The 69,408-nt window shown below is 54.3% G+C and overlaps 1 protein-coding gene and 3 long non-coding RNA genes across 8 annotated transcripts in view; 2 read left to right on the top strand and 2 right to left on the bottom strand.

Moving 5' to 3' along the window:
- Window positions 1-27,483: 27,483 nt before the first annotated feature.
- LOC139079447 (uncharacterized) lies at window positions 27,484-31,079 on the bottom strand. Its single transcript, XR_011533148.1, has 3 exons — window positions 30,967-31,079; window positions 30,171-30,322; window positions 27,484-29,728 (listed from the first exon to the last, which is right to left on the bottom strand). It is a non-coding gene; the product is annotated as an uncharacterized lncRNA (long non-coding RNA).
- Window positions 31,080-31,174: 95 nt separating this feature from the next.
- LOC103543367 (uncharacterized) lies at window positions 31,175-43,937 on the top strand. 3 transcript variants are annotated; one of them, XR_011532587.1, is made up of 7 exons: window positions 31,175-31,605; window positions 31,746-31,831; window positions 32,298-32,451; window positions 33,099-33,185; window positions 39,490-39,604; window positions 39,850-39,904; window positions 41,099-43,937. It is a non-coding gene; the product is annotated as an uncharacterized lncRNA (long non-coding RNA). The 3 variants fall into 3 exon arrangements; XR_542874.2 differs by lacking the exons at window positions 39,850-39,904; window positions 41,099-43,937 and having other exon boundaries at window positions 39,490-39,721; XR_011532588.1 differs by lacking the exons at window positions 33,099-33,185; window positions 39,850-39,904; window positions 41,099-43,937 and having other exon boundaries at window positions 39,490-39,821.
- Window positions 43,938-58,806: 14,869 nt separating this feature from the next.
- DIO3 (iodothyronine deiodinase 3) lies at window positions 58,807-60,876 on the bottom strand. The gene has a single exon (XM_070592900.1). The coding sequence runs from the start codon at window positions 60,758-60,760 to the stop codon at window positions 59,852-59,854; it is 909 nt and encodes a 302-aa protein (XP_070449001.1). The 5' UTR covers window positions 60,761-60,876; the 3' UTR covers window positions 58,807-59,851.
- A 980-nt stretch (window positions 60,877-61,856) lies between these two features.
- LOC139079226 (uncharacterized) overlaps window positions 61,857-69,408 on the top strand; it is a 12,288-nt gene continuing 4,736 nt past the window's right edge. Inside the window, exons 1-4 of one of the 3 annotated variants that reach the window (XR_011532636.1) lie at window positions 61,869-62,007; window positions 63,459-63,568; window positions 64,269-64,365; window positions 64,554-64,793. This is a non-coding gene — a long non-coding RNA (uncharacterized lncRNA). Of the gene's footprint in view, window positions 62,008-62,727; window positions 62,887-63,404; window positions 63,569-64,268; window positions 64,366-64,553; window positions 64,794-69,408 lie in introns of those variants that run through there. The other 2 variants (XR_011532635.1, XR_011532637.1) reach the window with 2 other exon arrangements.

The following is a 69,408-nucleotide window of genomic DNA, read 5'->3' as shown; positions in this document are numbered from 1 at the left end:
GAGGCCTGAGAGGAGTCTGGGGACCTGGGCTCTGGGGGGGAGTGGAACACAAGGCGACATGGGAAGAAGCTGGGATGGACCCCAGGGCCTGGGCACAGCCAGTCCCGGCTTCTCCACGCTCCTGCACCATGTTTGCACAGACGGCTGGGACATCTTGCCACATCCTTCATCTCTCAGGTGGGGCATCTGATTCCAGAGAGGAGCCGTGACTTCCTCTGGGTACGCAGCAGCTCCTGGTCCCAGCCCCAACTCTCTGTAGGAGTGACATGGGTCCAACAGAGGACCCAATCCCAAATGCTCTCAAGGGCTCCTAGCTTGGTGGGGGAGAAAGGAGATAAGTTACAATGCAGCCTTCATGAGTTTGTTCATTTATCCATCCAAAAATACTTTCTGAGCATGTCTGTGGGGCTGTGCCCCGGCCTGGGCGGACAGCAGAGACAAAGTGGACGGAACATGGGCTCTGGGGCCAGACCATGGATCGGCCACTTGGCAGGCTCCACATCTGTTACATATGATAGTGACGTAAAGCCTTAGATCTGGGCATGGGGAATAGTGACTGCTCAGTGGCCATCACTATGACAATGATCTGAAGGAGAGGCAGAGCCTGATGGGGGTGAGCTGAGTACCCACTGAGATGTTACTGAGTCCTGAAGGGTGACCCAGGGAGGTCAACATGCAGAGCAAGGCTGTGTTCAAGGACCAGAGGGTGGTGATGGGCTGGATTACTCAGGGAGCAAGGACAGGAGCTAAGCGAAGGGTCTGGGACCACCCAGGGCCGTGCCTGTCCACCTCTGACCCTGGAGGGTGTGGGGGTGGGTGGGGCTGGGTCAAGGGGCAGTGCCCATCCTGAAAGACCCGGGACCAACAGCTGAGAAGTGGGATCCCAGGCAAGCTGGGGTTCTCCAGCACACCAGCCTGGGCGCAGGAGTGGGGCTTCAGCCCCATCACAGGTTGTCTCTTGGGGGCTGCCCAGCACGGTCTGGGGCCGGACGCCCTCCACAAATAAGTGTAAGCTGGGACACACTTACTAGAAGGCAATTTAGCAACATGCATCCCAAACCTAAAACTGCCCCCACCTTTGGTTGCAGCAGTTTGACTTCTGGGAATCTTTCCTAGGGAAATAACCCTAACCCAAGGAGGTCCACTGCGGCATTATTCACAGCCGGAGCTGGAAGCGACCTAGAGGCCCCAAATCGTGCATTGGTTAAGTAAATAATGATTCATTTTCTTGCTTTCACTCAGGTGTCTGCCAAAGACGCAGCCGCTAACCCCGTGCCCTGTGTTTTGGGCATGGATGGGGCATTCCCTCCTCCTTCTGGGAACCGGAAGCATCCGGGCTGGCCTGGGAGCCATCAAGGGCTCAGACTCCGCATTTGGCAAGACCTGTTTCTAACTGCTACCCCCACCTCCTGGCCGTTGAGCTGGCAAGTCACTGAAGCCCGTGCCCCTCAGTCTTCTCATCTGTATGATGAAAGAACCATGCGCAGCGTCTGGCTTGGCGCCTGCAACAGAGTCAGCCCTCAGGATGTAGTAACCTCGCCCTATTTATACCATGTTCGTGTGCCTGGAACAGGCTCCGGGGGCGCCTCGGACCCCAACTGCCACGGCAGCCACACAGCAGGACGAGGAGAGAACAGCCCGTGGGGCCGGATGCGGCGGGGCTGGGACGCCAGGCAGACGAGATGCCGGCTGTGCAACCTCCCTGGTCCCTTCACATCTCTGAGGTGCACTTGGCTCGCGGGTCAAGTGGGGATACAGCGCCTTTCTCCGGGGGCGCTGAGCGCGGCGATGAGCGTGGGTAACACAGCCAGGAGTGCTTCTCCCCCGGGGGAACAGGATTTTCCGGGGTCCGGACACTCACGCCCCCCGGATCGGCGCCCCGGAGCGCAGGCGCGCGGCGGGGGGCTGCCCCCCAGGCGAAGGGCCGGCTCCCGGCATCTGGAAAGACCCGCGGGTCGCGCGGCCCCGGAGCGGCCGGCAGGGGGCAGGCTGTCCCCGCGAGCCGGCCGTGTCCTCGCGTCACCCCGCCGCCTCCAGCCCCCGCGCCTCCTGAAGGGGCCACGCGGCCGCCTCTGTGCGGAGGGCGAGCGGCCCTTCCCCGGGGAGCCCTCTCCATCAGCGCGGGCCCAATAATTTACGTTTAATTTGGGAGCGGTTTAATGTTTAATTTTAAAAACTGAATGATTCATTACCATATTAATAAATAATAACATTTATTATTCTCCTAATGAGTGTCCAAAATACAAAGGCAATTACATGTCTTATATCTTTTCTCATAAATTGAGACAGCAGAGCGTTAATTACAGAGACTCATGCGCCGACCATGTTCTGATCGGGGTCCTGATCCTGCCTTTGTCTCTTGTCTCTGAACCAGCTGCTCCCCCCGCTTCTACAGCCCCCCGCTTTTAGGGGAGGGGGGGGTCCCGTGACTCAGCTCCAGTTTCCACAGGACCCCCGCCCCAGACCCAAGAGGTGTTGCTGTTCAGCTACCTGGAATCCCACAGACTTAGAGACATTTTCCCCATCCACCCTCCTCCCCCTCTTCCCCGTCCTCCTCTTCTCTCCCCTCCTCTTTCCCCCTCCACCCTCCTCTCTCTCCTCTCCCTCCTCCCCTTCCTGCTCTTTTCCCCATCCATCATCCCCCCTCTCTCTCCTCCCTCCTCCCCCTCTCTCCCCTCCTCTTTCCCCATCCACCGTCCTCCTCTCTCCCTTCCCTCCTTCTCTCCCCTGTGCATACTGTGTTTCCTCAGCTGGGTGGCTGGGAAATGGGCTTCTGCCCCTCAGAGCTGGGAGAGTCAGGAAGGAGGTGCGCCCTGAGTTCCTCCTCTCACCCCTGCTCATTCCTTCCTTCCACACATATCCACGGGGCAGTGCAGGTGTGGGATCCTCAGGGCACCCATGGGGAAACTGAGTCTTGGCAGAGGAGCTCGGTGGCCCTCCTCGGGTGCGGGACAGGCTCAAGTGACTCCACACTGTCTGCTGGCCCCGTGCTGGTTCTTGCTCCCGCCCAGTGCAGGCTGCGGCAGGCCCCGGGCCGGCAGGTGGAGGGCGCAGGGTCTGGACAAATCCAGAGCCGGTCAGTGTCCCGGGCCGGCTGCGGTATGGCTTTGTTTCCTCCCCCATCAGCAAGTTGTTCTTGCTGGTTGTAGAAAATGTGGAAGGTTAAAAAAAAAAAAAAAAAAAAAAAAAGAGAAAGACAGCAAAGCAGTCGAGTGAGCAAGACTCCTAATCCGGTCCTTGGAGGCCCCACAGGGCTGGAGGTTTAGCACCCCGAAGTTTGAAAGGGCAAGGCCTCTGTTTAAAGGGCCCTTCTCCCCTGAACTTAGACACCCCCCTTCCAGGAGAGCAGGAGGGAGATTCCCTGCTTGGTCCCTAAGAAAAGACGGTCAGAGATCAAGGTCCACCCAGGGCCACCCCTATGGTCTGCACCCCATGTGGATCATATGGAAAACTACCAGGAAGTTCACCCACCTAGAGAGAACCAGGCATTTGGGTACATATCCATCTAGGACTGTTTCCATGCAAATGCTCAAAAAGAAAGTTTTTCCCCCAATAGGCATGAGATCTTACTCCACATGCAGTTTCCCGTCGATTTTTTTCACTAATGTTTTATTTCAAGCATTTCCTCACATCATTGAGTCATTCTTCAAACACCTGAGTTTGCACAGCTGCATAATATTCCACCACAGTTACTGAGGCTGACTTCCATTATTGCTTGCACCTTTCTCCTTTGCTGACGGCACCACAATGGTCGTCGTGGGGGTAAGTCTCCGTGGGAATCCTTGATTACCTCCATCCATTCCTAGAAGTGGAACTACTGGGTCAGGGAGCAGGAGTGCCTGGAAAGCGGCTGGCGCCGTCTGCCAGCGTGCCTGCCAGCAGGACACACCCAGGCCCAGGCACACTCTCGGGCATGCCTGGCAGGGCCTGTTGCACCGCTGTGCCTGCCAAAGCTGGTATTATCTTCTGACAAGCTCTTTGCAGCACTTAACCATTTTCAAGGTGCTGCTGTACTTGTCCTTTCATCCCCAGTCCTCGTGGGAATCTGGAAATACATGCAGGCTGGTTGTGTTCTCCTGTTTTATACAGGGAGAGACTGAAAGTCAAGAGCATTTGGCTCAAATGATTTTAAAGTCTCTTTCTGACCTCAGGGGCCTCTAAAGCCCCTGTGTTTCAGATTATGGGGGAAGACTCAGTGAGATGTCACTGTCTCTGGAATCCATCTCTCTACCTACCCACCCACCCATCCACCCACCCATCCACCCATCCACTCATCCATCCATCTACCCATCCACTCATCCATCCATCCATCCATTCATCCATCCATCCACTCATCCATCCATCCATCCATCCATCCATCCACTCATCCATCCATCCATCCATCCATCCATCCATCCACTTGTCTATCCATCCATCCATCCATCCATCCATCCATCCATCCATCCACTTGTCTATCCATCCATCCATCCACCCATCCATCCATCTACCCATCCATTCATCTGCTCATCCATTCAATAAGCATTTACTGAGGACCAGCTCTGACTCAGGCCCAAGTGCAGGGAGTTTTGCACAAACAGCTCTGGCTCTTGCAGGGAAGGCTGACGAGAAAGAAGGGACCGCAGGTGTGATGACTCATCTGCAAAGTGAGGGTTAGGCTGTCACAGGAGTGTGTGACAGAAGCCAGAGCTAGCTGGGGCAGATGTCAGGGGACCCTTCCTGAGGTGGGTGAATCCTGGCCCCCACTGGCACTCTGTGTGACTTTGGGCGAGTCCCCGCGACTCCCACCCTGCTTCCTGCTCTGCAGCATGGAGGAGACAAGCCCTAGTTCACCCGTGGGCTGGGAGGCTGGGTTGGTCAGGACATTGAGGATGAAGGGGCAGGTCAAGGAATGAACGGGAGGTACAGCCCCGTGCTGACATCTGTGTGGCGGTTGTTCTCAGGAGTCTCGCAGGGTTAGTGAGAACTAACAAGGGCTCAGTGCCAGGCACCATCTTGCTCAGTCCACACAGAGCCGTGAGCTCTTCATTATTATTATTACTAACCCCTTCTGAGTTTTCACTATGGGCCAGGCATTATACTAAGCACTTCCTGTATCAATTCATTTACTCTTCTACCAGCCTTGTCAGGTGGGTAGAAACTACCATGCCTACTTTAGAGATGAGAACACTGAGGCACAGAGCAGTTATGTAACTTGCCCAAGGTCACACAGCCAGTGGGTGGGGATCTAGAATTTGAACTGGGCAGCCTCACACCAGAAGCCATGCTCCTGACCCCACAGTGCTGTGTGCCCTTCTGATCCTTGTTCTTATTGCAGGAACCCACATTTTACAGATGAGAAAACTCCAGGAACCTGACTTGCCAGGGACCCTGTGAGCAATAAGGCCTGTGGGACCCCCCCCCCCCCCACCAGCCTGGCTCTTTTCAGCCCTACCTGCCCGACGTCCCTGGAATACCACCTGTGAGAGTCCCCTCCCCCTCCAGCATGAGGTGATGTTTCCCCTTACTCACGGCCCTGGGAGCTGCCAGACACACCTGAACCCCATAAGGGGAGGAGGGGAAGCCCAGACATGGGCAGAGTTTGAGCTGTGTGGCTGCACAATCTTTCACCCTCTCTGAGCCTCCCATGCTTGATCCAAGGAAACCATGGATGTGCAGGAATGCTGTGAACGGGAAAGCACCAGGAACATTGACTGCAACTGTCATTCATTCATTCATTCAGTGAATATATATTCTGTCCTACTGTGTGCCAGGTCCCTGCTGGGCACTGGGGTTCCAGCAGTGAATAAGAAGGCAGGACCCTGTCCTCAGGGCACTGACAATCTAGAGAGGGAGGCAACAGGGAACAAAGAAGCAAGTAATTACCTACTACAGTGTGAAGACTAGGAGGCGTGAAGAAAATCCGAATGGGAGGACTGAGAATAATGGGAAGGGAGATCCCAGGGGAGCCAAAGAGGTCACATTTAAACAGAACGAATAGGGGACAAGTCACATGACTATCTCAGGAGAGAACATTCCAGGTAAGGAACAGCAAGTGCAAAGGCCCTGAGGTGGGCTTTGCTCAGTAAGTTCAAGGAACACCCAAGAAGCCGTGGAAGAGAAAGAAAGTGAGAGATGAGGTCGGGAAGACGGGGTGGTGTTAGAGGCTGGATCTGGTGTGGCCCTGCGAGGAGGACTGTGGAGTGAGCTGGGACGTCCTGGGCAGGTTCTGAGCAGAGCAGTGACGTGAGGTGACAGGACTTCAGGATGCTGCTGGGTGCCCGAGGAGCAGGCTGTGGGCACGAGGGCAGAAGCGGAGAGGCACTGCCATGATCCAGGTGAGAGGCAGAGATGGCTCAGGCCAGGCTGGTGGCTGCAGAGGTGGGGACTGGCTGGATTTGGGGTAAACTCTGGACGTGGAGGAGACAACAGAATGACAAGGTGGGTGGGACATTGGGATGGAAGACAGAAGTCGAAGGTGATTCCCAAGTTTGGGTCTGAGCCACGGAAGGAAGGTGGTGGCATCTGCTGAGTGGGAGGGCGGGATGGAGATGCTGGGAGGGGACCAGAAGCAGGGTGATTCTGGGTGAGGATGGAGCGGCTCACTCCCTGTCCCACCGGCAGGCCGGCAGGCAGGTGGCCACCTGAGTCTGGAGCTGGGGGTGGTGCCACCCTAGGGATGGAAAACGGAAGCTTTTTCCGGAGCCAGGAACAGACGCTCCTCACTCCACGTCCTTGCTCTGAGAGCCAGGAGTGACCCCTGGCCTCCAGACCACCAACCCTCAGGCCTGTACTGTCCCCTACCTTGTCCTCACATCCACTGCTTCCCCTCATCTGAGCTATTACCCTCTTGCCCCAGAACCATCTTTGTAAACCACCCACCTGATCAGATGCCTCTCTTTCTAGCACCATCTGTGGCTCCTTGCTGCCCCTCAGACCAGACTGTCCCGCAAGACCCCTGCCCCTTCTCCAGCCCTGCTCTCACCACTCCTGGCCCCCACCCATGTTCCAGCCCCGCCAAACTGCCTGGAGTCCCCCAGAACACTGACCGCTTCCTGCTCCCAACACTGCTGTTCCTTCCGTCCCCTCCACCTGGAACTTCCCCGGCCTTCTTCTACCTGACTCTGAGCTACCATCTCCTCCCTAAACCTCCGCTTCCCCATCTCAGGGTGGGGGTGACAATCATGGGCCCTGCCTCGCCATGCCGGGAGGTGTCAATGAGACAACACACCTGGAGTGGGAGCGCACTGCCTGATAAACACTGACTTCAAGAAAGCAGAGCTCAGGGGCACTTCTTCCTGGAAGCCCTCTCTGGCTGCCTCCCACCCTCATCAGAGCGCCCCCACCCCCCTGTTCTTCACACTTCATGCTCTTGGCTGATTTCCCCCCAGAAGCACCCTGAGGGCTGAGCTCCTTCTGGTCCCCAGGCCCACCCTGGGCCAGGTGCACAGCAGGGGTGAGGGAAAGAATGGAACAAAGGGCTGAGTGCCCTGACTGCAGACATGGACAGGCTGTCGTGTCCGTCCCCCCCAAATCCTCTCAGAGCCCGGGGAAGGGATCTTGTCCTTCTGTGCCCATGAGGATGCTGAGGTCCAGGGCGGGTAGGGAATGGGCCCAACGTGCCCAGCCCAGGGGCTCTGACTCCAGGTCTGGCCTCAGGTGACCTCGGGAGGGGGCAGCTGGGTTGGGGCCTTGGGAGCACAAGACGGCCAGCGCTCTTCCTTCCTGCCTGGAGTGACACAGGGCTTCCCGGAGGAGGGCATGGCTGAGCCGGGCCTTGAGGGAGCCACAGAATTTGGCCGAGCAGTGGAGGGGGAGGGCCTCCCAGGAAGGGGAAACTGCAGGAGCAAAGATGCGGACATGGGAAGTGGGGCAGTCTTCTGATTGGCTGGAGGGAGCTCGAGCGTCTTCTGATTGGCTGGAGGACAGCGCGCGTCTGACCCCAGCACTGCCCGCTTAATGCTGACGGTGTCCTGAGCGATGCTGCATCCTCCATCGACCTCTGTGACCCCGTGAGGATGGCTTGCCACACTCTCCCGAAGGTGGCTGCTGCTCTTTGCTGATGGACCACAAATGCAGGTTGTGCCCAGACAGTGCAGGAAAATGCGAGCTGGGTTGTGTTCTGGTCGTGTTAAAGTTGCTGTTGGGGACTTCACAGCGGGGACGCAGTGTAAACACCTCCTCTAAGCGTGTCCTTGCTTGAGCTCTTTAGGTCACAGCTTCCAAGGTTCTAAAAGGTGTCCTCTGTCTGTGCTGGACGCGCCCTGCCTTCCCCACATCACGGGGTGGGCGAGGGTCGTGGGTCAGCAAGAAGAGCCATTCATTCATGCGAGGAACATTGGACCCAGAGCATGACATCCCCACTCTGACCGACTGGGGCAGGAGAAGATGAGTAGGAAGGGCCCGTGGCATTGCGGGCAGTGGTCTCTGAGGTCCTTGGAGGGGCTGCCCCTGGAGGATGGTGATGTTGGAGCCTGGGGACAGGGTGGCTGCCAGCAGGTCACTCATGTTAGACAGTTGCTGTCACCACCGTCTGGGGTGCCGTAGACCAGGAGGAGCACCGTGGCCAGAACAGAGAGGGAGGACCGACCCCTGGGCGCCCCTGCAACTCGTGCCTGAGGGTTAGTGGTTCACCTAGGGCCTTGGACTTGCCTTGTATTGGCCACGAATGAGTGTCACCCCAAATGAGAACGTTTACACCATTCTGGCAGCCTAGTTTCTTGGGATCCCATGAAAGAAAGGGAGCGCCGGGTGGTGGGAGCGATCCATTTGCCAGGCCTCCCTGCAATGCAGAGTGTGACTCATTCTGGCGCAGATCATTCCAGGAATGTGCAGGTCCAAGCAGCTGAAGCCTCTGGAGGAGACATGCTGTGGCCAGAGGGACTGGAGAAGGCACCTGCGGGGAGGGTCCCCGGGCCCCATGGCCCCACCCTGCCCACCCCTAGGCCAGTGGCCCCCGTGCCGACCGTGCAGCCTGTTCTGGGTATTGGGAACAAGCCCAGACCCCTCTGTGGGGATGCTGTGTCTCCTGCAAGCCCCCAGTGGGCCTCGGGCAGTGCTTTCTCCCAGCCTGCTGCCCATCTGGCTTCTCCACCCACCCCGCAAGTCTGACGCCCTTGGGTCCCTGAGTGTCTGGTCCCCATCGCTGCCGTGCACAGGACTCTGAAGCAGAGGTGGCACTCTTCTCTCTGAGGTGCTGGCTGTCCTTTTTTCCCCATAACTCCCCTGATCTATTCCCCTGAGCAAGGGACGGAGGGGCCCAGGACTCCCTCCTCCCTGTTGTGGTCAAGGGGTCTGACTTCCTGGACCTGTTTGTTTATTTTGCCCTGAAGTTTCCCTCCTGAACCAAGCTCCAGGCTGCTGGACTCTCCGGTCTCAGTCTTGCAGACTCTCCTGCTTGAGTCGTCCGGGGAGGTCACATTACATAAACAAACGTGACCTCTGCTAATAGACGATTTTACTTCTTCCTCTCCAATCTTTATGCCTTTTATTTCATTATTCTTTCCTAATTACAATGCCAGGACCTCCAGGATAATGTTGCACAGAAGTGGTGACGTGGACATCCTTGCCTTGTTCCCAGTCTTAGGAGGAAAGTGTCAATATTTTAGCATTAAATAGGATGGTTGTGTACGTTTTTCTTTAGATCACATGCAGGAAGATTTCCTTTATTCTTAGTTTTCTGAGAGTGTTATCAGGTACGGGAGTTGAATTGATCATGTGTTTATTTTCTCCTTTCTTCTTTTAATATGGTAAATTATATTGGTTTTTAAGGGTTAAAGTAAACTTATACTCCTGGGATAAATCCCCATGCCTTTTTATATATCATTGGATTTTATTTGCTGATATTTTGTTAAGAATGCTTGTGTCTATATTTTCATGAGAGATGTTGATCTGAAATTTTCTTTTGTTTGCAATGTCTTTATCAGAGTTTGGTGTTATGTGTGCTAGCCCCCTGAAATAAGAAGTATTCCCTTTATCCTCTATTTTCTGAAAGAGTTTGTGTAAACTTGGTGTTATTTTTCCCTTCAATGTTTGATATAATTCTCCAATGAAAACATCTGGTCTTGGAGTTTCATTTATGAGAACATTTTTGATAAAAAAATTCAATTTCTTTTGTAAATATAGGACTATTTAGATTTTCTATTTCATCTTGTGTTAGTTTTGGAAAGTTGTGTTTTTCAAGGAATTTTCCCATTTCATCTAAGTTGTTGAATTTGTTGGCATAAAGTTGTCTGCAGGATCTGTGGTGAGAATCTCTTTTCAATTTCTGGTATTGGTAATTTGCATTCTCTCCTTGTTTAGTGATCAGTCTTTCTACAGGTTTATCAATTTTGTTCATCTTTTCAAAGAACCAACTTCTGACTTTGCTGGTTTTCTCTTTTTCCTACTTTGTTGATTTATGCTCCTTATTATTGCTTTCTTTCTCTTTACTTGAGTTGACTTTGCTCTTCTTTAGCTTCTTGGAGTGTAAGCTTAGGTCATTGATTTTATACCTTTCTTCTTTTCTTTATAAGCATTTAAAGCTATAAATTTGCCTCTAAGCACTGTTTTAGCTGCATCCCATAGATTTTGACGTGTTGTATTTTCATCATTATTCAGTTCTTGTGATTTCTTTGACCCATTGATTATTTAGAAGTGTGTTGTTTAATTTCAAAATATTTGGGGGTTTCCTAGATTTTGTATTATTATTGCATCATTTAATTGCACTGTTGCTAGGTATACTCTATCTGATTTCAGTCTTTTTAAATTTATTGAACCTTGTTTTGTAGCTCAGCATATGGTCTATCTTGGTGAATGCCCTTGAAAAGAATGTGGACTCTGTAGTTGTCAGATGTAGTGTTCCATAAACATCAGTTAGGTGAAAGTTGTTGATAGTGTTGTTGAGATTATCTCTGTCATTTATGTCTGAACTAAATTTTTAATCTTTTGTTTTATCAGTTACTGAACGAGTGGAGTTAAAATCTCTGATGATGATTAAAGAGTTGTCTATTTCTCTATTTAATTCTGTCAACTCATGCTTCATATATTTCAAAGTTTTCTTATTATATGAATACACATTTATGTTTGCTGTGTCTTTCTGATGAACTGATCGTTTATCTTTATGAACTGATCTTAATTATCTCTAGGAAAATCCTTCATCTTGAAATCTCTTTTATCTGATTCCAGCCTTCTTATAGTTACTGGGTCCCCCCCCCCCCCCCATTCACATCCACTTATTTCAACACTCTGTGTATTTATATTTAAAGAATATCACTTGTAGAAGCCTGTGGCTGGTTCTTGCTTTTGTATCCATTCTGACAGTCTCTGCCTTTTAATTATAGTGTTTTGCCCATTGATCTCTCATTTTATTATTTGTTGTATGATTATCCCTTTTGTTTTTGGATCCTCTGCTTCTGTATTTCATCTTCTTTTGGATAATTTGAATATCTTTTAGAGTTTTATTTTAATTTATTGCCATTTTTAGTTATACTTTCTCATATTTTTATAAATTTTTGGTAGTTGTTTTAGGGATTAAAATATGCATTCTTAACTTTTGACAGTCTACTTAGAATGAATATTTTACCACTTCATGTAAAATGTAGAAATCTTGCAACCATATTGTGTTGGGGGCCCTGTAGTTGGTGTATTAAAATAAGAATATGCAGATAACGAGCTGCTGAATGAGGCACAAGCCACCCACCAGGGTCACAGGTGCTCTGTCAGCATCTGAGCTCCCACTTTGGGTAGGTGAAAAGCCCTGGGGTCATTTTGACTGAAGGCACACTTTCAGTATACACACACAAAGGAATTGAAGTCACAAGATTTATTGCTTACAGATCCCAGAAATGGGGTAGGGGGAGTTGCAGTGAGCTAAGCAAAGAGCAGTCCTCTGTCCTAGTTGATGAGTGAGCAGGAGGTAGAGAGCAGGGTAGCGAGCGCCTATAGGAGGAGGTTGGGGCAGAGGTCGCTACCTTTTCATGGGCTCAACTCTAAGGGGTTTGTTGAAAAAGTGCCCCAGGAAAACAAAAGCAGGAACTTGTGGCAGGAATCCTAAGCTGGGGTCCTCATCTCAATGTCCAGACTGTGGGTGTGAGCAGCATTGTCGTCTGTGAAATGCAGAAGCAGCAACTCAGAATGGCTGTTCTCTCATCACACATGCCTCCATTTGGCCCTCCCCTCATCCTTTATGTTATAGTTATTAAATGTAATATATCAACACATTATAATTACCACAGGAAAATGGGATTTGCTCTTAAAAGTCTTATCCACTTTTAAGAAATAAGAGGAAATTAAAAGAAAGTTTACCAGATATGTAAATGTTTCTCATTGTTGAGGCTCTTTATTCCTTCCTGAAGATCTGAGTTTCCTTCTGTATCACTGCCCGTCAGCCTGAAGAACTTCCTTTGGGATTTCTGGCAGGGTGAGTGTGCTGGGTAGGAATTCTCCTGCTTTTCTGTGATCTGAAAATGTTCTTGCTTCACCATCATTCTAGAAGGACATTTTCTTTGGATATAGAGTTCTGAGTTGGGAGTTTTTTCTCTCCACATTTTGAAGATGTTACTCTACTGTATTCTCTTCTCCTTAGTTTCTGATGAGAAATCAGAAATCAGAAATCAGTGAAATTGGAAGTGCTGTTCTCCTGCATAGAACTGTAGCTTCCTCTGGCTGCTTTTATGACTTTCCTCTTTATTTGTGATTTTCAGCAATTCAACTCTTGTGTGCTTAGGCACTTTTTTTTTCCATTCTGCTTGGGGTCTGCTGAGCTTCCTGAATCCTTAAATTTTTGCCTTTCACCACATTTGGAAAATCTTGAGCATTATTTCCTTAAATGTTTATTCTTCTCCTTTTTCTCCTTCTTCTCTTTTTGTGCCTCCAATTACATTTGTGATTGGCCTTTTGATAATTGCCCCACAGGTCCTGGAAGCTCTGTTTGTTTCTTTTCAATTCTGTTTTTCTCTGTCCTTCAGACTGGATAATTTCTATTGATCTATTTCGAGGTTACTGACTCTTTCCTCTTTCATTCTCTTACGATTAATGAATCAATATTGGTACATTGTTATTCACTAATGACTGTGGTTCGTTCACAGTCATTAGTTTTTACCCAATGTCTTTTTCTGTTCCAAGATCCTATCCCACTTACATTTCATGTCTCCTTAGGGTCCCCTTGGCAGTGAGGGTTTCTCCGTCTTTCTTTGTTTTGATGACCTTGCTCCTTCTGAGGAGCACTGGGCAGGTATTTTGTAGAATGTTCCTCAGTCGGGATTTGTTTGATGTTTTTCTGATCATTATACGGTAGTTATGGGTTTTGGGAGGAAGACCACAGAAGTAAAGTGCCATTCTCATCACATCATATCGAGGGTACATGGTATCAACATGACTTATCGCTGCTGATGTTGACCTTGATCACCTGGCTGAGGTAGTTTTGTCGAGTTTCTCTGTAATGTTACCCTCCCCCATTTCCAAACTGTCGTCTTCAGAAGGAGCTCACTGTGCAGAGTCCACACTGAAGGAGAGGGGCGTCATGCTCCCCTCCTCGAGGGCGGACTGTCTACATAAGTTATTTGGAATTCTTCTGCAAGGGAGATTTGTCTCTTTTCCCATATTTATTTGTTTATGCAGTCATTTATTTAAATCAGTACGGACTCATGGATATTTATTTTTTACCTTGGATTATAATCCAATAGTTTATTTTCTTGCTCAAATTGTTTCAGCTTTGGGCATCGGGAACTCTTTCAGTTGGTTCCTGTGTTCTTTTGACATATCCTCCTGAATGGATCTAGGGGGTTTTTTTTAAAGCACTTCCTTACTTACTGACATTATGAAATGCTCCAGGCTCATTTTGTGTATTTCCTGCTCCAGCCCCAGTATCAGTCATTTCTCTAAGGAGCCCTGGTTCCTTTTACTGGAAAATGGTATTAGAGACCAAGCTCTGCATATGGGATGTGCTCATTCCTGCTGAGTGTTGTTGCTTCTAGGCCCTCTCAACTGCCAGAACAAGGGGATATGCATGTTTATAGGAACCTGTGTATATAGACGGATCTATCAATATTTTTGTATCTAACCATCTGTATCTACACTAAGCTAAATGTGAGTTCATACTGATCTCTCCAACTCTAATGCATCATCACACGGATCATTCTAGGCCTCTCCCCTCGCTCATCTGTAAATTCCCACTCCAACAGTGAGAAACCTGGATTCTGCCCCACCAACATCCATTTACTTAATTGTTCAATCCTAGTGTTTGTGCGTAGCAGTATCAGAATTATTCACCTGTCCCACTGTGGGAAACAACTATCAACCAGAGCACAGTGCTTGTGTGTCACTCCTTTTGTCTTTAGTCTTACAGACCCTGCTCATTTCCAGAATTACTTGGGTCAGCATCTTTTCCCCCAACCCCTCTGCCGAGGTTGTTTCATATGTTTGTAACATAGTTAGAGTCTCTCATTACAGTCTGCCTGCCTCCCTGGGCTCCCCTGAACTCCTAAATGAGTTTTTAAATTTGCTTATACTGGGGTTCCTTTTTTGTGAGGTATGGTTCTATGGATTTTGACAAATGCATCATGTTGTGTGTCTGCCATCACAGTGTCATATAGAGCAGTCTCACTCCTCTTGGATTTTGTCTCGTCAATCTTTCCCTCCCCTACCTCTCTGGTAACCACTGAGCTTTTTATTGTCTCTATAGCTTTGCCTTTTCCAGAATGATACAGAATTGGAATCATAGACTATGTAGCTTTTTCAGACTGGCTTTTTTCACTTAGTTAGGTGCATTTATGGTTTCTCCACATCTTCACGGTTTGATATCTATTTATTTTTATTGCTGAATAATACTCCATTATATCAATGTCCTGCAATTTATTTATCCATTCACCTTTGAAGGACGTCTTGGTTGCTTCCAGCTTTTAAGGATTGTAAATAAAGCTGCTGTAAACATTTGTATGCAGGTTTTTGTGTGGACATAATTTTTCAAATAAGTTGGGTAAATCTCAATGAGTGTGATTGCTACATCATGTGGTGGGACCATGTTTAGATTTGTAAGAAACTTCCACACCGTCTTCCAAAGTGGCTACACCATTCTGCACTCCTGCAAGCGATGCACAAGAGTTCCTTTTCTCTGTATCCTCAGCAGCATTTGGTGTTGGCAGTTTTCTGGATTTTAACTATCTAGTAGGTGTGTAGTAGTATCTCATTGTTCTAATTTGTAATTCCCTAATGACAGAGGATTTTGAGCATCTTTTCATGTGCTTATTTTATGTCTTCTTTGGTGAGATGTCTATTCAGATTTTTTTCCCATTTTTAAATGGGTTGTTTTGTTTTCATTGGATTTTAGGAGTTCTTTTTTATATTTTGGATGCCAGTCCTTTATCAGATATGTATTTTGTGAATATTTTCTCCAAGTCTGTGTTCTGTGTTTTCATTCTCTTTGCAGTGTCATTTGCAGAGAAGAAGTTTTAAATTCTAATAAAGTCCAACTTATTATTATTATTATTTGCTGAGGAAGATTCACCCCGAGCTAACATCTGTTGCCAATCTTCCTCTTTTTGTATGTGAGCCACCACCACAGCATGGCCACTGACAGAAGAGTGGTGTAGGTCTGTGCCCAGGAACTGAACCTGGGCTGCTGAAATGGAGCATGGCAAACTAAACCACTAGGCCACTAGGGTTGGCCCTTATTAATTTTTTCTTTCATAGATTATGCTTTTGATGTTGTATCTAAAAGCATGTCAAACTCAAGGTCACCTGGATTTTCTGCTATGGTTTCTTCAGAAGTTTTACAATTTTGCATTTTATGTTTAGATTTATGATCCATTTTGAGTTAATGTTTGTGAAAGGTGTAAAGTCTGTTTCTAGATTCCTTTTTTTGTGTGTGTCTGAATGTCCAGTTATTCCAGCAGCATTTGATGAAAAAGTATACCTCCTCCACTGAATTCTGTTTGCTCCTCTCTCGATCAGTTGACTATAGTGTGGGTCTATTTCTGGGCTCTCTATTTTGTTCTATTGATCTGTTTGTCTATTTTTTCACAGTACCAGGCTGTCTTGATCACTGTAGCTTTACAGCAAGTTTTGATGTCAGCAGAGTCAGTCCTCCAACTTCGTTCTTCTTCTTCAGTGTAGCTTTGGCTGTTCTGGGTCTTTTGTCTTTTTTGAATCATTTTGTCAATATCTACAAAATAGCTTGCTGGGATTTTGATTTGGATGGTGTTGAATCTATAGATAAAGTTGGGAAGAACTAACATCTCAAAATATTGAGCCTTCCAGTCCATCAACACAAAATATCTCTCTGTTTATTTAGATATTCTTTGATTTCTTTCACTAGAGTTTTTGTAGTTTTTTGTGTATAGCTCCTGAACATATTTTGTTAGATTTATACCTAAGTATTTCATTTTTGGTTCTATTATAAATGATACTGTGTTATTGATTTCGAATTCCAATTGTTCATTGCTGGCTAGGAAAGCAACTGACTTTTGTATATTAAAGGTGTGTTCTGTGACCTTGCTATAATTGCTTATAGTTCCAGGAGATTATGTGTGTGTGTGTGTGTGTGTGTGTGTGAATTCTTTGGGGTTTTCTTTATAGATAATCATGTCAATTGTAAACAAAGACAATTTTATTTTTTTTCCTTTACAATCTGTACATTTTAAAATTTCCTTTTCTTAGAGCAATAGCTGGAACTGCCAGTGTGATGTCGAACAGAAGTGTTGAGAGGGGGCATCCTTGCCTTGTTCCCAGTCATAGAGAGAAAGCGTCCAGTTTCTCACTATTGAGTATGATGTTAACTGCAAGAGTAATTTTTAATTTTTTTGGTAGATTTTCTTTATCAAGTTGAGGAAGTTCTCCTCTATTCCTAGTTTGCTGAGAATTTTTTTTTTTTTTTATCATGAATGAGGATTGGATTTTGTCAAGTGCTTTTTCCATGTTAATTAATATGGTCATATGATTTTTCTGCTTTAGCCTGTCGATGTGATGGATTACATTAATTGATTTCCAAATGTTGAACCAGTCTTGCATACCTGGAACAAATACCACTTGATCGTGGGATATAATTATTTTATGTATTACTGGGCTCAATTTGATAGTTTATTGAAGATTTTTACCTTGATGTTCACAAGAGATACTGGTCTGTAGTTTTCCTTTCTTATAAGATATTTACTTGGTTTTGGTATTGGGTTAATGCTGACCTCATAGCATGAATCAGGGATTCCCTCCACTTCTATTTTCTAGAAGAGATTGCAGAGAATTGGTATCATTTCTTCCTTACATGTTTGATAGAATTCATCAGTGGAACCACCTGGGCCTCGTGCTTTCTTTTTTGGAAGGTCGTTAATTATTGATTCAATTTCTTTAATAGACAGACCTATAGAATAAGCCTATTTAATTTTTTTCAGCTTATTGAGATATAATTGACAAATCAGAATAGGCCAATTAGATGATCTTATCTTCTTATGTGCATATTGGTAGATGTGTCTTTTAGGAAGTGGTCCATTTCATCTGAGCCATCACATTTATGGGCATAGAGTTGTTGATAATATTTCTTTATTATCCTTATCCTTTTAATGTCTGTGGGATCAATCATGATTAACTCTTCTTAATTTGTGATATTAGTAATTTGTCTCTTCTCTGGTGTTTTTCTTGGTTAGCTTTGCTAGAGGTTTATCATTTTTATTGAGCTTTTTAAAGAGCCAGCTTTTGGTTTCACCAGTTTTCTCTTCTGTTTTCCTATTTTTGATTCTATTGATTTCTGCTCTAATTTCTATTATTTATTTTCTTGTGCTTGTTTTAGGCTTAAATTGCTCTTTTTCTCAAGTTCCTACAGTGGAGGCCTAGGTTATTGATTTTAGATTTTTTCTTTTCTAATACATGCATTTAATTTTATAACTCTTCCTCTAAGCGCTCCTCTCATTGCACCTCACAAAGTTTGAAAATTGTATTTTCATTTAGTTAAAAATATTGTAAAATTTCTCTTGAGACTTCTCACTTGACCCATGTGTTATTTAAGTGTGTGTTGTTTAATCTCCAAATATTTCTGGATTTTCCGGCTATCTTTCTGTTATCGTTTTCTTGTTTAATTCCATTGTGGCCTGAGATGACAGTTTGTATAAACGATTCTATTCTTTGAAACTTGTTAAGGTGTGTTTTATGGTCCAGAATGTGGTCTGTCTTGGTGAACGTTTCATCTGAGCTTGAGAAAAGTGTGTATTCTGCTGTTGGATGAAACGTTCTAGAAGTGTCAATTAGATCACGTTGATTGATGGTGCTGTTCAGGTCAACTATATTAAGGCTGATTTTCTGCACGCGTCTTCTATCAATTATTGAAAGAGAGGCGTGGAAGTCTCCAACTCTAATAGTGGATTTGTCTGTTTCTCCCTGAGTTCTGTCAGTTTCTGCTTCATGTATTTTGATGTTCGGTCATTAGGTGCATACGCATTAAGGATTATTATGTCATCTTGAAGAACTGGCCCCTTTATCGTTACGTAATGTCCCTCTTTATCCATGATAATTTTCCTGGCTCTGAAGTCTGCTTGGTCTGAAATTAATAAAGGTGCTTCAGGCTTCTTTTGATCTGTGTTAGCATTGTAGATCCTTCTTTCCTTTCCTTTAAATCGATAGGAGTTGTTATATTTAAAGTGGGTGTCTTGTTGACGCCATGTAGTTGGGTCTTGTTTCCTTAATCTTCCCTGACGATCTCTGTTTCTTAATTGGTGTACTTATAGCATTCACTGTGCTCTAAATTATAAATTTAAAGTGAATTATTGATGTTGATAAGTGATCATTGATAGAGTTGGATTAAACATCTACCATGTTTGTAGCTGTTTTCTATTCATTGCATTTGTTCTTTGTTTCTTTTTTCTTCCCCTCTTTTTCTGCTTTCTCTGGTTTTATCTGAGCATTTTTTATGATTCCATTTGCTCTCCTCTTAGACATATCAGTTATACTTAAAAATATTTTTAGTGGTTGCCGTAGAGTTTGCAATATACATTTATAACTAACTTAAGTCCACCCTCAAATAACCTTATAACTGAGTATTCTCAGTCTCTCCTTCCAAAGTCTTTTAAAATTTCTTTCATTAATTTCACTTATCCATATGCTATAAGCACAAAATACATTACTACTAACATTATTTGAAGCAGACATTTATCTATTAGGTTAAGAATAAGAAAAATAAAGGATTTTATTTTGCTTTTTTAAAAGTCCTTCTCTGATACTTTTCCTTTTTTTTTTTTTTAAAATGTAGGTTCAAGTTTCTGACCTATATATTTTTTTCACCTCCCTGAAGAACTTTTAACATTTCTTGCAAGGCAAGTCTAGTGGTGATTAATTCCTTCAATTTTTATTTGCCTGAGAAAGTTTTAATTTCTCTTTCACTTTTGAAGGACATTTTTTCTGGATATAGAATTATAGGTTGGCAGGTTTTTCCCTTAAACACTTTAAATATCTCCCTCCACTCTTTTCTTTCTTTCTTTCTTTTTTTTTTTTGAAGATTTTATTTTTTCCTTTTTCTCCCCAAAGCCCCCCGGTACATAGTTGTATATTCTTCGTTGTGGGTCCTTCTAGTTGTGGCATGTGGGACCCTGCCTCGGCGTGGTTTGATGAGCAGGGCCATGTCCGCACCCAGGATTCGAACCAATGAAACACTGGGCTGCCTGCAGCGGAGTGCGTGAACTTAACCACTCGGCCATGGGGCTGGCCCCTTTTCTTGCTTGCTTTCTGAAGAGAATTCTGATGTAATTCTAATCTTTTTTCCGCTGTAGGTAAGATGTCCTTTTCCTCTTGCTTCCTTCAAAATGTTCTCTTTTTCTCCAGCTTGATTATGATATGTCTAGGTGTCGAATTTTTGTTGTTTTCTGAGCTTCCCAGATCTGTGGTTTGCTGTCTGTCACTAATTTTGGAAAGTTCTCAGCCATTGTTACTTCAAGTATTTCTTCTGTTCCATTCTCTCTTCTCCTTGTGGCATTGCAGTTATATGTGTGTTACTCCTTTAAAACTGTTCCACCGTTCTTGGATGCTCTCTTCTCTTTTTTTCAGTCTTTTTCCTCTTGGCATTTCAATTTGGGAAGTTTCTGTTGACACGTTTTCAAGCTCACTAATTCTTTCCGTCGCTGTGTCCAGTTTACTGATGAGCCCATCCAACCTGGTCTTCATTTCTGTTGGTTACACTGTTACAGTTGCACTCTGTCAGTTACATTCTTCATTTGTTACAGTGACACTGTGTTACAATTATGTTCTTCATTTCTGTTACAGTTGCACTCTGTCACAGTTACATTCTCCATTCCTGTTACAGTGTTTTTCTAGCATCTCCTTGTGATTCTTAGACTTGCCATGTCTCTGCTTACATTGCTGACCTATTATTGCATGTTGTCCACTTTTTCCATTAGAGCTTTTAGTATGTCAATCATAGTTATTTTAAATTCCTGATCTGATAATTCCAAAATCTGTGTCATAGGCAAATTTAACAAGTAGGTGACAGATGAGGAGAGTATATGTGCAACATTTAAAACTGACCAGGGGTTAACGTCTAGAATATACAAAGAGCCATAAGAAAAACCCTGAAAACTCACTGGAAAAATTAGCAGTCAATAATAGCTACCATTTGTATAGTGATCACTATGTTCTAAGGACTTACACAAATGTCAGAACAGGATGCCTTGAGACTTCTGGGGCTCTGGAGGAGGGAGGTACCATGTCCAGCTTTGGGTGGGTGGTGGTGGGGATTGAGAAATGCTGTCTGGAGGTGATGGATTCTGAAGAATAAATAGGAGTTTGCTAGGGAAGGAGGTGTGGTGCAGGCATTCTAGGCTGTGGGAACAGCCTGAGCAAATGTGTGGACATGTGTGAGTTAAGTTTCCCAGATACATGTGAGCGACAGCAGCAAGACATACAGCCAGAAGGGCAGGCTGAGGAACTAGGATATGACCCTGTAGGCAACAGGGAGCCATGGATGGTTTTTGAGCAGCTTCCCAGAGAAATGAAAGTGCTCGTTATGAATGTGAGTTGGACAGTGTGGGGGACGGACTGAGGGGAAGGTGTGGGAGACACGGTCAGATGGAGGCTGCCTTCAGGCTGGAGTGAGGGTTGTGGTGACATGGAAGGAGGTAGAACAAGCAGGACTTTGAGACTTGGGCTGAGGGCTGAGGGAGAAGTCAGGGGCTGTCTCCCAGGGACTCTGCCTCAGAGTTTGGGGCAGATGGAGCTGCTAGTCGACATGAGGGTGGAAAGCAGGAGGGGGAGATGAAGAGAACAAGGCTGGATAGGTCTGAGGTGCCACAGATGGCCAGGGCTCAGGAGAGAAGTGGGGCTGCTGTCCCCGAGGCGGGCACTGGAGAGTGGGAGGGAGGCCTCTGGGGGCTGGTCTGGGGTCGCCTGCGCTTAGTGTGTGATTGGGTCCTGGAGAGGCGGGACGCAGAGGGGAAGGCGTGGCTGCAGGTGTAAGGCCGTGTGTCCCCAGGCACCTTGGCCACCTCAGCACCATGAAGTGGGGCTTGGGCTCTCTGTGGTGACCAGAACTGAGGTCAGTATAGCTGTCCCCCACTTCCCGGGCCTGGGAGGTCCAGCCGGAGCAGTGAGGTCCTGCCTGGGCCGGAGATCTGGGACGCTAGGCAGCAGCAAGTTTTGGGAGGAGGAGCCTGGGGTTGGGGGTGCCCAAGACTGAGAGCAGGGGGAGCACAGGCCCACCGCGGGGCCTTCTCCACCACCCTCGTTCTCATGCTGACAGAAGGGGTCTGGGCTCAGCGCCAGGTGCCCTCTGGGTCCCCTGCACCCCCCAGGGTAGTGGCTGGGGGTGCCATCCAAGCCTGTCCATGTGAGCCGGGGGAGTGTGTGGGCCTTGACGTATGCCTCCGTCTCTGTGCTCCCCACGTGGGCCCATCCCTTCCCACCTCAGCACCCCCAGCCCTCCTCCCAGCACCTCCCTTAATTCCCTTCCTCTGCTCCGAGGAGAAGGCCGCTCTTGTGATTTGCACGTTTGCTTCCAACGTGGACCCGCTTCTGCCTCCTCAGCCTGCCCTCCCACCTCTCCTGCTTCCGCTTACCTCTGCTGGAACTCACTGAGCGCGTTCCCACCCTCGGCCTTCACCCTCACTGTCCCCACTACGGATGGTCTTCCCGGTCTTGCTTGGGTTGGGAGAGACTGTTGCCATCACTGGTGCCCCTGTGCTTTTCCCTTTTAGCTTTGCATTTACTGGCATGTTTTCTTGTCTGCCTGTTGGATAAATGTCAGTGTGTGGCTGCGCCTTCAGACCACGCGCTCATTATGTTGGTGGAATAAAGCAAATTAAAATTTTAACTTAAAAAGACCACTGGAAGTTGGGCCGGCCCTGGAGCATAGTGGTTAAGCCTGACGCACTCTGCTTCAGCAGGCTGGGTTTGCTGGTTCAGATCCTGGGCGTGGACCTACATCACTTGTCAGACGTGCTGTGGCGTCTGACACATATAAAGTAGAGGAAGATTGGCACAGATGTGAGCTCAGGACTAGTCTTCCTCTGCAAAAAAAAAAAAAAAAAAAAAAAGCTCCCTGGAGGGGAGAATCTTGAATTCTCAGACACAGATCCTACAGTGAGTTTAAGCAGTATAATCATAAGGTTATGGGGTCTCAAACCTTCTCCACTGAATGTATGTTTTGACTGAGAAATTCGGTTTTATGTTTTTTGATTAAAATAAGAGCTACAGAGAGAACTTCACTGTGATGATTTTAAACATGATACTGGAGGCCACGCCATTGGGAGAATTTCTGATAGAAGTCGAAAAGGGAGATTGGGAAAGCTGGAGGTACCTAAACCTTCCGGAATAAGCTGATCAGACTTGTTCCCTGTGGCCCCTGTAGACAGAGCCAGGGCCTGGGGAAGGTGGGAGAGTTACGGAGCTGAGCTAGCTCAGCTAAAGGAAAGATTATCTATCTGTGAAGAGGGAGTGAAAAGGCCGTGTGCGGCCCCAGAGGTAGGAGATCTTTGCCGCTGGAGGAGTGAGTGGAGAGGGCTCTGCAGAGGAAATGTCCAGGAGGTGGGAAGGCCTTCCTTACACCCCTAGATCGGGCGGGGTGGCCAGCTGGGCCCCACACCTGGAACTTGTGGTTCGTGGCTTCCCTGGGCTGGTCCCAGGAACTTGGGTCTCAGAGCCGGGGCTGGAGGCCTCCTGGAGATTGCAGCACTGCCCTCACCCCCGACATCCTCCGCCTCCCCGACCCAAGAGTCTCAAACTTCCTTCTTCATGGCATTCCTCCTCCCCCTATTTTCCCCAGAAGAAGCTGGCTGGAAGCGCTAGCACAGGTCAGATATGGGCTTTCTGGTGGGCTGGGAGGGAGAAGAGCTTCTTACATTGCCCTTTCCACAGGCCACTCTCCCTAAGGCTCCTCAGTGGAAACCTGTACTTCAGAGACAGCCCAGGATCAGGATAAAGGCCCTCCCCTGCCTGGGCCCAGGGTCTGAAGACCTGTCCTGCCCTCAGCCTCCCCCTGTGCCCAGTCTGATTCCTCCAGTCCTATCAAACATGCCCTTTCTTATTTTTCCTCATATCTTCCCACTTCAAACATCAAGTCCCATTCTGCCTGCTGGGTGAACTCCTACACATCCTTCAAAGCCCAGCTCAGTTTCTCCCTCACTGGGAAGCCTTCCTGGCTCCTATGTGGTATTTTTCATTCTTCCGCTGAGATTCCCCCACACTGGACACACAGCTGTCTTACAGCAGACATTGCCCTGTGTTGTCATGTGCTCACGTGTCAGTGAAGGACCGTCTTAATACTTCTCTGTGAGTCCCAGGTGCCCTGAAGCTGCTGGAGGCAGGAGGGTCTGGCAAGAGCAGATGCTTAGAGACTATTTATTGCTTCAGCGCATGGATGGATGGGTGGATGGTTGGATGGATGGCCCGGCTGACCTCAGGCGGTGGCCCCGGAAGGTGAGCTCCCAGAGCGCAGGTTTCTGCCCCTTCGCCTTCCCAGGGGCGCGGCCCCGAGGATGCACAGTCCCTGGGTAGGAGCTTCCCTATCACAGGCGTGGCCTGCGACCTCTCCCTGGGGTGGGGGGCTGGGATGTGGCAGGGGACGCTCCTCGGGCCCAGGCACACCTGCCCTGGTTCATAGGGAGCCTCCCTGCCTCTCGGGGTGAAGAGAAGGCAGAGAGGCAGGGCCTTTGCGGAGAGGGTGAAAGGCAGTCGGCACCTGCCGAGCCCCGTCCTCTGGGTAAGGTTTGCAGGGGGGACAAAGTTCAAAGAGTCTTGGGCACCTCCTAGGGACAGGTCTGTGGGAGTGGGGGCCTGCTCTGGGCCTGGCCCTCTGGACGGGCTCCAAGGGCCCTCAGGGATGGGCTCCCCTCCTCCCACCCCTCCCCTCTCCCCTCCCCTCCCCCTTCTCCTTCCTCCTATCGTCTTCCTTCCTCCTCTCTCTGCCCCGACCCTTGTCCTCTCTGCCCCTCCTCTTCTCTCTTTCTCCCCTCTCTCCCCCTCCTCCTCCCCCTCCTCCTGTTCTCTCTGCCCAGTGGGCCCTGCCATGAGGTCAGACACCAGTGCTCAATCCACACATGTAAGACGGCAGACCGGGCTGCGGGACGCGCTGTGGAGCGGTCAGCCCGAAGGCTGGACAGAGGCAGCAGGAGAGGAGGGCCTTGCGTGTGGGGGCCTCAGAGGCGCTGGCCACTCGCAGATGGCCTCTGTTCCCTTCCAGGGCCACTGTCAATTCAGTTCAGCTAGAAGGCTGCAGGTGGGTGCACAGTGCTCGAAGAGCCCTGGTCACTTGGTCCTGGGGCGTCCCTGCTGGTCACTACCCCTCAGGGCCCCGCTGTCCTCATCTGTGAAATGGTAGTAAGAGTCGCTTGCTCCCTCCCTGCCTCCTTCCCTCCTTCCCTTCCAGGCCCTGGGTCTGGGCCCCCAGCTCCTGCTCTGGGCCTGGGATCGAGCTCCTGGTGCTGCCCTCCCTCGCGGGGGTGCACAGACTGTGTCCTGCCCTAGAGTGATGGCCCGCGTGCAGGGGAGGAAGCGTCACCTCAGAGCACATCCAGCAGATAGGTGGCAGAGGCAGGCTGCCACCCTGGGCGCCTCCCAGCAGGCAGGTGTCAGTGGGTCACACTGTGGTGACAGCAGCACGCCCTGTCTTCCTCCCCTCAGGGAAGCAGCACAGTTCTGAAGCATCTTTCAAGGACCCCCAGACGCCCTTTCCTGTGCTCTCCTGGAACAACTGCACTGCTGCTCCTGTACCCCACTGTGGCCTCTTCCCTGTCGTCTCCCAGGGCCTGGGAACAAGGGGGCTGCTGCTGCTCCTGCTTCCTGTTCTCTGTCCTTCCCTCTAAGATGCTCAGCTAGGGTGGGTGGGGGGTGGAGCTGGACCAGAGTGGGTGTGGGGCCACCTTGGCAGGTGGGTGCCCAGGCCACAGGGCACTCCCAAACCCCGGTCGTCCATGGGCAGGGCAGGGCCCATGGTTCCCATGTCACAGCTAGGGAAACTGAGGCCCAGAGGGGCAAGGGCCTCTGAGGCCTCTGAGCTGCGGGGAGCAGCTGGCAGGTGGTGGGGTCTGTGCCCTCCTCTGACAGCCCCTCCCCACGCAGAGTCTGCTCCGGGCCTGGCTCCCAGAGGCCTGTAGCCCAGGCTCTCCTGCCTCTGGGCCTCTCTGCCGCTCCTGCCACCCCTCACTTCCAGGACACTCACATGGGGTGAGGGTGCCCAGCGCCAGGCCAGGAGGGGTGGAGGGCGCACAAGTCCATTGTTTGAACATGATGCCGTGGGGCAGACTGCAAGTTTGAGCAGGAGCCCTCGGCCCAGTAGTGGGGTGTTTTTGGGGTTAGAGGGTCCCATAGGGAGAGCTGAATGCCAGTGGGCAGGCTGCCAGGCCTGGCTCTCCCTGTGCACCACCCTCCCAGGCTGTGCCCGCAGGGCCTTTGCACACACGGTGCCCTGACTGGAAGGAGGCCAGGGGTGCATGAGAGCCGCCAGGCAGGACCTCCTTAGGCACCTGCCCAGGCCCCCTCCATCTCTTCTGACCCACAGGGCAGTCATGTGCAGGGCTACTGTCCCTGTGACAGGTGGGGAAACAGAACCTCAGAGAGCTCATGGGAGTCACCTAAATTTGCTCAGGAGGAAGGGGCAGCCTGGCACTTTCCATGTGCATACCTCCAATGTGCTGGGGTCAGACCACCGTCAAATGACTCCAGGAACGCGAGGTGAAAGAGGGGGCCCAGCCAGGGGCGTCTGGGCTCTGCACTTCCACTCTCTTGGGTGCTCCCCAGCTGTGCATCCTTGAAAGGTCGCCTCATGTCTCTGAGCCGTCTATCCTGTGTAATGGTACCAAATTACTCCCACCTTCCCCACCCACCACATAGTGAGGCCCCAGCCTCTGAGGAGGGGTTCTGCGTAGGCTCGGGGCCTCTCTTGATAGTGAAATTAGATGACATGGGAAGTGAGTAGACTTGTAAGATGGACAACCGGGCTGGAGTCCCAGCTCCAGGGATTCCTGACTATGGGTCCCTGGGTGAGTCACCAGCCACCAGAGCCTCAGGCTCCTCACCTGTGAAATGGGTGTGACAGCCCCTCCCTGACTGGGCTCTTGGTGTCTAGCTGGAGGCCCAGCACAGAGCTAGGCCCATAGTGGGAAGAGCAGGGGTGGGGCAGTTCGTATGGGTCAGGGTGGCTGCGGGGTGGGCGGGCCTGGGCCTGACTCCAGGGACCTTAAATAGCCTGGCGAGGAGGCTGCCTTTATGCTGAGGCAGTGGGGAGCCATGGCAGGCTTAAGCAGGACGGTGATGCCTCAGATTGCCTTTGGGAGGTCACTTTGCCTGAGGAGCAGAGGCTGCCTTGCTGGGATGGTAAGGGCTGATGGTGGCCAGGCCAGGGCAGCGGCTGGGGCAATGGAGAGGAAGATGTGGCCTTGAGGGAGATGCGGAAGGGGAGACACTAGGAGAATGGATTTTCGAGTCTGGTGATCTTTGAATGGTGGCTGTGTCGGTCACTAGCTGTGTGATCTTGGCAAGTTGCTCAGCCTCTCTGAGTCTCAGCCTTTTTCAACTGTAAATCTGGAGTTTTGATGCCTTCTTCTTGGGTTGTCATAAGAAGTCCATGGAAACATAGAGGGGAGAGGCTCAGTGTGTGTGACAAACACCCGGGGACTGGCAGCTGTGGTTCTTTTAGTGGATGGGGCTTGCCTGTTGAGACCTCCCAGGTTTCTGACCTAGGAGATGAGAGGACAGAGTGGCCATCTGCTGAGATGGTGTCTGAGTTGGGACATAGGTTGGGTTGCCTGTGACAAACTCAAAATACCAGCAGCTTCAACAAGGCAGACATTTATTTCTCTCCCATAGAGGTCCAGGTTACGGGGCCAGCTGTGCTCTGTGAAGCTGTCACGGCCCTCGCCACCCCTGGCATCTTGCCCTCACCTGCATGGTCCAAGGTGGCTCCCACCATGTCTGTGTTCCTGAGGGTGATGGGAAGAGGACAGGAAAGGGACAGACCCACACCGCCCCTTTAAGAGCATGACCTGGAAGTGGAACATGGAGTGCACTTTTGCTCACATCCCACTGGCCAGAATTAGTCACATGACCACACTTGGCTGCAAGGAAGACTGGGAAATGTAGTTTTTATTCTGAGTGGCCATGTGCCCAGCAAAAATCAGGGGTTCTATTATCCTGGGGGAAATGAGAATGGAAGTCTCTGTGGGAAGAGGAGCGGATTGGGGTCATGAGGGTGGGGCGATAAGTTCAGTTTGGACTGGGATCAGCTGGGGAGGAGACAGTTTACTCCCAGGGCTCGGGGGCTGTACCGTTGTGCCCCCACTGCTGTGTTGCTCTTTTCCCTTGACCTTCTTGAGCACACATCCTCCCACCTCACATGGCACGTGTGAGCCACATCTGAGAGCCCCGCTCCAGCTGCAAATCCAGGGTTTCCTTGGCACCTGCAGGGCTGGGCTGTGAGAATTTTCTGATTCTTCTGAGGTGAGCCATACTGCTCTCTCATTTTGTGGCCAGTGATTTTTTTCCCCTCACTTTAGGGGGTCATTTCCTGCGGCAAAGTCCCCAAAGCAGGGTAGACAGCAATAGGCTTGAGCTAAGCCGCCTCATTCCCCCGGCTGCCCCACAGAGTCAAGTGGCTGCCAAGGAACCCTGAGTCTTGGCATGGAATCCCCAGCACAACCTTTTCCTTTTTCTGACCCCACCTGGAAATGTCCACACACGTGGTCTGCAGCCAACAGCTGGGATGCTGTTCTCCCGGTGATGGGAGGGTAGCCTGGGGCCGTGTAGGAGTAGGAGGTTTTTATGGGACTTGCTTGTGCTGATGCAAAGCCTTACACAGTGTAGAGGCTTTTAACAAAGCAGCTGACACGTGCCTGGGGCTCCTCGATGGAGATCTCCATTCCAGCCCTGCATTCCTTGGCTGGGGGACCACAGGCAAGTTACAGCCTCTGGCTTCTCCTGAGACCCTGACAAGGCTCCATTCCGTGGACTGTAAATCTTAAAATAGACTGCATATCTGTTTTTGCTTTGGCTGCTAGGGAGCTCAGTGCCAACACGGGAGCCTAGTTTTAGGAATCATATTCTTGCTGACTTTCTGCCCTTATTTCTTTATTGACATATTTATTCTTATTCCGCCATTTCTGACATCATAAGTTTTTGGGAACACATTAGGTGAGCCTCATCTGCTTATCCGCACGATGGGGAAAATTTCATCCCCTTCTTGGGTTCTTCTGATGATTATAGGAAAGGAAGGTCCTGGGCAGAAGAGGCTGGCTGGTGCGTGCTGCACTGATGTTGGCAGAAGAAAGTGTGGATTTAGTAAAGCCACACTCAGGCTCTGTACTCCCAGTCAGAGCCGCCCCATTGTAGGTGTCTGCAGCTGTTAGAGATGGGACCAGGGATTTGCCACAGAAAGGCACCTGACCAGGGGGCTGAGTCTTGACTGTCTCCGCCCCACAGAGAGTGGGCTCCGGGAGGGCGCGCAGGGGCCGCACACACAGCAGTGGGAAAGGAGCAACAGCATTCCTCTCTCCTTTCCTGCTCCTCACCCAAGACTGGCCTCTCACTAGGGTGCTGACTGATGGGCTCCCCCAGCCAGGCCTCCAGACAACGTCTTCCCCCAGCCTCCCCCAGGATGCCCTTGGCTTCTGATTCTGTCTGGGCACCAGCTAGTGGGTGAGATTTCCCACTCCTTGGGCCTCTGGAACCCCTGAATGAGGGCAACCCAACTTTCTGGAAAGGCTGGGATGTCCTGGTGTTTGTGAATTTCCCCTACTGTAGGCGTCTTGTTTTATGGACATGGGGCAGGGTGGGTGCTGTTCCTCCTCTGCTTTGGAAAGCTCTTCGAGTGTCCACGAGCGCCGACGACCCCGCAGCTGTGGCTTCATGGAGGAGAAAAGGCTGTGTTCAGGGCGTGCGGGCATCTGCGGCTCCAGGGGCCTCAGCTCTCGCCTCGGACTTGAAACCCATGGAGGTGGGGCCGGTGCCAGCTGCTTTCAGTTCCCATGTGGGAGAGCCAGGCCCCCAGGGGGAGGCCAGGCAGGCTTCTGGGAGCAGGAAGTAAGCGAGAACGTCCTCGCTGGAGAGGCATCTTGGGGTTGGGGGGCCATGGCGGGGGGTCAGAGAGCCGGCTCTGAGCCCCCTCTTCAGCTTCTTCCCTCCTTGGCTCCCCCGCGTTTTGTTCTTGGATCCCAACACAGCAGGCATGCCCCCAGAAATAGGACGTGAGCTGCTTCCTCTCGGAGACCTTTGAGGGCCCCACCGTGCAAAGATGTGAGCCACGATGCGGCCAGTTGTGGCTCTTCAGAGGCCTTCTCCATGACCGTGGCTGGGGTGCTGGGGCACAGCGGGTGCTCTGTAAACAAGTGGTGGAGGGTTAAGCCAGTCTGGGTGTGGCCTGCAGTTTATGCCCACCTCTTGGGGCCTGGCAGGAAACGGCATTCTTCCCTGATTCGGGCTGCGACGGTGGAGTCCCTCAGGGCTGTCTTGTGCCTCCTTCCCTTCTCCCTCCACACATGTCCTGGGGAGGGAGACCCTGGCAGGGAGAGCCTGGCCGCATCACGGCTCTCACATCCCTCCCTCCGTCATTCTGACCTCGCTGACCAGCCAGAGCGCTGAGCTCGGGGCTCGCAGGGGCAGCTGCCCAGGGCCGTCTCCGCCTGGATGACCCACAAAACTTCAAACCTTGTTCCTCCCCCACTGGGCTCGTCTCCTGCCCCGCCTGCCCAGCCCTCTGTGTTCCCACCTCAGTCAAGGGCCCTCTCTCCCGCACACGCTGGCTTACAAACCCGACTGACCTGCTCCCTCTCCTTCCACGTCCTGTCTGTCACCTTGGCCCCTGATTCGATCCCCGCTCTACCTCATGTGTGTCTGCTCTCCATCCTCCCACCTGGCCAGGCGACCACCCCTCCTGTGAGTCTCCTCCGGCTGCCTCTTGCTCATCTTCTCACTGGGGCCAGAGTGAGTTTTCTAAACCACAGACCCCATCATGCCACCCCCCTCCCCTTGCTTAAAATCATTAGGTAGAGCCCGAATTTGAGGCCTTGTGGGCTGGGTTGTCTGGAAGCTGACACTGAAACAGAACTTGGGGTGTGAAGTGTTTATGGGGGATGGACAGCTGAGAAAGGCAGAGGGCGGGAACAGGACTGAGCAGAGGGAGAGGCCGAGCTGTGACACAGGTGGGACAGAGCCCATTAGAGTGCCCCTTACTGGGCCACATGTCTGGGCCCTGAAAACGCGCCCCGCTCTGGTTCACCACCCTGGAAGGGCTGACTGCGGCAGAGTGCTCGCAGAAGCTGAGGTGGGGCCACTGGGGGCTGCCCATGGGGGACCATCTGACGGCCACCCTTCTGCACCTGGGTGGCCAGGCCTTCCTGGAAGGGACACTGGGCGACACATCTCCAGGCCTGCTGGGGTCTGCCACTCAGACCCACTCCTCCATATGCACTTGGGGAGCAGCTCCTGCAGAATTCTGGCTCTCTCTTCCTAAGGGGAGCTCTGAGGAGGAAGCTCCTGGATACCACAGTTGGTCTCAGGGCCATGACTGCCACTCGTCCTGTCCCTCTTGGGTTATGCATTCTCTATTCCCCTCACCCTCCGCTGTCAACTCTGCTGCTTCAGCGGCGCCCCTGGAGGCGAGACTCAGACCCTCCTTCCCGGGGGCCTGAGCCCCCGTCAACAAGCCTTTCGCAGGCCAGCATTGTTATACTTATTCCTCTATGTCACAATTGGCCAAGGAGGCACCAAGCGGCACCTGGTCACACACGTGTTCTTTCCTACCCCCATTGTGACCCGGGGGCCTACTTCTTCCTGTGATCAGTGGGTCGCTCCTGCCTCACAGGTCATTCTTCTTACCTGGAGGCTCATAAACCTGAGATGCCCAACTGCCCAGGGGGCAGCAATATAACTCATTGGGACCCTTTGTGTGTCCCCTGGTGAAAGGGTGTCCCTTTGGGGAGTGAGGGTCTCTAGCCGCGTGGAGCCCCACGGTGGGGGAACGGGAAGTGCAAAGTCCTGGTGGATCGCTGGGGGTCCCCTGCTTCTGTCCCTTGGCTCCTGGACCCCTGCATTTGTTTACCTGCTGGAGACACAGAGGCACATAAAGGCGGATACCGTGTATATGCTGCATCCTGCAGGACGTCCCCATCCTTCCAGAGGCCTGGCCCCGAGCTGGAGCTACAGAGGCGCCCTTAGCAGACAGTTCCAACACTGTCGGGCCAGCAGCTTCTAGTGGTATGGGTCTCGTTGGTGATTTAGGGCCTCTCTTAGGGTGGCTGTTTGCTGGCGTCATCCTTTGTTCCTGCTCCCACATGTACATGATGTCTCTGCCTCAGAATTCCTTGCCCCTCATTTACCAATTTTTTTTCCTTCAGGATCCTAACCAACTGTCCAGGCCGCTCATCACCACTCCTGAGTCCATCTGTGTTCCAACCTCTGGCTGCTTCTCTTCCCACGCAAAGTAGGTGACCGCCTGTAGCTCTGCTGATTGCGAGGCCGCCTGGCGCGAGGGGGTGGTGCAGCTGTCATCTATTTCTGGCTTGCATTCACATGTTGAGCTGACCCATTCGTAAACTCCATTCAGGCATTTCCTTCTCCACGTGGGCATGGGCCTGGGCAGAGGGAGGGGTGCTGAGACGACACTGCTGGGTGCCATGGGGAGGTGGGAACCCGCTCCTACAGTTCGCGCCCTCTGTTCCTCGGTGTCTGATCCTGGATACACCATTTCCATATGACGCTGAATTGCCACTTGGCCCATTAAATCTGGACTTGTTGGGTCTGATAGAACTCAGGATAAGGGGCTGATGGTGCGTGGTGTGACATGGTGTAACGGCCACTCGGTATAACATGGTCAGGCGTCCTGTCTCTAGTAGGACCAAAGGGCATTCCAGGAGTTGTTTTTCAAAAAGTGTGATTCTCTGTTGCAGGTGGCATGGCCTTGCTCTAGAAGTCCAGGGCCCTGTGTTGTGAATGTCCAGCTCAGCAAGCGGCAAACTCCAATGACATCTTTTCCTGCCACCGATACCTCCACCCCGGTGAGGCTGCTGGATCCTATGGGCCAGGAGGCTGCCCGGCTGGGAGGTACAGCACAGCCTGTTCCTGGTCTGGCCCCTGCTCACAGCTGGCAGCCTTTTGCTGAGTCCAGGATGTGGGCTGTCCCCGCTCAGGGTGGAGTCTGTGCCTCTAGAACCAGAACCATCAGACACTGTGCTACCTTCTCCACGGATGAGGGGCGAGGGGCAACAACTTGTCTTTTACCTTGGGCGGATGGCCCTGCATGCCCCTGACCGCTGCATCCTAAAAAGGCTAAGGCTACGGCAGGCCCTGAGATGTCACGGGATTTACCTCCCCCCTCTGGAGCAGCCGGATCTTCCCGAGGCCTGTAGTGGTCCGATTCCCTTTCACTTATCTGGCTCAATCAACATGGTGCCATTGATGAAATTGATCACTATGATTTTCTGGGACAAGGTAGTCCAGACTCTTGGGTCTGTATAATGTCAGGGCAGGCGAGTTAGCACGGCCCCGGGGGAACTAGGCGTGTGTTGTTCATTCCGCACGAATGGACACTATTTCCGACTCCCCTTTTTGCCTGGGATAGAAAAGAACACATGTGTCAAGTCAGTGGCTGCATACCACGTACCTGAGGCCATGTTAATCTGCTCTAGCAAAGACACCACCCCTGGCACAGCCATGCCATCCGGGCATGTGGTCGTTTCTGTCTTCCCCAGGATCCTTTAGGTTTCTGCACAGGCCAGTTGAAGAATTAACCAGAGACTTGATGCGGACCAACACCTGCATCCTCCATCTCCTTAAAGGTGGCACTAATCTCTGTCATCCCCTCTCCTGGGAAGGGATATTGTTTCTGATTTATTATGTTGGCCAAGGAGGGGTTAGTTTCAAAGGCTTTGATCGGCCTTCCCCACTCCCATAGCTCTTACCCTATGCACCAAGGCCCCAGTGTGGGGTGTGCACCAGTTGCTAAGTATACCAATTCCAACTATCCATTTGGGAACAAAGAAATCAATTCTGGGTGGGTCTGAGGACCCCGTGGCTTTGTGGTCCCTTATCTGGTCCAACGTGTCCTGAATCCTAGCCAGAAGCCTACCGGCCAGCGGGGAGGGTGGGCAGATCCCAAGGGGGCATGAGTTGCCCTGAGCGGGGCAGCCCTCTGCGTTGTTTCCCTTTGCAGTGTCACAGCTGTAAGCTCTTGTTGGAAGGGGGGGGTCTATCTCCACAGGCTCGGGGGGGGTTCAGAGTCACTGGGGAGGGAGAGCCTTCAGGGTCCCTGTTGTCCTAGCTTTGGGAGAACGGCCCCCCTCAGTCGGGCGTTTACTCTTCCATGAACTTTGGCCGCTCAGTCTACTGGGTCCTGGGCCGGGTCTGCGGCCTTCTCTGTCCTGCTTGTGGGAGGTGAGAGCCTCAGGGAGGCCTTCTGGGTTTCACACGGGCGTTCCATCGCTGTTACTCACCAGCAGCTGTTGTCACCTTTCCGGAGAGCACCGCGGTGCTTAGCAACAGCCACCATTCCCGATACCCTCATGTCTCCTGTGTCCTCCACGTGTCTCCACCGCGTGCTTGGTGACACCTGTCGGAGCTTCCCTCCCCCCCACCCCCTGGGCTCTTCCTAGTGATGGCTGTCACACCTGTACCACTGTGCTCCTGCTACCCTCTGGGGGGCCTCAGTGCCGGCCGTGGGGCCCAGTGCCGAATAACCTACCTCCCTGCCTTCTTGGGTCATGCCCCATGCCAAATGTCTCGGGTTGGCTTGTCTGGAGGTAGGTGCTGAGACGGATTTGGGGGGCAAGGTGGTCATCAGGGTCGACACCTGTGAAAAGGAGGGGGAAGAAGTGGGTTTTGACAGAGGCAGGAGCCAAGCAGACAGAGGCTCTCCTACGTCCTCGCGCCGGCCCTGGGTGCGGGCTTCCCGGGCCATGTGGCCTGGGTGGGTGGGCAGAGGAGCGGTGGTGGCTGGAGGCCCCTGCTGACCACCTCACCTGTGGGAGGGTGGGAAGTCCCTCCTGGAACGGGCCTGGGGACAGCGTGTCGCATGCCTGCATGGAGCCCCAGCGCATTGCACGGAGTCCCACCTCCACCTTTCCCGTGACCTCTCGGCTGCGGACATGTTTCCGTTCCTCAGACAGTGTCCTCTCTCCTGCCCTGCCTTTGCACACCCTCTTCCCTCTGCACAGTGCTCCGCACCAAGGCAGCTGGCCAACACTTTCCCGTCGTCCCTGTTGGCTTGCACTGGGGGGCGCTCTCCCGACCCTGTGTGGCGGGTCTTCCCTGTTGCAGCGCCTGCTGCACGGAGCCACAGGTGCTCCGATTCCGTCTGTCTTCTCCGTGGGCCTGAGCTCGGTGAGGGCGGGCGTTGTGGCGGCCTTGTCACCCCTGTATCCCCAGCAGGGAGCACAGGGCCTGGCCCGGGAGGTGCTCAGCCCATGTTGCTGACGCCAGCACCGAACCCCTCTGGGCCGGCTGCATCAATGCGCGTGATTTTACCTCACCCTGATCACCACCCTGGAGAGGGTAAGGGGACCCCACTTTACACGTGGGGAAACTGAGACCCTGACCTCCCAGTGCCTGTGGTGAGGCCACATTGCATAGCACCCTGCACAGCCTGCGCAGGTGCCGGGGGCCTCTCTTCGCATCCCCGTGCCCAGGGGTCCATCCCAGGGATGAACTGAGAGCCTTGGCTTCAGGCTCTCTTTCACAGACCCCCCAGCCCAAACTGGTTTTGTCCTTCGAGTCCCAGATGGGGAAAAGCTACCCATGGAACTGTTTGGTCCTCTCTCGGGGAAGGCAGCTGGGGCTACTGTCTGGATGCTGGAATACTGGCATCCATATTATATTGGGATATTGGTGTACTGGGTTTTCTGAGGGGTGGAGGATTTGAAGGAGGCCTGGCAGCCTATGTGGGGGTCTGGCCTCTGTCTCCTGATGTAGCCCCTTGATGGAGCTGACCGGGGGGCTGACCTCCTTCCTTGGAGCAGTCACTGCCTCCCACCTGACCCCCAACAGCCAGATGGTCTCAGGTGCAAAGTGCTTTCTCTCCAGGCTGTGATGTGTCCTCTAGCCACTGTTTGGTCCTCAAGAGAAGGTGAGCTGACTTGCTTCCAGGGGCTCCGGGGACCCACCCTCCACCCTCCCAGGTTCTTGGTCCCCATCCTGTGTGACCTTGGGCAACAACCCCTCCCCGCCCCAACACACACACACTTTGAGTCTCTGCAGCCTCATCTGTAAACTGGGGCTAATAATGCCCGTGCTGCTGAGAAAACGCATGAAAAGTATCAGGCTAATTCCCACACACACAAGGTAATTCCCAGAGCTGCTAGAATCTTCTCCCTTGAAAGAGGAGGAAGGATATAGTTATTTGCATGAATAAAGTGGTTTGCTCGGGGAGTGGGTGACTTCTCTTTACCTTGGAGCTGGAAGAGGGTGTGGGGTGCTGGTGACTGCTTTTGGGGGGGTCACTGGGGGCAGCTAGGAGCCTGCCACAGTGCCTGCAGCCCCGCTTCAGTGCCCCACTGCTCTGGGTCAAGCACTGCCCCCCTCTTGGCTTTGCAATCTGCCCTCCCCCCTTCCCAGATGTTCTCGGAGAGACAGGGAAATGGCCCGGGGCAGCAAGCAGGCAGCCCAGCTGTGGGATCGGCTCACCCAATGGCCTTGGGCAACTCATTTCTCCTCCCAGGCCCTCATTTTCTCTGGCTTGGGAACCTGGGAGTATGGGGAGAGATGGGTTGGAAGCTCTAGATAAGCCCTTAACCTTTCCAACCTTAATTTCCTCGACTCTAAAATGAGGATATGAAAGTGCCTGCCTCCTAGGGGTGTTGTGCAATTAAATGAGATGATGCCATGTCTGGCACACAGTAAGCTCTCAGTAAATGTGAGCTGGTATGAGCATGCCTTTAGTCATAATTGCACACGTCACATTTGCAAAAGGGAGGCCTGCATTGGTGGGGATGGGAGATACAGGACTGCGCCAGCCTCCTCGTGGGCATGCAGACTGGTGTGGCCATTCCGTAGAGACGACGGGCAAATGATCCATGTGCCCGCCCTGTGTGCAGCATTCCACTTCTGGACATACCCCAGTGGGGTTCTGAGCCACCCCGCCAGGGGCATAGACCAGGATGTCCATCTCAGAGGGGTTGGTAGGGGCAGGGTAGGGGGGGTAAGACATGCCCCATGGAAACTGAGCAGCAGCTAGAACCAAATGGACACAGCAACACAGATGGATCTTAGAAACACTGACCCGAACAGAAAAAGTAAGAGAAAGGATGTGAGCTACCACACAGCGCTGTTTATGTAAATTGAGACGGCATGCAGACGGAACGTGCAGACCAGTGTGTCTGAGCACAGGCAGTCAAAATGGTGCTCTGTGGATGCAGGGCCAGCGGGCCTCTGGGTGGGGCGGACAGGAGAGCCCCTCAAACAACAAGCCGAGGGCTGCGCACAGACCAGCAACGACCACGCACCGTGAACGGGGGCGGTGGATGAAGTCAACCTTCTGCAACTGACGTTGAAAGAGTAACAAAAGAAAGAGAGAGGAAGAGAGAGGGAGAGAAGGAAGGAGAGAGAAAGAGAAGGAAGAAAGGAAGGAAAGGAGGGAGGGAATGGGAGAGGGAGGGAGAGAAGGAAGGAAAGAAGAAAGAAAAGAAAAAGAAAAAAGACAAACGCCCAGTCAACTATTCTGTATTAGTGCTGGCAAGGGATTTTGGCTGAGGGCTGTGGTGGAGGCAGCAGCTAAGTTGCCCCAGGGACCCTCAGTCACGTCCTGTAGACGACCCTGCTGACCATAGCTGGAAGAAGATATCCACCCGGCTGTTTTTAACGAGAGCTATGTCCCTTTGTGTCCCCATCTCTAAGCACAGAGACTTTTATTGGGATCGTTGTCCCCCTTTTACAGTAGAGGCAGCTAAGCCTGGGGTGGGTGGGGTGACCCCAGGTTGCACATCCACAGGGGCGGGAAGGCACAGGAGCCCCAGCCCAGCGCTGACTCAGCAGTGGCCTGGCTTGCCCCCTGCCGCACCTGGCAAGGCTGCAACCACACCCCGGGCAGCTCCGCTGCATCCCTACCCTGTGTGCGCCCCCTCTGAGCCGTGAGCATTCATCTGAGCCTAAGCAACCGGCACACCCGACGAAGCCCGTCAGCACGCGTGTGTCCCGGGCAGCTCGCTGGAGGGGACTGTGGTTTTCATTGTGGCCCCGAGGCCCCACGTGAGCCCCCCGGGCCTTTGGCGTCGCAGGGGACCATTCGACGACGCGTGGACAACAGTTTTAGCAGTGAGAGTGTTTATGGCATCGGCGTTCTTGGAAAACGCAGATCCCCGTGACCTAAAGCTGCCACAGCACTGAGCCCAGCACCTGGCCCCCATCTGGAGAATCCTCTGGATTCTTCCAACTCCACCGGCACCCCTGCCTCCTGCCTCCAGCTCCTCCAGGCCTGTCTGGAGCTCCTGCTACCTGTAAGAAAACGCCCTAGCTCTTCCTCAGGATGCTGCAGCCCCTGCCCTGGCCCAGGTCTGAGGGCTGTCACCTCGTCTCCCCCTTCACCTTCCCTCACCTGAAGGCCCCAGGCCAGCGGTCCCAGAATGGCGCCAATGGGCCGAGGCAGGCCCGGCGCAGCCCTCCGCCCCCAGGCCTGTGCTCTGGATGTTCCCACCCTCTTTGATGGATCAACTGACCCTTCCCTTTGGGTGGAGTTGGCCGGTTCATCCAGGGGCCTCGTTCACCTGTCCCCCCCAGCTTGGCGTAGGTTGGGGCAGAACAGCCAACTGCAGACGCAAGACGACTTGCCAGGAGGGTGGGGACGCCCCTTCTCTGCTGAATGAATGCCTGCAGCTGAAGGGGAGAAATGCTCAGGGCTCCTTCCAGGGGCCAGGGATGGGTGGGGCAAGCCTGGCAGAGAAGCTTTGGTGACACCGCATAGGACCAGGTTGTGGGGTCCGTGCCTGGGCAGAGCCCCCAAGGCCGAGGCTGAGACAGAGCTTGGGGTCACGGATTCCTTTGGGAAGTGGCCCAGGGCTGTGAGTGGGGTTGGGGGTGAAACGGGAGGTGGGGACACTGCCTGCAGGTGCCAGCTGCTCAGGCCCATGGAGTCCTCTGGGAAGCTGTGGCGAGGTCTTAGGATCATGTGTCTCCAAGGAAGGGGGAGCAAGTGCTGCAGGGGTCAGAGGTCACCCACAGGGTGCGAACTGCCTAGCACTCTGGGTTGACACACATGATGCCAAGTGGGTTTCCCGGGAGGAAGGCCGGGGGGGGGCGGGGCGGGCAGGAAGAGAGGCTGGGGGGCTCCCGAGGTAAGGCACCTTCAGGTGGCCCCAATGCAGGAGAGCTGAGGCCTGGGGGCTCATGACCACAGCTGTGGCCAGAACAAGAAGTGACCCGAGAGGGTCTCAGGAGTTGCCCAAGATGGGCCCTGTGCTGCTTTGTTTATTTATTTTTAAAAATAACTCGTTCTACCATTGAAAATTTGGGACATACAAACAGTATAAAAAAAGACATAAGGATGGTCTGCCGTTCCAGCCACCGGAGAGAAGCGCAGTTGATGCTTTAGCGTGCCTCCTTTCGATCTTTATTCTCTGTACGGGTGCGCCTCGGCAGCCATGGTGGTGTAGTGGCTAAGGCTCAGTGCTCTCACCACCGCGGCCGGGGTTCATCTCCCGCTCAGGGGACCACCCCACCCGTCTGTTGGTTGTCATTCTGTGGTGGCTGCATGTGGCTGTGATGCTGAAAGTTACGCCACCAGGATTTCAGGTGCCAGCAGGGTCCCCCGTGGTGGGCGGGTCAGTGGTGCTTTCAGGTCAAGACAGGCTAGGAAGAAGGACCTGGCCACCCACTTTCGAAAAAACTGGCCATGAAAACGCTATGAATGGCAGTGGAGCATTGTCTGATACAGTGCTGGATGGCACAAAAAGACTGGGCAGGGCTCTGCTCGCCAGGAGTGGGAATCGGCTGGACGACACTAACAACAGTGCGAGCTTCACACGCAGGCATCGATGTGTGTAGAGGAGACCAGCCGCTTTTGTAATTTTGTATATTGATCGTGGGTTTTATGCAGCTTAATTCTTCCTTTGACACTAATTTCCACGTTCGGTTCCGCTTTTTCTTTGCCTTCTTTAGATGCTCACTTCTCTGACAGCGTGGGCACCTCCTGGCCGTCCGTCAACACTGGTCTCTCATCTGAGACCTTCCCACTGGCCACCCTGCAGAGATGGTGTGATTGCTGCTTACAATGGTGAGGCTTTCCCGCTGCTGGTCTACACGTCTGCCGTTCCAGCCCGCTGGACCGCAGGCTCCAAGGGGCTGGGGCTGTCCAGCAGCGGCACTGTAAGAAATAACTGAGAAAAATGTATGAAAAGTGTCAGAATAATTGTTGGCACAGAGCAGATGCCAGAGCTATTAGCTTCCCCACTTGAGAGAGGAAACGGATGTAATTGTTTGCACGGGGCAAAGTGGGTCTCACTCATTTCTCTGTTTCAGTGCCTAGCATGGACCTTGGCATACAACAGGCACTCAACAAATGTTTATTGACTGGGTAAGCATAGCCACAGTGTATCAGACAGACTATTGTAAACAACTCAGACTAGTTTAAACAAAGAATGGCTTCCAAAACTGGGAAGCCCATGTGCAGCTCTGGCTTCAGGAACAGCTGAATCCAGGAGCTCAACCTGTGTCACTGGGCCTCAGTTTCTCCCTTTTTCCATCCCCTTGCTTGCCTCTGTCTTGGCTTTCTGCACAGAGGAGACAAGAAGGCCTGAAAGCTGTGTTTTTGTTACAGTTTATGATCACAGCTAAAGAGGAGACACCTCCCAAGGGTCCATATAGAAAATTTCCAGGAAGTTTGAAAGGCTGGGCCTGGGTCGTGGACATTGTTCTGTGGCTGCCAGGGATCAGCCCCCTCAAGGCACATTGAATGCTTCTCCTATAAGAAAAGAAAGGGCTTTGTTATTGAAAGATGGGGAGGGGTGCTGGACAAAATGAAAACCACATGGGGCAATTAAAATGTGGAGTGTAGCACACAGATCATTGGGATGGGGTAGCAATAGATTTCTCCGAACTATCTGTAATGGTGACCCTAAACTCATTCTTCCCTCCATGAAGCGAGTCATCCCAATCCCAACATCCTACCAGTATGTGATTGGTTCTGGACAGTCACGTGACCCAGTTCTGCTGGGGGCCTCTGGGAAATTCCCACCCCCCACCCCCACCTCCCACAGTACCCTAAGAAGAGATGCTTCCTCTTCTTCCTTGGGCATTGTTGGGCCTGAGTGTGAACCAGAATGGCTGCTGCCATCTTGCCACCAGCTCTGAGGGCAGGAGAGTGAGGGTCTTCCAGGACCCCAGCTCCCAAGGCACTCACGTTGCCCCCCACAGCCCTCCCTGCTCCTGGCTAACCGGCAGGAAACCCGTCTGAATTGGAGTCAGCCGTGACTTGAGGCAGAAACCACCCTAATTGATAACAGCTGTCATGTTTTCTGTGGCACCGAACAGAACTGAGACTTATGTTTCACAATTTACTAGCTGAGTTCATGAGCTTTTGACAGCTCCGTCTCATTTCCGGAAGTTATAAAAATGTTTCTCCTCTGGGAATAGGGGCTGCACGTGCGCCCCATCCTACAACCTGGGTGAAGAAGGAGTTTTGCAGCACAGATGGGGTCCCTGAGACGTGTAAATCATATTTATGTGAAAGGAATCCCATTTCTTTATCGACTCTTGTTGAATTTCGCAGATGCCGAAATCAGCAGACCTAATGAAACTGCAGCCTGTCCTTCTCCAGGCTCCGGAATATTTAAGTGAAGGGGAAACAAAGAGGCTGGGTGACGTCTGAGGGCTTGGGTAAGGGATCTTGGTCTCGTTAATGACTTCAGTTCCAGGGCCCACCCCAGAGTGAGGGGTCACTGAAATATTTGTTGAGTTGATTGTCTTCCCCATTGCAACAAATTAGATTGTTGAACTGGGTGGATGGATGGGTGGGTAGGTGAGTGGGTAGATGGATGAATGAATGGATGGATGGGTGGATGGGTGGGTGGATGGACGGATGGGTGGATGGCGGGGTGGATGGATGAATAGACGGATGAATGGATGGGTGAACCGATGGATGGATGAGTGGATGGATGGGTGTGTGGATGGATGAGTGTGTGGGTGTGTGGATGGATGGACGGATGGGAAGGTGGTAGATTTTGGATGGTTGGATAGATGAGTGAAACTTCCTGCACCAAGCTCTGATTTGGGAAGATGTTCAGACCTGGCTCTGGCTCTTCCAAGGAAGCCCAACATTTTCTCCTCTAATCAAGGAAGGCATGTGCCCTCACACACACTGCGAGCTCTGGCATTTTCAAAGAGGGGCAGGTGAGAATTCATTTTGCTGGTTCAGGGCCAAACAACCTCACCCAGATGCTTCCCAGGGTCTGTTCTGGGAGTCTGGGCTGGGTGTGTGGCTGTAAGCCTGTGTGCGCCTGGGTCTCTGTGTAGATTCCCCTGTGTGTGCACACTTGCTTGTGCATCGCCTGCCTGCTTGCATGTGCATGTCTCTATGTATGTGGCAATGAGAAGACCCATCTGAGCGAGGGTGCGGTGTGTGCCCCCTGAGCTTCAGAAGTCCCGTGGGACATGCCGCTTGAGACTTCTTCTGCAGGGCCTGCTCTGCCCTAAACAGAGACTGTCTTCAAGGCTCTGAACTCTGTGTGTCCCAGATCCACTTACATCCAAATAACCAGAGTTCTCTGCACCCTGCGGGCAGCCAGGGGCTGTTTCTGGACGTCTTGAAACAAAAAGCTGGGCTGTGCACTGTCAGAAGCCACCACGGCCACGGAGGAGGGCTGTTTTGGGGTAGAGGGTGGGGGTGGATCTGCGAACCAGCCCTGGTTTGGGGATGGGGGTGGCACCTCTCCGTTCCGGAAGCCTTTGCTGTCGGCTCCAGCATTGGCAGTTCTGGGAGGGCCCAGGTCCCCCCTCAATAGGGCGATCGTTCCAGTGCCTCTGACTGATCCCCCCACCTTGGGTCCTGGGGACCCCTGATACTCAGGGATGCTATAAATCCCACCCTAACTCCATGGTTCTCTTGGAGCCCTGGCTCTCCCTGATTGTTTCCCCAGACTGCCGGGCCATGGCTAGGACACGGGCCTCTGTGCAGATGCCAGGTGCCTGCCACAGACTCCCACCACCTTCTGTCTGCCTTCCCCAACTGCAGTCACAATGAGCCCTCTAATGGGCTGTCTAAAACCCCGTTTAGATGTTGGGACATCTTGCTAAGAGGCCAGGGCGGGCCTCCATAGTGGTGGCTGCTACCTTTATCAAGCACTTGCTATGTGAACCGTGTGGGTGACACCCACAACCACCTTAGCAGCTGCGTGCCACTGTCAACTCCATTTTCAGAGAAGAAATCAAACCAAAGAGGGGTGAAGTCACTTGCCCAAAGGCCACACAGCTACAAGTAGGGGAGCATAGATTTGAACCAATATCCAGGGTCCGGGCTCTGAACAGCCCACATACTCACCCACACTCCTGCCCTGCCCCAAATGCCCCCTCCACATTGCCCTCCCTATTCTGTCCACGTCTCTGAGAAACGACTGTCGCATGGGGTGAAGCCATCCTGTGCAGACCCACCTGGGCTCCACGTGAAGACTGCTCTGACCGAGACCTCTCTGTGTCTCTGCCTAATGGAGACTTCCACACTAGCTCCTCCAGCCTGACCAGCGGGGGGCCAAGACCCAGCCCCCCACGAGGCGCAGACACCAGGAGATGTGGGCAGGACGGGGTTGACCCTGAGTGGTTCCAAATGAACTGAGTGTAATGGGACAGGGAAACGTTTCCCAGCCGGGAGCTGGCCCCTGAAAGGCAGGGCTTTGCACCCACCTTCACGCCCTTGACGTTGTACGCTCTGCAGTTATTTGCTTAATTAAGACTGGCCCCTCCTTGCCGTGTGACACAGGATCTAGGGGTCTCAGGAGCTCCCAAGCTTATCTGTTTATTGATGGGGGGACCCATTTCTCCACGAAGACAAACCAATTATGGGCGGGGAAAGAAAGTTTGCCTGTAAAGAAAAACGCTTTATCCTTCCACGAAAAAGAGGAGAGAAGCACCCTGTGACGGCTCCTCTCACAAGCCCAGAACTTCGGAGAATGTTGTCTCCACTCCCGTCACACTCACCGCACACCCGAATTCCCGAGGGATGAGTCCCGCAGTGACTTCCCTGTGCCCTTCCTACTCCTGCGCTTCAGAAAACCCCACTTATTTACCGTTTTTCTTCTATGAGTGCTGCTCCCGCCTCTGCTCCTAGCTGGGGGCTGCAGCGACGGGAGCCATGAGCGGGGGTCTGGGAAAAGTGTTGCATTCGGGCTCAGCCCGCTGGTGGTAGGTGACCCTGGCCCTCAGCTCTCGGCCCAGGGCGTCCCCTGTGGGACGCAGGGCTGGGATACACTTCTCACCCAGCCCTTCCTGCTCAGGCATCCAGACTATTTATAACTCCTGGAATTATTTGCTGACACCCGCCGGCTGCTTTTCCTTCTCAAGTGGCCTGTGCAATATCTGGAAGAATGAAAGGCAATAAAAAAGATTCCTTCTGTAAATGATTTATTTCTAGATGTGTCACGGCAATTGCAAACACTTCTGACATCCAGAAGCCTTTAGACCCAGGCTGTATTGTTGAAATCGGGTCTCACGGAGGAGATCCGAGATTGACTGGCGTGTGGGGGCGGGGGGCCGTGTGGGTAATAATCCTCACGGCACAACCGTGTGACAGCCGACATCTGTCTGGCCCCAGGGTCCAGGCGCTGTCACATGCACCTTACTTTACCAGCTCCACAGTCCTCACCGTAACCCTAGGATGGAGGTGCCACTATTATTTTTTTAACAAATAAAATAATTTTTTTTACAAACGGAACAATTCTTTTTACAAATAAGGAAACTGAGGCACAGGGAGACCATGACTCGTCCTTGGCACACGGTTCCTAAGTGGTCAGGCAGGTAGTCGTCCTGGGCCATCTGGCCCCGAGACTGTGTGTGGCATTCTTTCCTTCCAAAGGGGAGAGAGCTGGGCTTGAGCGTCCCAAGCCCAGAGTTCAAATCCTGCCTCTGCTGCAGAATTTCTGGCAGCATGAGCTCGGGCTTGGCATCTGGAAGTCTCTGCTGCAGGAATCCTGCCTCGCTGGGCTCTCTGAGCTTCGCCAATCTGGGCCAGCTGTTGGGCTGTCTGCGGGGCAGTGGCCCCAGGACCGGGACCTGTGACATTCCTCCCAGGCCCTCAGGGCTGCCTCTGTTTTCTCCTGAACAACGAAAGTCGTGCTCTGGGACCCAGCTCTCTAGGAGCTGCCCTGCAGATGCACCCCATGCAACAAGAGCATCTGTTTCCAGCTGGGAGGTTCTGCGGGGTGGGGTAGAGGAACAGGGGCTCCGGGGGCTCCAGGAGCAGCAGCTTCCCGGGGATCCTGGCCGGCCCAGGAAAGGGGAAAGGGCTCGTGGCCTCAGGGCAGGTTCTGGGTGGGAATGTCAGCTTCTCTGGCTCCAGGCTGTCTACCCACCCCTTGCACAGATGGGAACACCGAGTCCGGGGAAGGCAGGGGCTCGCCACACTGACGTTAGTGGCAGCAATTGGTTGAGAGCCCAGTGCAGCCTCTCTTGACTCAGTAATGGTGACATCTAGAAATATTGCTACCAACCACGTTCACCGAGTTCTTGGGCATTTTACAGGCCCCAGCTTGTTCAGTCCTTACACACTCGGTGAGGCAGGCAGTGCCACCCCATTTCCCAGAGGAGGAAGACTGAGGTCCGGGGAGATTGGGACTGCTTCTGCCTTGCATGTTTCATTCTGAGCTTGTGCAGGTGTCCTGAGCTACTCCCCAAGCTGAGGGTCTTGTTTCATGTTGTTCCCCGCCGGCTTCTCATCCCTACTGCCCACCCAGCATCCAGCATGCAGCCGAGCCTTGACCCCGGGAGCCCTTCCCCTTGGGCAGATCCCGGGGTGCTTCATCTGCACAGGGCAGAGGCTGCAGCCGCAGAAGCTCCCAGTGCAGGTCTCGGCTAGTGGCCTCTGCCCAGGCTCAGAGAAGCGGTCTGAGATTCCTCCTTACCCATGTCTGCATGCGACATAACCTGAGTGCAGGTGGCCTGGGGCTCACGGCGTGGAGCCACCTGGGCCCATGTCAAGGGTGGTTGTGGAGCCAACTCCAGGACTCCATCCGGGGCCCCGATGGTGTGGTGATTCACCTCTTATTGCCTCTTCCTTTGGCTCATCCAGGAGTGCTGGAAGTTTGTAGAAACAAGACACAAGGGCAGTGGGTTTGGGGAGGGTGGTACCTATTCTGGAAAGGAAGTGCCAGCCCCCACAGCCCAGCACACAATCACCTGGGCTTGACTGGGACGGCGTTTCTAGGATGTTAGGCAGAGGGGTAAACGCAGTTAAGCCCGCCTCGGGACTCCGCTTGCCTGGGGGGATCCCGGCTCTCCCTCTTCCTGGTTGGGTAAGGTAACCGCCAGCGCCTCCTTGTCCCCATCTGCAAAATGGGAATTATAATGGCGTCTTCTTCAGGGAGTTGCTGTGAAGGTTCATTTGGGGAGCCCGTGTGAGGTGGTACTCTGGGGGGCCCGGCCTTGGAGACCATGTCGCAGCTCTCAGGGGCGGGCTCCTCCGTGCCCGCCTCCTGGATCAGGAGGGCCCCTCGGAGATGCCCTCCGCGTGGCTGTGGCCACAGGGGCCTCCAAGTGCTGAGGCTTCTCTGCTTCGTTGGGAGGCGGAGTGGACAGGCGAGGGCACGCTGCCCTTCATGTTAAATTATGAAGCATCTAAAACGCAGGGAAGAGTGTAGAGAAAAACACAACCGTGACTGCGGCCATGACCCAGATTCAACGCAGAGCAACATTTATTTTTGATTTTTAGACATGAAACAAATGTTCGATATGGCTGGAGCCCCCTTGTTCTCCCTCAAAACTCACCCTCCCCCACCCCCAGAGACACCTTTCGAGGTCACTTTCCATCTCTCCTGCGTGCGTTGTGATGTTGTCGCTGTGTCTGTGTGTGCACGTCCGTAAACATATTTTAGATAATCGGTGCACTTTCCATACACACGGCGTGGTTTTGTACACACGCTTCTGCAGCTCGCTTTTTCCGCTCCCTGTAATTTTCTTTATTGAGGTAAAATTCACATAACACAAAATGAGCCATTTTAGAGTGTGCATCTGAGTGGTATTTAGTGCAGTCACGGTGTTGTGCAGACTCCACCTCTATCTAGTTCCAAAACATCTTCATCGCCCCCAGAGGGGACCTCACATCCATTAGCAGTTGCTCCCCTCCCCCGCTGGCAGCCACCCATCTGCTGTCTGTCTCTGTAGATTTCCTCTTCTGGATGCTTCATACAAACAGAGTCACACAGAATGGCCCCAGTGGGCTCCTGAGGTTTGCCGTGGTAAGACGGGTGGATCTAGTTCATTCATTACAGCTGAGGAAGGAAGGGGCCTGTTGCTCTGTAAGTCACTCACCTGCCCGCCTACCCTGTGTCCTTACAGGGCTTCACCGGGGGGAGGGACCTCCCGGTGCTCCTGAGAACAATCCTCATCCAGGTGTTCTTACCTGATGCTGCATAATGGGGCACCCAGAACGTGGTGCTTAAAACAATTGTGTTATCATTTTCCTGCCTCTGGGGCGGACTGGGCACAGCTGCGCAATCTCTCTGCTGGTCTCGTTTAGATTGTCTCCTGTGGGCAGATCGTGGCCAGCACGATAGGCTCAGGGGACGCAGGAATGGCCGGGCCTCTCCCCCTCTATGGCAGGGTAGCTCGCCCCTTACACGGTGGCTCTGGATCCCAAAAGCATGAAAGCAGAAGCTGCCAGGCCTCCCTAAGGGCTGGACGCAGATGCCCAGACTGTCCCTTCCATTGGTTAAAGCCAGTGACAGGCCGGCCCAGAGGCAGAGTGGGAGGGGCCACACCCAGAGTGGTCCCGGGGGCCATCTCTGAGGACCAGCCCCGAACTGGGATATGGGGCTCCAGATGGGCTTCCTGAGTCACGGTGTGAGCATGGCCAGTTCCTGTGACGTTGTTGAGTTCTCCAAAACTCGTCTCCTGCGGGGTCTCAACAGGGCAGAGCCTTGATCCTGGGGCTCTCAGCATCAGCATCCTCACAGGTTGCCAAGCCGGGTGGGAAGTGGTGTGGCATTGTGGTTTTGGTTTGCGTTTCTCAGATTTCTAGTGAAGGTGCACTAGTTTCCTGTCACTGCTGTGACAAATCACCGTAATTTAGTGGCTTAAAGCGGCACCAAGGTGTTCTCTTACAGTTCTGGAGATCAGCGATCTGACGCGGGTCTCCTGGGCTGAAATCAAGTGTTGGCAGGGCTGTGCTCCTTCTGAAGGCTCTCGGGGAGAAGGCATTTTTTTTTTTTCCCTTTTCCAACTTCTAGAGACACCTGCATTCCTTGGCTCATGGCCCTTCTTCTTTGTTCAAAGCCGGCAGCACAGGATCATCCAGTCTCTCTCCTCTGATCTTCCTGCCTCGCTCCCATAAGGACCTTGTGAGGACATGGGGCCCCCCAGGAAAATCTGGGATCCTCTCCCCACCTTGAAGTCCTTAACTTTGTCACACCTGTAAAGTCTCTTTTATTATGTAAGGGGACACATTCACGGGGTCTGGGGAGTAGGACGTGGGTATCTTTGGGGGCCATTCTGCCCACCACGGGCGGGTGGCCTCACATGTTTGTTGCTGTCCTCCTTTCTTCTTTGGCCATCTCTCTATTGCATGTAGAAGTTCACTGTCTGTATTTTCTGTCAGCTATATGTGCCAAAGGTATGCTTCCAGGCTCGGTGTTGTCCTTTTTTAACTGCGAGGGCACCAGCAGGAAAGAACTGGCACCCTCAAATGGGCAATTTGAGGAGAGTTTAATAAAGGGACTATTTGCCAAGGTGCAGGGAAACCAGCAAAGGACGGTGCAGTACCCAGGCTGGCAACACCAGGAGCCATCGCGACACCTAAGCCTGAAGGGGAGAAGAGCGGGAGGCTTCCTGGATCGAGAGGTGGAGGGTCGGGCAGAGAAAGCCCCTGACAGGAGCAGTGGTCTCAGACACAGCCCACCCATGCCCACCCTGCCACAGGCATCGGGGAATAACTCTCCTGGCCTCAGGATCCCCCTACCCCCGCAGTTCCTGCCGGGGCCTCCGGAGATGGAGAGCCCTGACAGGCCATGGAGGGCAGGCTGCAGCCGGCAACACCAGGTCGAGTCCCGGCTGTGTTTATAGCATCTTTGGTTACAGAGAAGATTTTAACTTTGTCATATAGCAATATTTCCTCTATGTTTGCTTTCTCATTTTTAAATAGGAAAATTTCCCCTATCCTAAGAACATAGAGATATTCTTTTTCTAAGCTTCTGTGTGTGTGTGTGTGTATATATATATATATATATATATTTAAATTATGGTATAAAACACGTATAACATAAAATTTGCCATTTTAACCATTTTCAAGTGTCCAGTTCAGCGGCATTAAGTACGTGTGCATTGATGTGCAACCATCACCACCATGCATCTCCAGAACTCTTTTCATCTTGCAAAACTGAAACTCTGTCCCCATTAAACGCTAACTCCCCATTGTCCCCTCCCCCAGCCCCTGGCACCCACCATCCTACTTTGTCTCTGAATTTGATTACTCTGGGTACTTCACGTAAGTGGAATCATACAGTATCTGTCCTTTTGCGACTGGCTTATTTTTCTCAGCATAATGTCCTCAAGGTTCATCCATATTGTAGTCTGTCTCAGAATTTCCTTCCTTTTTAAGGCTGAATAATATTCTATTGTATGAATATACCACATTTTTGTCTATCCCTCCATCCATTGACAGAGACTTGGGGTGCTTCCACTTTTGGCTGCTGTGAATAATGCTGCTATGAACACAGGCGTGCACAGATCTCTTTAAGATTCTGCTTTCAATTCTTTTGAGTGCGTACTCAGAAGTGGAATTGCTGGACCACCTGGTAATTTTATGTTTTATTTTTTGAGGAAATGCTGTATTATTTTCCACAGTGGCTGGACCATTTTGCGTTCCCACCAGCAGAACACCAGGGCTCCGATTTCGCCACATCCTCACCAACACTTGTCATTTTCAGCTTTTTTTTTTTGATGGTAGCCGTCCTAACAGGTGTGAGGTGGTATCTCATGGTGGCATAGAGATGTTCTCCTACATATTCTTCTAGAAGTTGTAACAGTTTGCTTTCTTTACTCAGATCTTTTCCCCACTGGCAATTTAGCTTTGTGTGGGCCAGGGTTACAGCGTAATTTCCTCCTCAGTGGTCCTCACTCCCACCGACTGCGGACACCTGCGTCACGTGTTCTTACCACAGGGGCGTGAGCCTCCTTCTCTGTTCTGTCGTCTGTTTGTCTCTCCTGGGCCGACGTCTTCCTTTATTATCATCACTTTGTAAATTGCTCTATGCCCTTACTGTGGCTGTGGCGGGATGTATTTTCCGAAGACAGCATGATGCATTCCCCCAGTGTGACGCTGGCATGCCTCCCATCGGATGCTGGGGGTCTCTGTCCCCCCACCTCCAGCAGGCAGGCTTCTGCAGCTACCCGGACAAGCAGCATCTGCAGAGGGGGTGCTGTGTAACTTCCTGAGTTGTCGAGATGCCATGCACTTGTGCCTTCTTCTGTTGGGGCTCATGCTCTTGGATCCCTGCTGACATACTGTGATGACGCCCAGGGTGCACCGAGGGACCCCATAGAGGGATTTGAGCCATAGGCCCAGAAGTCCCCAGCTGCAGCTGGCCATAACCACCAGAAATGTGACTAAGGAAGCTTTTGAGACAACACCAGCCCCAGCAACAGCCCAAGAGACCCTGGGCAAGAATCGCCCAGCCGGCCTCCAGAACTGGGAGAAGTGAGGAGAACGTGACGGTGGTTTGGAGCCGCCAGGTTTGGGGACATCCGTCCCACAGCAGTGGATGACCGAAACACTGAGCTTGTTTTTCCTCATAGCATTTTTTACTCTTCAATATTGATTTGTTGATTAGTACCATCCAGAGTTTATCTGTCCATTATTGTCCCCCCACCTTGAATGGGAGCCGCATTTGGGCAGCACTTTGCTAGTGTTGTGCCTGTGGAACGGGAATCGTGATGGCTCATTCCAGGCCTGGGATCAACACTGATCAGAGGAGTGAACGGATGCACAATGTTTCTCTCCCAGTTCTCTCTTCTCCAGGAATTCTCGTGGCCAGACCTGGGTCCCGCTCCACGTGAATCTGGGATAAGCCGAGAACCGTCTTCTCGGGATTCTGCGTGGCGCTGCTCTGGGTTTACAGACGAGTCTGGGAAGACCAACAGTGTTTGAACTCCTGCACCTGGAGAGCTTTTCCTTAGGGGGAGCTTCCCTGGAGCCTGGTGCATTCCCTACGAGCTGATGCTCCCTGGTTTCTAGTTCTGCGCTGTCTCTGGAGGAGGATGGGTCCCCACTTGGGACTGCTGTGCGGGTCAGGGTGCAAACACAGGTCGGGGGGCATTAGAGAGGGCTCGAGCACTTTCTCTGGGAAGGGGGTCATGGAGATCCAGCTGCTCTCACCGCTGAGCTTGGAGCTCCGGGCTCCGCCCAGAGCATGTGGTTGGGTCCAGCCGTCCCAGAAGGCGGGGTTGGGGGGTAGGAAGCTCAGGCCAGAGAGGCTGGGCTGTGGCCAGGATGGGGGTAGAGCCCAGCATCTTCCTGCAGATGACCAGGTGCCATGAGAGACAGCCACCCTGGACAGAGGATTGTCCCCACCCGCTCTGCTCACTGCATGGCATTTTCCTGCCTCTCCCCAGGGCCTTGAAGGTAAAGCATCGACTCCACACAGGGCCTTCCAGCCTTGCCTCTCATCCCTGCCTGCCCCCTCTGGGCCTCACAGACTTTACTGCCATCGCCCAAACCTGCCAGGATGTTCTTGCCACCAAGGCTCTGCACACATCGTTCTTTCTATTTGAGGCCCTTCCCACCTGACTCCAGATCCTTCATGGTACACCTCCTCCAGGAAGGCCTCCCTGACCTCTGGCCTTGGGTTCTCCACCTCCCAGGCTTTGTGCATTGTTGGTTTCTGTCTCTCCAACCAGCCAGATTGCTCTGTAAGGATGGGACCAAGCCTCCCCAGTGGGTACTGGGGGCTCAGTGAGGCTCCAGAGAGTGAAGTTATGTGGTATACCTTACACACGCTTGCGCACTCACTCACGTACACCCTCAGGCACACCTGCACTGCCTCTCTGGCTGAACGATGGGTGGCGCCGTTAATTGGCCCTTGCCCACGCAGTCCTCCCTGCCCCACACCTTCCCCCGCCCACCCCTGGCTCTGCCTCTGGCCACAGGCTCCCTGAGCCAGCAGAGTCCTAGTGCATGATCATGGCGAATGTCCACCTGCCATCTTCACAGTGGCCAGCCTGGGGCCAGCAAACAGCCAGCAAGGGGTTGTCCCCTGAGAGGCAGCCAAAGGCAGTGGGAAAAGCCAGGGGCTCTGCTTTGGAGGCTGACTTGTGTGTCTTGGGGATGGGAGCTAACATCATGGAGCTTCACTCTCCTCCCGGGAGAACCGGGAGCAACCATAACTGAGCCCGCTGTGCCGATCAGAGGAGCCAGCTCCGTTCCCAGGACTCACAGCTGTGGTGTGTCTGAGTGAGCGCATGTGATGTGTGTGTGCCTGAGTGTGTGAGCGAGCGGGGTGCCTGCAGGTCTGGGCAGGGTGTGAGGAGGAGGCCTGTCCAGATGGTCAGGGCCTCTGTGCCTGCTGATCAGGGCCAGTTTCAGGGGCGTGCATCCTGGGCAGCTGTCCAGGGCCCCTCGCTCGAAGGGCCCCATGCTTGATTTAATGCTCTGCAGTTGCCGTCTTGCAATTCTGTTTTGCAATTTGGCCTTGCACTTGTGTTTTGCAAGTGAAGTCAGATGGGACACTGGAGTGTGCAGGTGAGCAGAGGAGATAGGATGCTCTGCCCGGCCTGTTCCCTGCCAGCCCACTCACACACAGCATTCATGATGCCCCAGGAGCACAGGATGTCAGGGGACCCGCGACCGTGGGAGACTCAGAATGGGTACAAGGTAAGGGTGTGTGGAAGCTGCAAACCACTCGTCCTGAAAGTGATGGCCCAGAGGAAAGGGGAAGATCAGGCACCCGCGGCTTCCTTTCTTCCGGTCCCTTCTTCCTCGTCAGCAAACCGAAGGCAGAGAACGTCACTGAAATGTGTGTGCACCAAGAAGTGAAATAAAAACAGCTGAGTCAGTTCTGTGCAGTGCTTCGGCTGTGCTGGTGAGAATGAACACACGTGCAGGTGCAAGCTACGAAATGTGGATAGTGTCATTTCATTGACTCCATGTGCGGATTAAATGCTCTTTTACTTGCATTTAAAACTGGAACAGTGAATGGTAGGATGCATGCTAACAATTTGTGATGGTTAATTCATGTGTCAACTTGATTGGGCCACAGGGTGCCCAGCTCTTTGGTCAAACGTTATTCTGGGTGTGCCTGTGAGGGCATTTCTGGAGGAGATTAACGTCTGAATCAGTAGACTGAGTAAAGCAGATTGCCCTCCTCAATGTGGGTGGGCCTCATCCAATCAGTTGAAGGCCTGAATAGAACAAGGCTGAGTAAGGGAGAATTCCCTCTCTCCGCCTGACTGTCTTGGGGCTGGGACACCAGTCTTCTCCCGCCTTCAGACTCAGACTTGGACCAGAGCTTACACCACTGTCTCTCTGGGCCTCAGGCCTTTGGACTTGGCCTGGAGCTTACATCAACAGCTCTCCTGGGTCTCTGGCTTGCTGACTGCAAATCTTGGACTTCTCAGCCTCCAGAATCTCGTGAGCCAATTCCTTATAGCCAAACCTCTCCCTGTATATTCTATTGGCTCTGCTTCTTGGGAGAACCCAGACTAATACCTAATTTAAAATGTTAATTTTTCTTTATTTGTAACAACATTAAATAGAAAATAAACATGACAACAAGTTGAGGTGCTACGGTAGAAAGGAACAGGCTTTATATTTGCTACACTTAGTGGCACTTTCCCCCCTGTTTTTGAGCAGGGGCTCTGCATTTTCCTCTTGCTCAGGACGCTGCAAATGATGCAGCTGGCCATGTTGACCGCCATTTCTTCCCCGGCTCCCGGTCACCAGATGTAGTCTCTGGAGAGTCTGGGGGCCTCTCTCTGGCCCCAGGGAGATGGAACTGAACATCCTAAGACTGTGGCTTCATCTTTTGCACCCACGGTCCTTTGAGCTCTGAGGTTGCCCCTACCTGGACCTCCGAGAGACTGCACCATTGTCTCCTGTGCCTGCCACTTAGGACTGTCAAATTTAGAAAAACAAACAACCCAGCATATCCAGTTAAGTGTAAATATCAGATTAAAAACAAATAACTTCTTTTTCTATGAATATATCCATGCAATGTTTGGGACATACTTGTACTAAAAAACTATTTGTTGTTCATCTAACAGTCACATGTACCTGGGGTCCTTTATTTCTTCAGCAACCCCACCCCCTTTCTCCCTTCCAAATGTCTCTCATCTCCATACTGGCCTCAACACCCCCGCCTCCCGCCCCCGGGCCTGGTCCAGAACTCAGCATCTCCAGCCAGAGCCTTTCTCTGCTCTGGCCTCCCCGCCTCCAGGTTTCTACTCGCCACAGCCCCTGTTTTTGCTGCTTTTAGTTTTATTTTTCTGTCATAAGAGCAATACATGTTCACTACAGAAGAGTCACAGGCTACAGACAAGCAACGAGAAGAAAGTAAGAAAACACATAATCCCACCCACACAGAGACAGCTACTGCGAGTTCCTCGGTGTAGATTTTTCTAGAGCTGCATGTGTGTGCATCTCTGCAGATATTAAAGAAGAGCATGCACCCTCGCTGCCGTGTTCAGACCCCCTGTCCTGGGAGCTGCATTTTCATGGAGCTGCAGAGGGAGGAACCGGTCTGTGTTGTGGAGGCTCACGCACCCTAATTTGTTTTAGCCACTGTGAGAGGGATGCTGTGTATCCTGACGTTAAACCCCCAGCAAGAGGTCACAGAAGCCTGTGGTCAAAGCCCCTTTCTTGTCCATGACCTTGTGCATGGCTCTGCTACAGCTGCCATAACAAAGCACCACAGACCGGAGCCCTAAAGAGCAGACATGTATTTTGTCCAAGTTCTGGAGGCTTCGAGTCTGAGATCAAGGTGTCAGCAGGGCTGGTTTCTCCTGAGGCTTCTTTTCTTGCCTTGTGGACGGCTGTCTTCTCCCTGTGTCCTCACACGGTCGTCCCTCTGTGTGTGTCTGTGTCCGATCTCCCCTTCTTTTAAGGACATGAGTCATCTTGGATTAGGGTCCACCCCAATGACCTCATCCTGACTTAATTACCTCTGTAAAGACCCTGTCTTCAAATAAGGTCACATTCTGAGGTTCAAGGGGTTGGGACTCCAACATACAAACTTTGGAGGAGGACACAGTTCAGCCCAGAACACCTTGGCCAGCTTACTCCAACCACACCAAGCCTCAGTTTCTTCATCAATGAAATGGGCTAACGATTGTACTCATCTAAGAGGGATGTTAGGATGACCAAACTGAACAATCCTGAGAATGCACTTTGCCTGGTGCCTGGCCCCTGGAGCCAACACTCAGATGTCACTTCTCACTCTTCCAGGTGTAGGCAGCCCCACAGTTTTGGGACGTGACTTCTCTGCAATGGGTGTCTGGATAATGTAAAGGGGAGGCCATGGACCTCTGGGTAGCTTCCCACCTCTTTGTCCAATAGTTTATTTCCTTCACGTAAATACTAGACGACAGTTGCTAGGTCAAAGGTGGAGATGCCAGCCTGCCCCTTGGAAGTGCACCTGTCCCCGTCAGTGGTGGATGGTGGACATGCCCATCTACCCCCATCCCCAGGCATCTGACGCTCCTTCCCCTCTCCCCCTGACTTCCCCCATTTCCTGTCTGAGGCTCCCATCCCTGCGGCTCAGCAGAGACCTCGGGCTGATGCCCAAGCCCCCAAGCTGGCCCCGAAGCTCCTCTGGCCTCTCCTCCTCCTCCCCCTCCTCCTCCCTACCCTCCTGCTTTGCAGTCACACTGGGGCCTCCGGACTCTCTGAACACAACCTGCCCTTTTGGGCCTGCCCGGCTTTCCACTGCCAGTGCCCTCTGCCAAGGATGCCCTTCCTTCCATGTCCTCCTGGAAGAAGCGCTTGCGCCTTCAAGCAGCAAATAAGACCTTCTCTATGAACTCTTTTAACGTCCTCCCTCTCCCTGCCTAAAACTAAACTGTGTCCTAAACTGAGGGAAGACCTTGAAAGCACCAGTGACGAGGATGACCCTGATGGTAACCACAAGAATAATGGCTGCTCACGCCTCCTCCCCACTGATCCCAGCATTCCTTGAGAGCAGAGACGAGTTCCTCCTAGAGGTGGGGGGTGGGGTGCTCAGGCATCCATACGTGCCTGGCACAAGTAAGCCTGCAGACAGAGACCTGCTCAGACTAGATGTATGGAGGGCGAGGGGTGGGGGATAGAGAATGGCAGGAGAAAGTGAGTGGGGGTGGGTGAGGGCAATCATCAAACACTGCAGCACGCTCCTCACTCAGAACTATATCTGAGAACGTTCTCACACACTGTCAGCAGATGAAGGAGAGTCCGGAAGCAAACACCCAACAGTTTGCAGGGGCCATCCCAGTTGAGGGACACTCCAGGGGTGGCTTTCAAACATTTCCAAACGTTTTGATCCTTCAGGAGAAATACATTTCACATCAACCACCTTGTACATGCATCCACACACACAATTGAAACAAAAGTCTCAGGAAACTATGGTTACTCTAGGTGAAATGTACACTGGTATTTACATTGTATTTATTCTATTTCAGTTCTTCAAAATGCTCAACTTGATCTAATTAATTTCCTGACCCCCTGCTGCGTCCTGAAGTGCAGTTTGAAAAATCCTGCTCCAAGGGAGGCTGGCACTTTCTGCTCTAGGTTCTTCTGTATTTAAAATTTAATGTTGAAAATGGATTTATGTATTATATTCATATACTTCAAGTAAAAATAAAGAAGAGAGAGAGAGAGGACTGGGAGAATACAAAACAATGAAATTAAATTGACTTTCTGCAAGGCAGTTTAGCAAAATGTGGCAAACAGACATCTTTAAAGACTTGCACGTGTCTTGACCTGGCAATTTCACTTCAAGAAATGTGCTGGGGGGGGGGGGGTGTGAGCCATGTGATGTGCACAGACTACTCATCGGATAACAATAAGAATAATGTGTGTAATAAAGAAACACCTCTCACACCTGGAGTGCCCGTGGAGTGATCTCTGGTTGTCCATTTGACAATGTGGCAGTGGTGCCATTCAAGACATTTATGGACGTGGAAAGAGGATATCCACGAGTCAAAAGTTAACGTGAGGTTTCAAAAGGATGGTCTCTCTCTTGTTTTTAAAATGCATCTTTACAAGTGCGGAGTATGAGTCAAGTTTGAAAGTGCACACACCAGGAGGTTACCTGGGGTTGGTTTTATTTTCTTCTCAGGACTTTTCTGTGTTTTCTGCAATGAGCACGCACTACTTTTATAAGAAGAGATTTTAAAGGAAAAGAGAGGAAAAGTAGAAACAAGAAAAGAAGGAGGGAACGGGAAGAGAGAGAAACAGAAGATGAAGGGGAGGAAGGGAGGGAGGGAGCAGAAGAGAAAGAAGGAAAAAGAGGGGATGCCCGAACTCCAGTGGAGCGCGCGCGCCAGCCGGCCGTGTGGGCAGGGGCAGGAGAAGCACCGAGCACTCGAGCACTCAGGCTTTCTTCCGGGAAGCTCCAGGAGGCCGAGGGGGCGCAGGCTCCGCGGGGAGGGGAGGTCGCTCAGCGTATCCAACTAGACCCCCAAGGGGCAGGCCACGACTGGAAGCAGCCTGAGCACGCCACCAAGCTCCTACCCGGGCCAGTGAGGGCCGGAGCTCAGGGCGGGCCCTTCTCGGTGCCTAGCCTTGTCTGGGCTGCTTGCTCAGGATTCTTCCTGGGGGTTTCAGGGAGAGAAGGGCGCGGGAGGAGGGGTAGAGGAAGAGATGCAGAAATACCAGTTGTACCAATTTTTTCTTAAAAGTTATTTTTCAATTTAAATACTTTTAAAACAAACAAACAAAAATTCCCCAAACTGAGTGTCAATTCCAAAAAGTTTTCAAGGAGGAGCAGCGTGGGGGCCGGGCGCGGAATTGGGGACGGTGTAGGTGGGGTAAGGTCCACTCTCTCCCACCCTGCATGCTGCGCCCCCACTCGCCCACGCAAATCCTCTCCTCTCCCGTGCGCGCGCCGTCACGCCCGGGGGCTCCCCGACACTCACTCCACTCCCATCCTGGGACGCCGATGGGCCTGGGTGGCCGGGCCGGGGAAGTTCGGGTGCTCCCGCTCCCCCCACTCCCAATCTGCGGACTCCCGCCTCAGTGCTCTTTCCTCTGTCTCCCCTTGCCCACTTTTCCGCTCAAGGTGTCATTAGCAGAGGGAGGTGGGGGCCGCGCCAACCCCGTGCTCCTGGCGTCGCCCTCAGCCAGGGAGAAGCCGGGGAGGGAGTGAGGGCGGGGATTGCGTGGGAGCGCCTGGTCTTGACTACAGGCGGCGATCTGTGCCAAACGCCACGACCCCTTCCTCCCCCAGCCCCCCGTCCCGCCAGCGGCCATCCCTCTCTTTCTAGTGTGTCTTGGCTCATCCACCTCGCTCCCCTTCTCCACTTCCCAGCCCCCAGCACGTTGGGGGTGGTGGTGAGGTTTGGTTCGAATTTGGAGAAGCCAAGGAGGGGCAGGAGGAGGGGAGTCTCGGGCGGGGGGCGCACTCCGTGCCATCCCCGCCTCGCAGTAGGAGCTGCTGCTGGAGTGACGGCGGTGCATGCCCGCCTTCCCTCCGCCGTCACCCCTCCCTCCGCCACCCTGCGCTGTGCGCCTCCCGCAGACCCCAGCAGCGAGGCAGGGCTTGCGGAAGGTGGGGGAAGACAATTTTGCAGGTGCGGGAAGTGGGGGAGGGAGAAGCCAGGTGTGCAGAGGCGCCTGCGGTGGGCGGGAGCGCAGCTCTACCTAGCCCAGATTCCCTGGCCCTCCCCCCTCCCCCCCTCCCCCCCCTCTCCCCTCCTCTCCCCCCCTCCCCCACACCGTCGGATGCTCGGAGATGTTAGACGGGCGGCTGCAGGGGCAGCTGTCACTGAATGTACGTGCGTGCGCGCGCGCGCCCGGCAGCAAGCGAGGACCCCCATGCCTCTCCCACCTCGCTCCCGGACTCCTCCCGGCTCGGCTTCTTCACTCTTCTTCCGACCCCACATTCCCCACCCCAGGTGTGTGCGTGCATGTGTGCGCCCCGGGCACCGCTGCAGACCCCTACCTTTGCCTCCGCCTCCCGCGCCCCAGCCCCCGTCGGCTCCTTGTCGCCACCCTTCCCCCCAGGGTCACTATGGGGACGTGAGGGAGAGGTTTGTGTTTAATTCCTGCCACTATTCAGAGGGAAGAAATACAGGGACCGAAGGCAACCTGAATGCCGTTTACTTCAAGCCTTTATTACTGTAGCGTAAAGAAGTTTACATACAAGGAATATTTCCAACAAAACACTCACCAAATGGCCTTCGAATCACGGGCTCCCCACCTCCTAGCCCCACACTTGGCAGTTCTGCCTAGGAGGCCCCTCACTCGGGGTCCCCAAGCTCTCCCCCCATCTCCCTTCCCCCGACTCCGCCACCCAAACCCCGTTTCCCAGGAGCCCCAGCCTCCTCTCTCTCCCTGGGGCGCTGCGAACCTCGCCAATGCCTCTCCAGTCTTCTTCCTCTGGTCCCGAACCCCCCCACCCCCACCCCGTTTCTGCTGGATTCCTCACGGAATCCCAGAGCACTTTCCCCCTCTCCCTTTAGGCACTGCTGCGAGCCCCCTGCAATTCAGAACCAGCTCGTGGTCAAGACCAGTTAGAGTCAGTTCGTCATCAGCAGTGGGGCTCGAGAGCACCCAAAATAAGGGGGGAAAATAACCCTGCCCACCCTTCCCCATCCCAAGCCCCCTCCCCCAACTCAGGGACAAGAAACAGACACAAAAGCAGCAGGGCATCCTCTCCCGGCGCGCGACAGGTGTGGGTGCCAGGCAACTAGGGCGAGCGGCGCACACGCTGCTGGAACCCAGCTGCGCTCAGGGCGCGGGCGCAGCCAAAGTCTCTTTGTGCGGGGCCGCTGCGCCTGGCTAAAGGCTCGCTGGCTCTTCTCTCTGGGGGAGGGGTGTGAGACAGCACGGCAGGGGCCTCTGTGGGGGCAAGTCCAGGGGCACACGGCAAAGCTGTCGCCACATCTGCACTCAGCAGGGGGTTTAGAGCGAGCCAGGGAGGTACAGGCGAAGGACAGTCACAGAAGCAGAGTCTGGGGAAGAGTCTTCAGGTGGCTTGGCTGAGGGTGCAGACTCAGCCTGCGATCCGTGACGCAGCACATCTGTGTCACTGGGCCCTCACCAAGCTCGACTTCGTTTGGGGTGTTTGCACGTGGGCCTCCAAGGCTCGAAGGCATGGCAGCCAAGTTCAGTCAATTGTCCATTGGTTGTTTACACTCAACGGGGCTGAGCTCCGCGCAGCTGCTCATCATAGCGCTCCAGCCAGGTGCGCAGCTCGGAGACCTGGTAGCCGTCTGGACCGCGGCCGCCCTGGTACATAATGGTGCCACTTTGGATGACGTAAAGGCGCTCGAAGTAGGCGCCGTAGGCTGAGCTGCTGGAGTTGGCCATGGTGTCGAGGACAAGGGAGCAGCCGGGCGCTCCTTGCTGCAGTACCCGAGCTGCGCTGACCCGGTCCTCCAGGCTTCGGTGCTGCGGGATGATGTAGGGGGAGTCTGTGGTGACCCAGCCGTCGGAGGGATGCGCTTCCTCGATGTAGATGATGAGGAAGTCGACGTCGCGCTGGTACTTGGTGACCAGGCGCCGGAAGGCGCTCATGCGCGCCATGAACGGTGGTCAGGTGCAGCTGCCGAAATTGAGCACCAGCGGGCGGTTTCCTCGCGCATAATCGAGGATATGCTGGTTCTGGAAGCCGTCGGGCAGGACCACCTCGGAGTTGGGTGCCGGACCGCCCTCGTGCGCCTGCTTGAAGAAATCCAACTTCTGGCCGTACCACACCGCCTTCAGCGACGCCAGGGTGCACAGGCGGTTGTCGTCGGACACGCAGATAGGCGGGTCGTCGGGGGGCACCTCCTCGCCATCACAGTTGAGCTCCACTTCAGGTTCGGGTCCACCCCGGCGCTGGCGGCTCAGGAAATGCTTGCGGATGCACAGGAAGTCGAGGAGCCAGAGCATGAAGGCGGTGCCGAGGAAGCGCGGGAAGAGCACGAGGCACGAGGCGGTCTGGGCGCAGAGCCTCAGGGAGTGAAGCAGCAGGGAGCGGAGCATGGTGGCTGCCGCCCCCAAAGCCCCCTGGGACCCGTTGCCCTCTCCCACCACCAACCGCGGGGCGGCCTGGCAAGGCATCTGGGCTTCGGCTGTGCGGGAGCTCGATTTATAGCCGAGGCTTCAATTGGCGGGAGACTCCACCTCCGGCCTGGGCCCGCCCCCTTGCAACTTGAGCCCGGAGGGATCACCCAGCAGCGCAGCCAATGCCTTAGAAATCGGCGGCCGGGGGGCGGGGCGGCCGGGCCGGGGGCTGGCGGGGGCGGGGCCGGGCCCCGGAGCCAGCTCTCGGGGGCGGGGGACCCCGGCCACCGCTGCCACGGCTGCCGCCCGGGACGGGGAGCTGGACCAGGGACCCAGGCGTCCGCTGTGCAAGACCTCCGGCTGGTGCGAGCGCTGGCGCGGCCCTGGTCCCGGCGGCCTGGCCCCTGCCGCGCCCCTCTCGCCGCGCACCTGAGCGGAGCTCCCCGGCGGCCGCCGCGCCGCTCCAGAGCTCCGGTTCGCTTCCCGCGCGCCGCCGCCAACGCCGCCCCCGCCGCTGCTGCTCCTGCGGGGCCGCTGCCCAGGTGCCGCGGGAGTCCAGGTCCGCGGCCGCCGCTTCGCTGGCCCCGGCTCCCGCCCCGCCGGGGACGCGGGCCAGCGAGGAGGCAACTTTGGGCCCCCGCCGCCTTCCCGGCTCGCCCGCGGGCGCCGCTCGCCTCCAGGAGCCCGCCCGCCCGCTCGCCTCCCGCGCGCGCTCACACTCGCGCCTCGCACACGGCCGCCCCCCGCACCGCCCCGCCACGCACACCGCGCTCGGCGCCCCCCGCCGCTGCCCGAGGCCGCCGCGCGCCGCCCCAGCCCGCGCAGCCCCGGCCGCGCCCGCCCCGTCCCATCGCGCCCCTACTCGGCGCCGCTGTTCTCAGGTCGGCAGCCTCCGGGGCGCAGCGGGGAGGTGCGGAGGGTAGGGACCGCGGGCCGGCCGGCGCCCAGCGCCGGAGACGGGGAGCGCTGGGGAAAGCAGCGCCTTCCTTGCGCGCAGGGGACCCGGGAGCGCAGCGGGCGCGGGGCGCCGCGGGGCGCGGGGCGCGGGGCAGCGGGCGCGGGGCGGCGGCGGCCCCGGGCGGCTCTCCCACTAGGGGTAGCTGTTGCCTGAACGCCGGAGCGCTCCCCTCTCGCCGCTCGTCTCGCACGGCGCGGCCCCGGCCGCCGGGCGCACCCGTCCCGTGCGTCCCCGGACGTTGCTCTCTGCCCCGGGAACGTCGAGACTGGAGCGCCCGAGCTGAGCCACCTTCGCCGACCCCGAGCGCTGCGGCCCGACTCACCGCGGCGGCGCCCGGACGCGTAAAGTGCGTACTTGCAACTGGGGGATGTGTGCTGAGGCTGTTAGGGATGCGGGGCAACTCCCCAACTCCGGGGGGCCCTGGTGGGCCCTGCCGCCGCGTCCGAGACCTTCTTAGTCCTCGCAGCGCGCGGCCCGGGGTCGGCGACTTGGGCTTAGGGGCGGCGGGGCGGCGAGATGCCTTGACCTGGGGTCCCCGAAGCCGGGAGCAAGTCTCGCTTCGGCCCTACTTGCCCTCCTGGGCGAGGCCTGAGTCCTGTCGGGAGCGATTTGTACCCGTCTGGGGAGTCGAGCCGCCAGGGACGCCCTCGCAATCGCGGGCACTTGTCCGGGGCGGCGGTGGCGGAGCCCAAGTCCAGCGCCACCGCCGCCAGCGTCCCGTGCGCCGCCAGCCCCGGCCGCCTAACTTCTTCCCGGGACGGAGACAGCGCTCGCGTCCCGGCCGCAGTGGGAGCTCGCTGGGCGGGATAGGGCGAGGGCGAATCGGTCCGGTGCGGTGGCGGCGACGAGGGAACAAGTCCGGAGAAGTCAACCGCAGGACAAGGAGCCCCCACCCAGGACCCAGCGCGACCCAGCGGGCGCCGGGGTAGACGCCTCGCCTTGTGCTGGGGTCCTCACCTCCGGGTTTCACAGCCTGGCGGGACCCTCTGCTCGGTGAGCTTCCCGCTGGACCCCTGGCTCCAGCAGGTCAAGACGCTGAGTGGAAGGCGGGGGTGGCGTTAAGCAGCCCCCTTTCTTTCTCCCGGTGGGCGATTTCTCTGCTGCCTGGGGCGGGGGCGCCGGGGGCTACCCAGCCCGGAAACTCCCCGCAGAGGAAGGCCAGCCTGGGCCTCGCTCTTCTCAGCGCGCTCATTGCCCCTCACCCCGCTGGGTAGGGGTCTTTCAGGTGGGTTAGGGAGTTCTCCCTGAGTCAAACCAGGCTGGAGGGGGGAGGAGGTCCCACTTGTCTGCCCCCTCCCGCAGGGCACCTCTGAGTTAGCAAATTGTTTTCTTGTCTTGCCTCTCATTTGGGGGGAGGGTCTGGGGAGAGCCACCTCCTACTTGGCAAGTCTCTTGAGGGGAGGTTTGGGGGCCTGGGGTTGCCCCCTCCTGGGTAGGGGCAAAGGGAGTACCAGCTGTTTTGGAGGAACCCTCAGGCCCTGATTCCTTGATTCCTGAGGGTGCCAGTCTAGGACCAGCGTCCTGCCCCCACCCCCACAGGAGCTGGGACAGAGCCATGCGGCTGTGCCCCGCCCCTGCTCTTCCCAAATTTAGTGTCAGAGAATGAAAAAGCCACCTTGGGCTGGGAGAGCCTGCGTGCTGCCTGGGGTCCGGTGGAGGTTGTGCGTTTGTGGAAGGAGTGGTCTGGGCAGCTGTGAGACTGACTGACCCCTCTACTCCTCTGCTGGTGCGGCCCACCAACAGCACCTGCCCACGCTGCCTCCAGCCCGAGCTCAGGAGAGCCGCGCTTGTCCTTAGGGCCGCCAGCTGCTCTGGGGGATCTGCTTCTGCTGTTTGGGCTGACAGCCTCCGCCCCACACCTCCGGATTCCAGAACATCGCTCAAGGTGCTCAGGACCATCTGTGCAGGTGAGGGCAGACCCCAGGTCCAGGTGGTCCTGGCCTCTGGGACACAGATCTGGCTTGGTGACTCTCACTGCAGACTCCATCTCTCCACCATGCTCCTGCCTCCCTCTCTTCTCTTTCTCCCAAACCCTCTCTCTTCCCCAAGCAGCCCCTGTCCCCCATCTCTAGGGCAGAACCACCCTCCCACCTTAGTCCTGGCCCTTCCCACCAGCTGCCCATCCTGTCTGGACCTGTCTGTCCCTGGGGGTCAGCAGTGAGAGGCTTGGCCTAAGGCCAAGACCCCCCTAGAACTTGGGGGAGCACCAGTCCTCACCTAGAGGCCTGGCCCCAGTGGGCTTGGCAGGCTCTGCCCCGGGGAGACCAGAGTGGGAGCTGGGGCTGGTCCCCATGCCACAGGCCTGGTGAGGCCTGCCCCCTTTCCTCTCACAGCTCCAGCAGGGGGCGGGCAGAGGAAAGGAAAGGAAGGACAAATTGAACTGGGTCCATTTGGTGTCCAGGAGCAACTCAGAGAGGGGCTGGGGGAGGGGACAGGAGCCTGGGGGAGGGGCGGCCTGCCTGCTTCCCGGCCCAGCCTCAGGGGGTGTCTCCCTGTGAAAGGCGGGGCTGGGAGGGCTTGCCCAGGCTCTGTCCCCTCCCTGGGATTGCCCTGTGTGGGGCTGGGTGTGTGGGTGTGTGGTGGGCATAGCCTCTATCTCCTTGGCAGAGCAACTCCTGGAGCCCAGAGAGGTTGGTGCTGGGCCCCCCTGCGGGAGGAGATGGGCCAGCCCTCACACCTGGTGGAGAGTGTGGCAGAACTGCAGGTGTGTGCTGCCTGTGCCCTTGCCCAGCCTCATGGTGCCCTGGCTGCCTGGGCCTCAGCCCTCCTTGGCCGCTGACCCTTGTCTCGCTTTCTCCTCCACTGGCCTCTTGATGCTCTGGGAATTCCCCGCCACTTTCCTGCCTCTGAGCCTCCACTCTTGCTGTTCCCTCTGCGCTTCTCCCTCCCCAGGTAACTCTGATTCCTCCTCATCTGCTGCCTTCACCTCTGCCTGGGCCCAGCCCTCCCCTCGTGCCCTCCGGCGCCCTCTGGTGCCCTCCGCTGCTGCAGCCTCAGCAGGGGCGTGTGTCACGCCAGTCTGCGCCTCTGCTGCTCTGGCCCTGCTCCTCCCAGGCCAGCCCGCGATCCTCCGCAGTGACTAACCTGAGCCCGGCCGGGCGGAGCCCAATAAACCTTTGTGAAAGGAGGAAATGGGTGCAGTGTGGGCTTTACTGGAAACTTGTTTCAGGAGGATTTCAAGACATTTCATTCTGCCCTTTTGCACACGGGCAGCAGTGAGTGAGGTAGGGGGTGTCAGCCGCTGGGCCACGTGAGGGCCAAGCAGCCAGTCCCTGGAAGCCCCCTGCGGGTGTGGTGTCTAATGAGTCTGTCCAGCCCCTGCCACTGGGCCGGCCCGTCTCCTTCCAGGATAAGCAGGTCCTCCCACGGGCACGTGGGCCCTCGCGCAGACGCGTGCACACTTCTCGTTTGCTTCAAGAACGATTTCTTCTTTCCATACTTCCTTCTACCTCTCTCGCCTCCTGCTTGGCTAGGCAGGATGGGGGACACCCCACAGGAGGGCAGTAGCAGAGGGCTCAGTGGTCTGGTCTTGGATGTGTCCTCAAGATGGCAGGTCTCTGTCCGTCTTCTCATGGCAGGCCCTGGCCGGGCACCCTTCCCGGAGTGCAGGGCAGGAAGGAGGCTGACGGTGGGGCCCTGGGGTGGTTAAGCAGCCTGGGAGCCAGGCCAGGAGAACGTGTTGGGGCCGCAGGACCTGGATGGAGCAGAGGTGTTTTGGCAACATCCTGGGGTTGGAGGAGGCTGGGGCTCTGGGCCAACGAGAGGAGAAGGCCTGGGCAGTGATGCCCCGGCTGCCTGCTGTGTGACCTGGCCCTGTCGTCTGCCTTCCCTTGGGCCTCATCTGCATCGCAAGGGGATTGGGTGGCTCCTGTCCAATCCTTCCCCATGCTGTGCCTCCACAACTCCAGAAGCTTCTAGGAAGTTCTATAGGACCTGCTGTGACTCTGCATGCTGCTCTGGGGCTGCTGAGACCCCCACTTGAGGACGGAAGGTGCCTCTGGCCTCGTGTTCTCTTACTGGCTCCCAGGGCCTCTTTTACCTGCACTGTTCCTGCCCCAGCTCTGGGGTGCTCACATTTTGGCCCATCCCTACCCGTCAAACCAAGCTCGGACTCTGACTTGTTCCTGTTCCGAGTGCATACACAGCTGAGCATCCACCGTGCTCCCTTGTGCTCAGCCAGCTCCCCCTGGAGGGTGGGCAACACCCTACCAGAGGCCCTGTATGGGGAAGCTGCCCTTGGGTGCCCAGGGCCCGCCTGGGGCTGGACCAGGTGTTGGGATCCTGGGCCACTTGTACGAAGGGCAGGCCCTACTCTGAACCCTGAGGCTGGGTGAAGGGCCACCTTTGGGTCAATCCATCCTGTCCAGCTCTTATCTTCTCTGGAAAAAGATGGGGTTAAGCCAGCCAGCAGACAGGTACCCCAAGTCTCTTTGCTTCTCGGAACCTCAATTTCCTCAACTGAGAGGTGAGCCCGATGTCGTGAACGTGTTGTGTTCACTGTGTCATGCAGGATGATGCCAGGTGGACACGTGTGTGGGTGTGTGTGCATGTCTACGTGTATGTGTATGTTTATCTATACCCAACCTTATCCCAAAGTACTTGTCAAGCCTCTTGTAGGAGGGGGTGCCAGGGGGTACCACAAGTGAGAAGAGACAGCAACGACAGGAGGGAGGACCCACTTCCCACTGGGGACGCTGTGGGGCCCCAGCAGCCTCTGCCCGGGCTGTGGACCTGGCACACGTTTTGTCCTGAGTATCCTGGGGGTAAAACCTGACTAGTTATGGTTCCCATTGTCCAGAAGATAAAAACGACCATCCAGCTGTGCCAGATGCGCTTCTGTGCATGTGGCCGTGCTGGTCGGAATCCTGGCAACGCTGCTTCTGAGTCAGGCCTGCCTCTGCCTCCAGCTCTGGCTCCGTGGGGGTCTCAGGGGTCATTACAGCGCAGATGTGCAAGGGCTGGGCCCAGATTAAATGAGAGAAGGCAGAGGCTCGGTGGCCCTACAGGAGCCCCGCGAGGAGAGGAGCCCGTTCTGCCTGGCCAAGGGCTCAGGGGGCGGGAACGCGGGGATGGGATGTGCTCGGCTATAGTGGCTCATGGCAGCCCTGGGCTCTTTTGATGGTGAGACATCCTCCTGAACCATTTGTCCTTTTGGGACCCCCTCCCCCGAAGCCCTGGTCCACACCGGGCTCCCAGAGGGGTCCTGGGCACACAGAGTGAGATGGGCACGTTGTCTGCCCTCGAGGAGGCCCCTGGCCCAGCTGGAGGTTGGGTGCTCTGGGTCTCCCTTCTGCCTGGTGCTCAGAGGGCTTCTAGTCTCCCATAGGACCTTCTGGGGCAGGCAGAGGACACAAAAGGCAGGGAAGGCAGTGTCTGCGTGGCTCTGTGTGTCTACACTGCCAAGCTGTGTGATCTCAAGCAAGTTACTGAACTCTCTGTGCCTCCATCTCATCCATGTCATTTGTGGAACGGACAGAACATTCCACCCTGCCTCCCTGGGAGGTAATTGGGAGAGAAAGTTCAGTCGTGCACACATGGCCCCTGGAAAAGAGTCCAGTGCACGGGAGTGCTCAGTAAATCATGGTGACAGCTGGCGCCGAGCCCCCACCACAGGCCGGATGCCTGGAGCTAGTGGTATGACCCTGCTCTCTGGTTGGCCTGGGAACTCCTGCTCTGGGCACTTCAGGAGCTTGTGTCTGAGGGCCCACCAGCGTGGTCCATTCCTTCCCCTTGCCCTGCCAGAGAACTGCCATGTCTTTAAGTCGGGGGCTTCCCCATCCCAGAAGCCCATCTCTATGAAGACTTTTGGTCCCCAGGCACCACCGTGTCCCTCATAATTGTGTTTTGTTAGGACCCTTTAGGTTTTCACATGGCAGAAACTCAATCCATTCTAACTTAAGCTAAGAAGGAATTTAAAAATCCAGGAGAAGCCATGCCTTCAGGCACAGCTGTGTCCAGGTGCTCAACAGATGCTGCCAGGGTGCTGCCTCCTCAGGCTCTCAGCTTGAGTCTCTGCGCCAGCATGGTTCTCAGGGGGCTCTCTTTCCACATGTGGGCCAGGTGGCCCCAGGCGCTCCGGGTCTTGGGGTCATTGCAGCACATGCCCTAGCTGCCCAGAGAGGAGAGAGCATAATTTACCTGTGTCAGGAATCCAGGGGAGGCCGCGGGGCGGGCTCAGCTCTCTGTTTTCAGAGCTGCGTCTTGTGCCGTTCTCTGAGACAGAGATCCCAACTCCTGTGAACTGCACGGACCACTCCAGACAGGGGAGGGGGCGAGAGGTGCGGCAGACACGTATATGTCCTCCGCACTAACTGCGAGGATCACGGTGACCACAGCAGCTGCAGTGACCACGCATGCCACATAACCCCACCTCCAAGGGGGGGTGGTGGTGGTGGAGGCTATTACCACATTTCACAGAAGAGGAAACTGAGGCTCAGAGAGAGGATTGCCCTGAGGAGACACAGCTAATGTCGGACTCCAAAATGCACACGCATGAGTTAATGGGAGGTGTTTAATCAGGGTATCCTGGGGGCAGCAGGGGCCCCCTGAGAACGGGGGTCGGTGGGGAGGGGTGAGGGGAGGCCAGGAGGAGGGGATGTGGTGACCCCGGGGGGGCATGTGGGACAGGAGCCGGGGCAAGAGGAGGTCCGAGGGGGAGGCTGCTGAGCTCCTGGGGACACGCCGAGTTGGGTGCCCGTGGGTCTCAGGAGAAGATGTCCAGGATTGGGGGGCGGAGGTGCCGCCTCACATGCGGGAATCATTATGGCCTGGTTGGCTGTGCTTTGGGGATGTCATGGTGTTGGGGGATCGGTGGCTGCTGACAAGCCGTAGGAGGAACGGCGGGAAGGATAAAATCTACACACCTCCACCCTGGGAGAGAAGCCAGCTGCGCCACAGGGAGCGGGCGAGTGCTGCTGCTGGCCCCCTCCTGCCTCCAGGGCCACCGCCAGGCCACAGGGTCAAAGCTCTGCAGCAGCGGCCGCGGAGCCTGGAGCAAACACTTCTCTGAGAACGGCATTTCCGGGGCCCTGGGGTGGTGGAAGGGTGCAAGTGCCAGTCAGCTAAGACCATCCCGGAAAGACCAGGCCTTTCCATTTGAGAGATCGCCTGACCTTTGGGATCTCAGACTTGATTCAAACCCTGACTCTGCCTCCTGTAGGCTGTGTGACCTTGGGCGACTTCTTGAACCTCTCTGAGCTGTGGTTGCTCATCTGTGGAGGGTGCTGGTACCCCTGCTCCTGGGTTTGTGGAGTGCCTGGGGATGGGGGATGTGGTGTGTCTTGCATGGGGGCTCGAAAGGCAGCAACTTCTGCAGATGAGTCCTTTGTCAGAGTGTGATGGGCCTGGAGGAAGGAGGCGGCCGCAGTCCAGCTGCAAGGGTGAAATTCGCCTGCACTGGCGGCGTCATGGTGTCGCGCCATGAGGTGGGGCCGGGGGCGGGGTGATGGCCAAGGGGCCATGGTGGACTAAGAGAGGCCTTCCTTGCTCCTGTGGACGCCTCCACCAAGGAGGCCCTCCCTGCTTCCTCATTCTCCAGCCGCGGAAATCCATCTCCTTCAGGGCTTGGCACGATGGCTGTCCTCCCAGCATTGTGAAATGCCCACCTTGCTGCCAGTGCTCTGCCTCCCGGAGCTCCCTCACTGACCTGGGGCTCCCCGACTTGCCCATCTGCCAGGCTGGCACACGGTGGGCCCCCGGACAGCTTCTGGATTTGAATCCATTCCCAGTGTGACCTCAAACAAGCCTC

The sequence above is a fragment of the Equus przewalskii genome, chromosome 25, assembly GCF_037783145.1.
Source record: "Equus przewalskii isolate Varuska chromosome 25, EquPr2, whole genome shotgun sequence".
Taxonomy (NCBI): Eukaryota; Metazoa; Chordata; class Mammalia; order Perissodactyla; family Equidae; genus Equus; species Equus przewalskii.
The sequence above is the reverse complement of the archived record's forward strand: the minus strand, read 5'-3'. Positions and strand labels throughout refer to the sequence as shown.